General features: G+C 32.2%; 3 protein-coding genes and 3 long non-coding RNA genes across 10 annotated transcripts; all 6 read left to right on the forward strand.

Moving 5' to 3' along the window:
• Window positions 1–520: 520 nt before the first annotated feature.
• Window positions 521–20,116, forward strand: LOC139093341 (uncharacterized). 5 transcript variants are annotated; one of them, XM_070644029.1, is made up of 6 exons: window positions 9,382–9,923; window positions 11,887–12,168; window positions 14,734–15,046; window positions 15,655–15,740; window positions 15,813–15,972; window positions 18,817–20,116. In XM_070644029.1, exons 3-6 carry the CDS (start codon window positions 14,929–14,931, stop codon window positions 18,897–18,899), a joined length of 447 nt encoding a protein of 148 aa, XP_070500130.1. In that variant the 5' UTR covers window positions 9,382–9,923; window positions 11,887–12,168; window positions 14,734–14,928; the 3' UTR covers window positions 18,900–20,116. The 5 variants fall into 5 exon arrangements, with proteins under 5 accessions (XP_070500127.1, XP_070500130.1, XP_070500129.1 ...); XM_070644028.1 differs by having other exon boundaries at window positions 11,941–12,168; XM_070644030.1 differs by having other exon boundaries at window positions 9,382–9,876; window positions 11,941–12,168.
• Window positions 20,117–22,012: 1,896 nt separating this feature from the next.
• On the forward strand, window positions 22,013–24,445 carry LOC139093276 (uncharacterized). The gene is made up of 3 exons (XR_011544674.1): window positions 22,013–22,237; window positions 22,300–22,444; window positions 22,951–24,445. It is a non-coding gene; the product is annotated as an uncharacterized lncRNA (long non-coding RNA).
• A 1,064-nt stretch (window positions 24,446–25,509) lies between these two features.
• LOC139093356 (uncharacterized) lies at window positions 25,510–27,798 on the forward strand. The gene is made up of 3 exons (XR_011544678.1): window positions 25,510–25,705; window positions 26,282–26,515; window positions 26,820–27,798. It is a non-coding gene; the product is annotated as an uncharacterized lncRNA (long non-coding RNA).
• Window positions 27,799–34,389: 6,591 nt separating this feature from the next.
• LOC139093286 (uncharacterized) lies at window positions 34,390–35,988 on the forward strand. Its single transcript, XM_070643968.1, has 4 exons — window positions 34,390–34,573; window positions 34,632–34,703; window positions 34,776–34,911; window positions 34,967–35,988. The coding sequence occupies exons 1-4, from the start codon at window positions 34,394–34,396 to the stop codon at window positions 35,098–35,100; spliced, it is 522 nt and encodes a 173-aa protein (XP_070500069.1). The 5' UTR covers window positions 34,390–34,393; the 3' UTR covers window positions 35,101–35,988.
• Window positions 35,989–36,074: 86 nt separating this feature from the next.
• LOC139093287 (uncharacterized) lies at window positions 36,075–39,066 on the forward strand. Its single transcript, XR_011544675.1, has 3 exons — window positions 36,075–36,453; window positions 36,975–37,205; window positions 37,875–39,066. It is a non-coding gene; the product is annotated as an uncharacterized lncRNA (long non-coding RNA).
• Window positions 39,067–40,400: 1,334 nt separating this feature from the next.
• Window positions 40,401–43,214, forward strand: LOC139093226 (protein Nazo-like). Its single transcript, XM_070643875.1, has 4 exons — window positions 40,401–40,611; window positions 40,675–40,744; window positions 40,930–41,580; window positions 41,637–43,214. The coding sequence occupies exons 1-3, from the start codon at window positions 40,480–40,482 to the stop codon at window positions 41,145–41,147; spliced, it is 420 nt and encodes a 139-aa protein (XP_070499976.1). The 5' UTR covers window positions 40,401–40,479; the 3' UTR covers window positions 41,148–41,580; window positions 41,637–43,214.
• The last annotated feature ends 28,875 nt before the right edge of the window (window positions 43,215–72,089 follow it).

Genomic DNA, 72,089 nt, shown 5'->3' on the forward strand with positions numbered 1-72,089 from the left:
CCCCTTCATCCTCTAACTGTTCCCCTAAATACACCCCTGAACTGATTAATTCAAATTTGTAATTTTTAACGAAAAAGACGAAAATTAATTGAATTTGAGATTGAACTTCTTTTGTATTAGGCTGTTGCCACTTTTTTCTATGATTTAAGATCATAATATCTCATTAATGCTTCATAAAATGATGTTTTCTTGCCAAAAAACTTTTTGAAGTGGAGAAAAAAAATTCATCATTGATCTTGGATTCAATTTTTAATTTGTTTGAATTTTAAAATTACGTTAAATTTAATTTTTGCATAAATTTTGCTTTAATTTACCTGATTATGGTATAATTCATATATTTTGAGCCATTTTGAGGTTATTTAACCCCAAAAAGCGCTTTAAAATCGTTTCATATTCCTTCTATCTTCTTCAACTATCATCTTCTTTCCACTTAAACGTCTCTTTCTATCTTACATCTATTCGTGAATGAAAAATTCACATTGAATATTTCCCATCCGTTTCAGTATTTGTGAAACAACTGTGCGGTATAATAAGTTAATATTTCAGTGCCTTCATGGCCGAAAAAAAAAATAAAATCAATCGGAATAAGAATTAGTTAATAGATTCTTGAAGACTCTTAATTAGCAACAATTTTTTTTCCTACTCTTTTCATCTCAAAGAAGCCACACTGACATTCTTAATGAGATTTTGATGTGAAAGACATTTATTATATTGACATTCGCTTGAAGGCATTGCGTTCCTCAATAAAGAAAAGAAAAAATTATAATCTGTATGTGAAAAAACATCAAAACGAGGAGAAAATGTCATAAATTATTTATGTGTTACCTTTTGACTTATGAAAGAATGTAGGAAAAAGCCAAAAAACATTGACAGGATAGAAGATGTGACTGACTTGAGTATTAAATCATGAAATAAAATATAGGAATAATTATGAGGATAATTTAAATTTTATGATCAAATAAATCGGATCATCAAAAGGCAGTTCAAAATACATAATACATCGTAACTGAACATTTTTATGTGACATTTGATGTAAAATCTCACGAATGAATAATCTCATTAAAATTTCTGTTTAAAAACTGTTTTACAAGTGAAATTGAATAGTTTGTGTTCTTTTTGGGTGCAAGAGAGTTCCCGGAAGTGATGTGTTAGCCACAATATCGCTAATTTGTAAGTAAAATTCAAATTTTAAAGGTTAGGCATGTTTTACAAACTGAAATTGACACTTTTTCTCGACAACAAACTGTTTTGTGTATTTTATTAAGCTCATGCCATCTTGTCATACATATTTTGTGTCCACAAAGTCATTAAAGAAGATGAAAACAGCAAAATATTTACGAAATTCTTTTCGAAGTGAAAGAGCGCGAAAAACACGTGTTTTTGGAAAATAAACAAAAAATCTGAATTTCAATGCTTACTTAATGCGCTTAAACTCACTTCTAATCCTAATTCCTAACTCATTTTCGGTATATTTTGAAAACATTTAGCGACCTAAAATCTAGTCAATAAATTCTCGAGATGTAATTTGCTGATCTTGTTTGGTATTTCTGGCAATAAATAATTGAGATTAAAATTCTTCGCATGCATCTTACACTAATTTGGCTCAAAAACATTTAACGTCTCTGCCGAGTCGTAAACATATAAATTTTTAGCACTTTATGGCTATGACGCGTGTAATCGTAATCAATTAAAAATATTTCCTTTTGGATATAAAAAAGAGAGAGAATTTTCGTGCTTAAAAAACTGGTTTTCACATTCATTACGGATTATCTGACGACTTTTAATGTGCCTTATGATCTCATGCGGAAAAATAAAAAGAAAATTTTTCACATTTCCGTACTTTTTTTTTGATAAATTAACGTGGAAATTTTGATTTTTAACTGGGAAATGTTCAGTTATTTTCCACACAATTCAAGTCATGATGAATAAAAATAAATGAATTTTGAGACGACCAGTGACGGCACGTTCTAAATAATCACACAAAGATTTATGAAGAAATTTTCCATCATTTTCATAAAAATGAAAATTCATCTCAAATAAATATGAAAATATATAGTCAAATGCTTTTAAAATCATAAATTGGCAATAAAAACAAGTTTCAAATAAAATTACAATAAACACATTTCAAGTGCATTAATCTGTTTGGATATAAAATAGACTTAATTGGTTAATGAAGTAAAATAAATCTGTGTGAATGATCCTAGACATTATTGAATGTTTTTGCAGTTTCTGATGATTTTAATGTGAATTATTTGAGTCAAGGTTTGGATTTGAGTTGATTTGTGGACTATTCAGAGATTCCAAGTGTAACAATAGAGCGAATCACAGTTTTCGTCGTTAAAAAAGGATCGAAATCAGCTGTCACGGTGTTATCATGGTGACAACCGACCTGACCTTGGATTTTGAGTTAGTTTAAAACAGCTGATCACCTGGTTAGTGATACCTTGAGCAATCTCTTAGAAAACAGCAAATTTGTCACAAAACACACCAAATCACAGTTTCCAAGTAAAAACAATTACCTCAGCTCATCATGACACAAATTAGTTCAAAGAATTCTCATTCAAAATCACATCCGAAATTCCTTTGAGAACCTTAATCGTAATTCAATGTCAGTAAACAAGAAAAAAGTTCACGAGTAACACATTTTCGTGATAAAAAGATGCTAAGCTTGTTATTTGTTTGTCAAAAGAATATGCAAAATTACATTCGAAGAAATATTCAATCGATCAACATCAATGACTGTTCATATAAGTCTTCCTTTTCTCATTCAATTTACACAGACACACCGTAGAAAAATAGAAGAGCATAGAAAAATAAGTCATTGGATGCTCGATTGATATTTCATCTCATTTCGAAAAAAATATTCCCTCATTTTTCGTGTGATTTTGAACACTTGCCAAGATGCATCTTGAGTTTGAGCATTATTCGAATAATAATAATAATGATGATGATGATTTTTTTGTGTATATCGATAAATTTATGCCATATCGAAATATGTCTTTTGAGGAAGCAGCAAAGAGATTCCGGCAGATGGCCGTAAATCATCAAAATCGGGAATAATCATAATAAAAGAGATGAGAAGAGGCATCATAAAATTTTATTAAGTGTTTAATGCATGTTTAAGTTGTCGATGTGATGAGACGGAAGGATAGGAATGAAGCTTGGGTTTTTTGGGTTATGTTGTCTTTATGAACATTTTGAACTTGACTTGAAAATTTGTTTTTTTATCTTTTAATTCTATTGATGTTTCCTCTCATGATCTCAATTCTTTCGATTTGTTCTTAATTATTAGCAAATATCCCATTTGCTCTTGTTTCTCCCAATTCGCTCCTTAATCTCTCAATTTGCTTCTTCTTCTCTCAATTTGCTCCTAATTCTCTCAATTCGTTCCCAATTCTCTCAATTTGCTTCTGATTCTCTCAATTCGCTCTTAATTCCATCAATTTGATTCCAAATCTCCGAATTGTCTAAATTTTGAACTTTTCATCACAATATTTCCACTTAATACTTCCTCATCTTTTACCAAACTTTATGAATGCTTAAAGAAGTTAACAAAAACTTTTCAAAGCAAACATCACATCCAAATGTTGACCAATAATCAAATAATGATGAAAAGCAGAAATCATAACAGAATCAATCAAAAACTCTCTTCATGTGTATCTCCTGTTCATTTCCTCCTTCCACATTCAACAAGAAAAAAACTTTTCTAATTAAAAAAAGAAATTATTTTTTTTTTTGAAAGCTGTTTACTCTATTCACTTAATGTGATGTCGATGAGTAGAGTGTCACAGAGTTTCAAATTTCTGTCGTCGTATAGGAACGGGAGGAATAAATTTCACTCGTGATACATTTTCTGGCAGTACGTTAATTGGTTTTTTGTAATTCTATTACCGTTGAGTTGCGAACTTAAGCATAAAAGATTTTTTTTTTTTTTTTTTTCATTCCACATTTCAATACAGCGGTGCTGACTATAATGCTCTCCACGCACGAAGTAAATTAGCCGACAGTGTAATTAATTTTTGTGCTGTTTTTAGCAAAATTTCTGATTTTATTCCTTTGACGTGGAGAATTTAGGCTTTGAAATTGACTGTTTATGCTGCATTTGTGACCTAATCAAGTTTTTCGCGAATCTGTGCATGATTATTGAAAGGCTTTTTAGCTAGATTATGTTTTGAAATGCTTCCATATGTAACTGCCGTAGTCAGATGTTGGTTTCTGCTACTCAAACTTCCATATGCAGCTTTTCTAATCAATTCTACAATAAGGATTATGTTAAATATGTTGTTCATAAATGCCTTGATATTTCTAAGGTGTCAATTCAATAAAAGTAGCTGTTATGCATGAGAAATTGATTGAAATTCAATACTTATAGGTTGCAAATAAATGATTTAGACAACTTTGTATGCAATTGAAATTTTAATCAGCTTTACATAAATCAAAGTAATCTTTGGAAGTCATAATCAACAGTTTTGATTGAATTTAATACTAAGAAATTTGTTACAAAGTCAGGTGATTATTAATTGAAAATCATACAGGTTGAGTCATTAGTTTTGAGCTTCTCGAGACTTACCTAACTTATTAAGCTGCTTAGGAGTAAATATCGAGTTCGAGAATCAACTGATCTTAGTCTGTATCTCAATATCAAGAGAAAGAAAGCCACAAAATCAGGTAAAAATAGGCCGGAGTCGATTATTGGGTGTTGCGGGCATCAATATTGCCTCTAGCAAAAGGGGAGAGATGGGTGTTAATCTCTTATATCCCCCTGCCTCCTGAATATGACCCCGAGTTAGTCTATAAATACAATTAAATTATAAATGTGCCCACCTCATTATTCATTATTTCCTTTCATACCTAAACATGACTAATGATAAGTTTGTCATCTGTTTGACTTTAATAATCACCTATCTCCTAAAGAATTCTCCTTAGCTCGTGCCGCTCAAGGGGTTGGAACTCCCGTGAACTTGTGGTCTGACAAGTTTTTTCCATACAAACTTGCGGTTTCACAAGTTTACCAGTTTTTTTCAAGCGAACTTGTAAACTTGCAAGTTTTTTGAATATAATTTTTGGAAATGAACAAAATGTGTTAAACCGTTATTGATTGTCATTTGAATTATTTGTTATTCTGATGATTTTACTGAAGATTTGGCGATATTTTTCGATAAAAACAGAATGATTTTTTTGATAAAATAAATTAAAATGAAGCAAATTTTGAACTTAATTGCTTCCAAAAAGGATCTAAAGAATCGGAAGTGTTTTTTCATAAAATTTTTGATATGAAACACTAGTTTTTATTCCCGGAAATATTATGGGAGAACGACAACTGAACATAAACTTGAATATGAGCTTTAAAAGATTTTAATTTTTAACAATATATTTCGGAAGCAATTTTATGCTTAGATATGGATTGTATTTGGGATTCTTTACTATTTGGGAATTACGTTAAAATCGATTATTAGCCCTCAAAAACCTTAGAAAGTGAACGACCACATTCCAATGTACTAAAACCAAATTAATAAGTTATTGAATGAATTAAATGCCCTCAAATTTTCAAAATTTCGTAAATTTACTGAAAAGTTTTAAAATTGAAGAATTTTGACTACTTTTAGCAAATATTTATTGTTTAAAATCAGGTTTTTATTATATTATATAAGCATATGGCTATAACAGAAATCTCAAACTCCAAAACTCCTAGATTCCTATCCAAAAATAGTTTATAATCAAAATATTTCAAAGCTTAGACAAAATTTTAGTTTTTTTTTTTTAACAACCGTTGCTAATTACGTGCTAAAAACGCTTACGTATGGCTAAAATATAATAAAAATTTACCGGAATATCAAAAATTAAGGTCCCAAACCCACATAATTTTGGTTTAATCAGTTTTCAACTTTAAATTTTCGAAATTTAAAAAAAAAATTTTATTTTTTCAATTTTTAAAAACTTGTGGTTTTACAAGTTTTTGGGAACAAACTTGTGAAACTACAAGTTTTACACAGAAACTTGTGAGTTTATATGAAACTTGTAAAAACTTGCAAGTTTTCGGGAGTTCCAACCCCTTGGTGCCGCTCTTTAGCTTCATAATTAGATTTATTAAGTTCGCAGTTTTTCTTTGAAAAAATGAAAGATTTTCTCTTTGGGTAAATTGACAGAAAGGAAGTGAGTGCGATAAATTTTTGTTTATATTCAAATTTTTTTGTGAAAATATTTGGGTTTTCAATGTTGATTTAGATTAATGAATGTAAAGAATCGGACTATTTGGGTAGCATCTGGTGACCATATAGCTTCTCAATTGATATTTGATCAATATTGATGCAGATTTTTGTTGATCTTGAAATTGATCTAGATTGAAATCGAATGTGCATGTGTTCTGGGTTAGGAAGAGCTCTATAGGAGCTTGCTTTGGCTTTAGGCTTCAAACTGCGGCTGTAAGTTGCGTTTCCATATGTAAATGACTCGGAAAAGGACAGATGGATAAGCTTCTCCTGCCGAGTCTCGAACCCATGACCTTTTTGGTCGGTATAATAATAATTAGGTACCGAAGTACGAAGCCATTCCGCCACCAAGCCACCTCAACTCACAACTACGCCTCTGCTGACTCTTAAAGTCTATCCAAGTATAAACTAATGAACTGAGTTGAAATGTTTCCATAATTAGTAGTAAATTGCATAAACCACCCACATAAAGCAGTACTTAAAATATTAACTCCGTCATGAAGTTAATAAACTTCATTTTACCGCAAAAAGAAGTATATCTCTTTTACAGCGAAGTAGAACTGCCAAGAGCATCTATTAAATATTTTGTTTCACATTTACAGTCAGTCATCTACTGATTTAAATGTAACAGTTTGCGATAAAACAGAAGCGATGTGCCTTCGAACTCTAATACATCTCGCATGTCAGAGTATTATTTTTGGATATACTGAGTAGATCAATTACATTGAAAGTTTAAAATAACAGTGATGATATGCAGCACATATAAAGTGATTTCATTCACATTTTCCTTTGTTCTCGACTTAAACAATTTTATTGGATATATAACAAGTCAGTCTCAATTATCATGTAACAGGTGGGTGGATGTATGATGAATGATTAAGGAACAGCTTGTATTCATCTTTGACGTCATTAATTTGAATGAGTTTTTGATTGATCTATTTTGGGAGTTGGTGGCGCTATGAGAGTAATTATGTGGTTATTGGGGCTTTTGGTTGAATAGTCATGGCTAGTGGATGGTGGATGATGAGAGGCAGTGTCATCAGGGATTGCAGATCTGTAGCAGACATTTTGACTATCTTTTGGAATGAACGAACCGGTATGAACCGCATGACGTGTGCTATTTTAGTCGAGGTTTCCCACAAAGCATGCCGTGGCACAAGAAAATTTGGACAGCACTGGATTTGATAATAGTTATTTCAAGGTTAGGGTCAAAATCACAAAAATCTCTGATTCCATCCACAATTACTGCCTAAATAACCCATCAAAACCACTTAACGAACCAAATCAAATGCAATTCCTAGTAATTAAGCCTGATCATTTTCCTGACATTTCCATCTTTACAATTTACTGAAAATCACAGGCGTCATAAATTTCTCAACCTTTCCGTACACATTCCTGTCGAAAGAAAAATAAATAAACATTAATAAATTGAGTTAAAGAAGACATTTTCTAAGCTTCATCTATGGAATTACTTTTGAAATTGTCATAGTCAATTAGTCGAGTGTAGGATTAGATTTCAGATGAGGAAATGGAATATTGTAGTTTTTATTGGAATATTAAGAACTTCCATGTAGAGTTGTTGATCGAATAGATCAATTGTTATCTATGGGGTCATTTGGGTGGTGCTTGTGGGTGAGTCAATCAATGGCTACCAATTGCCAGACACCATTCCTTTATGAAATCCTGTCCGGATATTGTAAATTAGGAATTAATAAGTCTTGATCAAAACCGTACACAGTATAAGGTTCATGGCATTTCCAATAATTTTTGGCATCATCCTAATGTGCCGCGGCACATTGGTTGCACACCACTGGATATGGCACAATAGTCATGAGAATGAGTCAATTTCCAAGTTCAATACCTTAATCGAGTCCATACTCATATTCTAACTCTAAACTATAGCTTCGCATGGAAGTAACTCACATGCATGTTCTCAAGCTACATCATCACTCAGCAGGGAGTAAAATATCAAACCATGCATTAAGTACTTCTTCTTCTTCTCAAATTTCCCGCCTGCACATTTCATTATAAATGCATCACAGCTAATATTTCAGCATGATATTTTCTATCTGTGAATCTCGACAAAAATATGAAGCACAGACTCGCGGACAAAAATTAATGACATTTCTTTTATTTTGTAGTTTTTTGAATTTTAATTAATTAACGAATGCATCTCTGGATCATCGAGCGAGCAAATATTTATTTGCGCAAATGAAATGAGGGAAAAAAGAAATAATTTTTGGCATCAAAAATTTGCGATTCGATCGAGATGCACAAATATATTTTATTTTATAAAATGACAATTTTCATTTCATTTCGTGTTGCATTACATGAAAGGGGGAAATAGAGTCAATGGGTGGATAATTGGTAATTAAGTTAGGATGCTGAGTAATTGGATTTTGTTATGGGAAAAATTTACTATTTTGTATTGAGAATTATGAAATTGAGATGCTGAATGTTAGGAGTATGCTTTCTCAAAATTCCAATTCCGATTCCTTTAGCGAGAAAGTATAATTAAGAGATGTAGCTGATTAATGAAGATGATATTTGATAGTACCATATTTACAGTTAATTGGATAAGTGATTCGATGGAAGTAAACTTATGGAAATTTCACTGAATTTCGCAAACTGTTCTCTAATATAGAGGATCTTAAGTTGGATTTGTCATAATACAGCCCTAAAATCGCCAAATAGGATGACAAATCGTCGATAAATTACAAATATCCTAATTTGCATTAAGAGCAAAAGTCACAATCCAAAATTCAGAACCAAGCCATCGCAACATTGACGTGGCGTAGAATTTAAACCGATGGCATAAAGACAAGTCGCGTCTATCTTATTCTAAATTTGTGATGCAATATTGGTCATTATGGGATTTCATAACTATTCAGTAGTAATTCAGCTAAAATAAACTAAACATGAAAACCCACAACACATGCTCATTCAACATGTGCTACATTTTCATTCATATTCATATATTTCATTAAGTAGTCATCCCTTTGCGACAGAATTTATTTCATATTTTCGATAAATTAAAGAAAAAAAAAATTCAAATTTATTACAAGAAAAGAAATTGACTTTACAGCAAAACAAGATATATGTAAGAAGAAAAAGAAATAGGCAAAAATCATGCTAAAAATAATGAATAAACGAACGAAAATTCATCAAAATCGCCTCATTCAGTGGTAAACTCGCGTCGAGATCACATGGAAAAGTAGAAAAAGATTCAAAAACGCGCAATTTTCTTTTAGTTGTATACTTTAAAGAGTCAATAGACAAGTGTGTAAGGTCTATACACACATTTGTGTGAATAGGTGAAAAAGTGAGCATCCGAGTAGAATGGGATTGCGTAGACATTTTTCATCTATGCGTCAGCGACCAAACAAAACACAAAAGTGAAATGGACTGACTGTGTGACTGATGAAAAATTTATATTCACTGATCTGTGAATAATTAAGTGAAGAAAAGAAAAAAAAAGTCATAAAAACGCAATAGCTGAATGAAAAGTTCTTGTTCCTAACGAATTTAAAACAAATTCAAAAAATTTATAAAAAAAAGAAGAAATTTTTAATAAAAGAAAAGAAGGAAAGGAAAATTATTTATAGAAGTGAAAAGAGACGGAAGAGAAATAAATAAAATATTGTGTATATTCGTGGAATTCCAACAAGTATAAGAATTTCTTCTGCATTTTCTTTATCATACGGAATATAAAACGTAATTAAGTGTGAATGAATTTGGAGTTTTGTGACTAGAGAAGTTTGTTTGGGGAAATTTAAATGTTGAAGTTTGGAAAATTTTCAAATGCTTTGAAGAAATTTCAACATTTTTAATTCAAAATTTCAAATTTGTTCTGATTCAAGAAAATTTTAAATTTATTTTCAAAAAATTCAACTCAAAATTTCAAGAAATTTCAACTTTAAAATCTCAAAAAATTTCAACTCAAGAAATTTTAACATTTCAAAAATTTCAGAAATTCCAATTTTAAAATTTCAAGAAGTTTAAACTTTAAATTTCAAGAAATTTTAACTGTAAACTTTAAAAAGTCAATTTCAAAATTTGTGTGATTCATTCAAAATTAATTGTGAATAAGTCAATTTACCACCTCATTAAATGATCCCCAAGTAAAAAAGTGCTCAAAAAGGAATTGCAGAAGAAATTAAAAAGATTTTCTCCTCATCGTAATGGATTGCAATTTCACAGAAAACAAACAAAAGTGTAAGAACAAAAAGTGAAATGACTTTTATATTCTTTAACTGTGTGAGCCTTTGTTGCAACTCAAAACTTTAGAAATAATTTATATTCAAATCTGTGAATAAAAAAAGTGAAGAAAATAAAAAAAAGTTTTAAAAAATCATCGTTTTTCGCGTGGACTAAAAAGTAAAAAAAAGTTTTATGTGATTTAGACGAAATTGGTTTGAAAAGAAATTCAAAAAATCGTATATAAACAAAAAACTAGAAATCTTTGAATTCTGAAAAGGCGCCCTCGTTTTTTGTTGTAAACTATACGATAGGTCAAGGTGCATGGAAAATTAACTTTCAAACCAATTTCTCTAGAAGTGAAAATAAAAGATTTTTTACTTTTTAGACGCGAAAAACGAGAAAAAAGTTTTTTTTTATAAAGTATTTTATAAAATTTGTAGTCCATATCGATCTGTGTCTTTTCCAATTCAGTTTCACGATTAGCTCGAAGAATTTCGTTCAGATCATTTTGAGCTTTGCTCAACCAAGTCCGACTGCGTTCGAAATATTTAAAGTAAATTAAGTGTGACTCCATGAATTTGGAGTTTTGTGACTAATTCGGACTGCAGTTCGCTTCGTTTGTTATTAGGTCACAAAATAATTGAATGAACTTCGCTTCGCTTCGTTCGCCCGACTGTTATTAGGTCACAGTAATTCGGAAAATTCGCTTCGCTTCGTTCGCCCGACTGTTATTAGGTCACAGTAGTGTCGGACTCCACTTTTTTAATTCGCCCGACTGTTAAGGTCACAGTTGTCGAAAACTTATTTTCGTTCGCCCGACTGTTATTAACAAGTGTCGGAACTTCGCTTCGAAATCGTTCGCCCGACTGTTATTAGGTCAAGTTTCAACAACTGTTTTAGTTCGGACTCCATTCAAACTGTTATTAGGTCAAGTAATGTTTTCGCTTTTCGCCCGACTGTTATTAGGTCACAGTTTTTAAAATTTAAAAGTTCGTAGATTGGAATTTAGGTCAAGATTTAAAATTTCAAAGATTTATAGAAATTTCAACATTTTTAATTCAAAATTTCAAATTTGTTTAGATTTAAAAATTTCAGATTTAAAATTTCAAGAAATTTCAACTTTAAAACTTCAAGAAATTCCAACTTTAAAAATCTCAAAAAATTTCAACTTCAAAATTTTAAAAGATTTCAACTTTAAAATTTCAAGAAATTTCAACTTTATAATTTCAAGAAATTTCTCCTTTAAAATTTCAACATTAAAATTTCAACTTTAAAATCTGAACATTATTTCAAAAAGTTTCAACTTTAAAATCTCAAAAAATTTCAACTTTAAAATCTCAAAAAAATTTCAACTTAAAAAAACTTCAATTTTAAAATTTTCATGATTCATTTTAAGTTAGTTGAGTCATATTTTAAGTCACATTTACCACCTCATTAAATTTCCCCAAAAAAAAGTGCTCAAAAAGTCGAATTGCAGAAGAAATTAAAAAGAAATTTTTCTTCTCATCGTGAATGGATTGCATTTTCACAGAAAACAAGCAAAAAAAAAGTGTAAGAACAAAAAGAAAAAAATAGAAATGAAGAATTTTATATTCTTTAACTGTGTGAGCCTTTGTTGCAACTCAAAACTTTAGAAATAATTGTGAAACAAATAAACAACAAAAAAGAAGAAGAAGAAACATATTTCAATTGAGGAAGAGGAATAAATTCCGGTGCAAGAAGAAGTTTTGTTAAAATCATAAAAAATAACATTTTTAAAGTAAGTTTGAGTTACGAACAGAAATTGTGTCATTAATTCAGGAAGTCTGGGAGAATTCTTGACATGAAATTTCCTCATTTTTGCGACATTTTCTCAAATTTTTAATGAGAACTTGTGAACTTTAATCAAATTATATTCAATTACAACTTAATTTAACTTAATAAATTGAATAACTTTTCTGAAAAGTCATGCATTTTAAGCAACGGAACAGATTTATGTGTTAGATGAACAGTGTCAATAATGAATTAATTTTGATGAAACAAGTTGACGCGGAAGATAAATTTACTTGGGAAAAATGAAAAACTTGCAGAATTTGGATGAATAAATAAAATGAAGATTATGAGATTGGAAATATGCAAAGATTAAAGCTTCAAGATTGAGAATAATTTAAATTATGAATTGTCATGACAAAGCCTAAGACTTTCGAGTCCAGGTTTCGTGATTTGTCAGTCTCAGTCTAAGTCTTAGTCTAAGTCTCAGTCTAAGTCTCAGTCTAAGTCTCAGTCTAAATCTCAGTCTAAGTCTCAGTCTAAGTCTCAGTCTAAGTCTCAGTCTAAGTCTCAGTCTAAGTCTCAGTCTAAGTCTCAGTCTAAATCTCAGTCTAAGTCTCAGTCTAAGTCTCAGTCTAAGTCTCAGTCTAAGTCTCAGTCTAAGTCTCAGTCTAAGTCTCAGTCTAAGTCTCAGTCTAAGTCTCAGTCTAAGTCTCAGTCTAAGTCTCAGTCTAAGTCTCAGTCTAAGTCTCAGTCTAAGTCTCAGTCTAAGTCTCAGTCTAAGTCTTAGTTTCAGTTTCGTTCCTCGATCTCGGCGTCAAAAATTCATAGAATCCCTAATTCAAATTACATCCAAAAACCATTAATCCGAAAAATTTTCATTCTCAATAAAGCATCGATTACCATGCATCTGTTCAGTCATTTCAACTTGACGAAGCCCTTCACATCGATTATACGAATTTGGCATCAATATTCAATAATAAATTACAAACTTCATCGTTCCATGCAAAATGAATTAGTTTCCATTATTGACTCAATAACTTTCTCGTACAAGCATCAAAATCATGATAGTTTACTAAGTGCTAAGGCATCCTCGTGTAACAATAATATTAATAAATGTTTCCACTTACTCATCAGTTCCGTTTTCACAATTTTTCAAGTGTAAATAACCCGAAAAGTCAAATTAAAAGAATTAAGGAAATTGCTGTCATGACAGTGGAAGTAAATAATTATAAATTAATAGCAGATTATTGATGGAAACAGGAAGTCTGATTGGATTTAATCATTTTTCTCAACTTTTTGACGAATTTATAATTTTATGAGGATATTCAATCATAAATCATGACAAAAAGTTTACAGCTAATAGGAAATTGAAATAAATATTGAGGAAATGAATTTTAAAGCGTGAAGAAAGTGAGGAATTGGATTTAATTTGAAGCCTTAAGAGGGTAGTAATGTGATATTCGTTTGATCTTGAAATTTTCGAAGGTTGTGCTTAAATAAAATTGTAAAATTGTTAATTAATTAATTAAGGTTGATAATTGGTGGATAAGAAGAACTGAGCAGTAATAAATGTTGAAGCTTTACAGTTTAGACAATCAAATATAAGCATTTCGCTTCATTTGGGAAAGAAGGCTTCATTTGGGATTCCCCAATCGTCGTTGAGCTTCCCTGATCTTCCCTGAGTCTGTTTGAGTCTCGTTGAGCTTCTCTGACTGTTTTTGAGCCTTCTTAGCCTTCATGAGCCTCCATAAGCCTTCATAAGCTTCATTGAGCCTCCATGAGTCTCCTTGAGCCTCCCAGGGTCTCCTTGAGCCTCCCTGAGTATTCTTGAGGCTCCCAGAGTCTCCTTGAACCTTCCTGAGTCTCCTTGAGCCTTCCTGAGTCTTTTTAAGCCTTCATAAGCTTCATTGAGCCTCTCTGAGTCTCCTTGAGCCTCCCTGAGTCTCCTTGAGTCTTTGTGAGCCTCACTGAATCTCCTTTAGTCTCCTGAGCCCGCCTGAGTCTTCCTAAGCCCTGGAAATTGGAAAATTGAGCCATAAACTTTAGGTTTTAGAATTATGATATGAAATCTGATCTTCAATTTTCATAAGACAAATTTTTTAATATTCCTCAACAATGTATATTATTCACAGGACTCAAAAATTTTAATTTCTGGTCACATTGTATCCATAGCACTTCCACAAAGTCTCTTTGTAGTATTAACAACAATAACTCAATTAAATTCTCAATTAAAAATGTTCTTTCAATACCAAAATTTGAAGATTGTTCGATTCTTGTTATACATTCGATGTCCATACCCAAACCTTTTACATTAAGGTCCATTTTGAGGCATTTCCCAGCGTTATAACCTTCCTAGAAGATGGATCTTAATACTAATTAATTTCCACGTGGCTCATAATCAAATGAAACCTTTCAGCTTGCCTTTTTAGCTTGCTCATTATAGCACTCGACATGAAATATGTACGGATATTCACAACTTTACGTGATAAAGTCATATCCTCATAATAATGCAAAATTCTTTTATGCACTCATAAATAATTCTCAGACGTAATTTTTTTTCTGTAATTCACAGGATCTGAAGACTCTCTCTTGGAGGAAAAAAAGACTTAAAGTACAAAAGAGAATAAGAAGCCATTCGAAGAAGAAGGTGCTAAAGTTTCTGCAGTCTCACGACGAGTTAAATCGACTGTAAAATCGCATTCTTTATAGAGTTAACTGAGCATACTTATATATAGTGCACATTTTTTAAACATAAAAAGCCATAGTCATGGATGCGAGTTGCTTCTACTGTCAGTTTAGTCTGAATACAGCTGGTATAATAATTGGAGTTTATGAAATCGTTCAATATACTCTGCTATTCTTTTTTGCTCTACATTTCTTCAAAGGTAGGTAGATATGGCATGAAGATGATTTTGAACAGTACTAATGTCATTGAAGTATGTTGTGGTAGCTTTTGAGCGCATTTTTGGTGCATGCATTGGAGTTGAGGTTAGAATTTTTTGGAGATTTTGAGGTTATGTTGATACTTTTGAAGTTAAGTTGACTATTTTAAGGTTAGATTGCAAAACTTTAAGTTTAGGCAAACAATTTTGAGGTTAGACGGACAATTTTGAGGTTAACTTGACAATTTTGAGGCTACATTGCAAAACTTTAAAGTTAAGCTGACAATTTAGAGGCTAAATTGTAAAATTTTGTGGTCAGGTTGACAATTTTGAGATTAGTCTGACAATTTTGAGGTTATGTTGACAAATTTGAGGTAAATTTGACAATTTCGAGGTTAGAACAACCAGACAAACCTCAACAACTCAATTCACCTCCAAATCCAAAATGCGCAACATTCCTTTACTTACTGCTTTCAGCCTACCCTTAATTCCCCATCCGAACTTTACATTGACATTGATACCATTCCATTTAAACCTCCGCTTGTTACCTGACCCAGATCTTTTTTGATTGAACTTTACTGTTTTTCTTCCTATATTCATTTTCAATTCAGATGATTCGGATTTCCTTACAATTGTCACCTGCTGTTTATGTGCCCTCATTATTGTATCGGCCTTACTAGTCTATGGATCATTCAAAGTAAGTGGAAATAGAGCAGTTCTCATTTGTTTAATAATAAATTCATGTCAATTTATTCCTTAAAAAATACAGAATATCAGACGGTACGTCGTGTCATGGATATTTGTTGTAGCACTTATTGTCGTTATTCAACTTATGGTTCTCTTCGATGTCATTCACGTCGTCAATACAAAGAGTAGTGAGGCGTCTGATAAATCATTTCTTTATACAGCTTTAGAAGTTTTCTGTTTAGGTAAGTGTATCAATTTATTCCTTTTATTCATCCATCCAATAACAATAAGTAACGAATAGATGAAAAATATATGTAAAATGGATATGAATTGTATGTATGATCGGAAAAAAGTGAAAGGTGATGGAAAATAAATGTGGGAAGTTTCTTCTTTCATCCTTGATGTTTTTACTGCTTCTGCTGCTGCTGCTTTTGAATATATATCGATGAGGAATTTATTGAATATTTGACAACGGATTCGAATTTTATTTGGATTTCCATACATCTTTATGGAGAATTATTTATTTTTTTTGAGGACGGAAGTGATGAGGATCGTGATTTGGTTAGTTTTGGTCTGTCTGGATGTCAATATTATGGAATTTTGGGAGAAATTATGAAAAATGGAAATATTGAGTAGGAAAGAGTCAGTAACGGTCAAAAAATATTTGAATTCCTGTTCTTCTGGATCCTTTTGTTCTATCAACCCGAAAGACACAAATGAAGCCGTATGGATGACCACCAAAGCCACCCTTTCCTCCTCCTCAATATGCTCCTGGATAGATTACAGACAGACATAAAGATGTACAGTTTTGTTCCTTTCAAAAGAACTATGCTTTAAAATTCAACTCCCAAAAAGCGTCAATTTCCCAAACAAATCCACTTCCTATGCTTCACTAACGCCAACAAATTGTAACAATTTCCTTTTCTTCAATAAATTCTCTTTACAAAAAATCAAGAAGAAGTAAATACGAAGATCTACAGCTTTTCGTATGAAAATTGGAAAATATTTCAAATAACGCACCTGAGTATAAATCCTATATAGGCTCAACAAAAAGGGAGAATGATATTGATATAAGTTTGATGTCGTGAATACGTGATGAATGAATAAGGCATGCACGTTTCTTCATTGACATGCCATTTTATTCGACACATTAAGGCATCTCTCTGCTTTCTCGCGATGCTTGCATAAATAATTTTACAAATATTTTTCTTTCTCGCAAATTTTTGGATGAGACTGGATGTGGTTGATATGGAAATAAGAATTTCTTTCTTACCTTGAATGTTTTTGATTTGATTTCATTCATGTAATTTGGAATGTTTAAATATTTAAATGTTGTAAAGGAAGTAGATTTGAGGATTTTGAAAGTGAATTTGGGTCATTGATGGTGTTTTTTGGGATGATTTGGGGAAGGAGCCAGCTTGGTACGGAAGTTTGAATTTAGTGCCATTTTTGGTATCTTTTACTAGAGCCTTCTTGCCTCTTAATGCTGCAAACAGCCGTAAAAATGGGTCAGAGTCATATTTTCCGGTACAGCAGGGCATTCTCGTGTCTTATCATGAATACGGTAAATTAGCGGTTCCTTAGCAAACACATAGGCTGATATAAGAGCAAGCAACCTTTTTTGGGCCTCCCGACAACCTAGCTGCAGCACAAAGGTTTCCCACTACTTCTTTGAATTCTCCTGTACGCTAAAGACTTAGGTTTCACATTTTCCTCAAAAAATCTGTCACTGCCTCTTTTCTCCCACAATTTGAAGATGAACGCCAAACATTTACATTTAAATTTGCATAAGAAAATATATCTGTAATGAAAAATAGGAACAGCATGAATAAAAAAAGCTGTAGAAAAAAAAAATAAATTCAGAATAAATAAATATCCCTGTAAATATCATATTGATTTCGAGAATATGCTCACGAAGATGTGAAATTTATTAATGGTATTTAAGATTTCGCAATCTAAAATGGATATTTTTCATCTGAAATTTCTATTTATCATTGTTCATTGATTGTTATTTGAGTAATGAAGCATTCTTTTTTCGGAATGTTAGCGGACGGTAAAGATTTTGATTGAAAAAAAAAATTGTTGAATTTATTGGATTGGAATTGAATAATGGCTTAAAATAGAAGGATTTAGTTCTAGTTTCTGATGCACTGAGTGACGAAAATGAAGAATGATCAGTTTTGGAGCTTTTAGGGCTCCGCTAAACCTTTTTTGAACTCTCGTTAAGCTTCGATAAACCGCCTTCGTTTGACTTCCTAACTCATTTCGCTGGCCTCCGTCAGTTGGCGCCTGAAACTGGTTCTTTTGCTGACTACCGCTTGCTAATTACCAATTTCAAGTTCGTTTGGCTTCCATTTTGTGTTAATAAAAAGGTATTTAGCAGAGTTTGGCTGTCTCAAAAAATTTGTCGTTAAAATTTAAATTTAATTTGACCGGAACTTTAACTATTCTTTGTACTCTATTTTGTGACAATCTAATGTCTAAAAACTCGAATTTGAGACGGCCACACTCTGGGGTTTAGCTTCATTTGTGTCTTTCGGGATTTATGAAGTCAATCATTCAGAGTCTATGTAGATGAGTATACTAAAAAATGGTCCTTAAATGTCCACTAGTCCTAAAAATCAAACTAATCATAATATTGTTCCGTGAATCCAAAATGACTGTCCAGATATGACTCCTTCATTATTAGGCTGTATTCAAAAATTTAGTATAGAAAATTTGACTTTTGCCTCAATAAACCCTAACGTTAAACCTTTGTTAGGAATGTCAACTCTCCATCCCATCCCCCTTCTTGAACACCTTTGATACACCCTTGGTTAGGAGGTAGGAGATGATCAACAACTCAACAAAAACTTCAAAATTTAGTGACTACAAAAAGTGTAGAAAATTTCAATTTTCAGCTCAACAAATCGGAAAATTTCCCAACAAAAAACTATCTCATCCCAACTATTTACAACAACTTTTACTTCTGAATGTTCTGTGTGCACGTCTGAATGATTTATGATCTATTTTTATGTTCACTTAATTGCATCTCATTCAAATTTTCATCTCTTATTATTATTATTATTATTTGGTCTTTATTCTAGTTTTAAACATTAGTTTTCTCATAATTATGATGGAGTTTCAACGGAAATTAAAAGAGCAAGAGGATGATGATCGCTTACCATAGAAAAATATAATTTAGAGTGAACAGCATGAATGAAAAGAGAGAGTAAGAAAAAATATGAGAAAAGTTTGTAATAAATTGGCGTCAGCTGAGTATGATAGAATGAGTAAGGAAAATGGCAATTTGAGCCAAAAGCTTTAAGTCAATTAGATTAAGAACTTTAAATTAAATTTTTTTCTAGTGTTCCATTCGGCAATTAGATTTAAACTAGTTTCTCAAATTTATTATACTTTTCTTTCCTTCTTCTTCATACATCGACAGCGAGGAAATTTCTGCTCGCTTTAAGTGCCTTGTCATCGTTGACTTATATTAATGACATAACGAAAAATATAAAAAATCAAAAGAAATCAATTATAATGAATCATTTAGCTTTTATGCAATTTTTTGTGTCATTAAAAATCTATTTTATAAGCTCGAAAAGTATTTCTTTTTGCAGGGTTTATAGTGCTGATTGATTTGGGTATTTTAATTAATATAAAATATATATTTATGTTACACGACAGCAAGGTTAATCTTGAATTGTAGAAAATCGAAGAATGCTAGAGTGACGCCGACGTAGGTCTGATTATGACGTAAATCCGATATTCATGTCGAAATATTAGATTTTTGACGCAGTTTGCATTAATCGAAGTGGTTGAAGGTGGCTCGGATTTTGCTTCCATTTGTCATTAGTAGAAAAGTTTTAACGGTTCCCTAAAAACTCATTGGCGGAGCCTTTTTCAATTGTGTCGCTTGGGTACCACTAATACGGTAACATAGCGGTGCCTTAACGAACATGTTGTGCTGTTCGAGTTAAAATATTCGAGTAGACATGATATTGTAGGTATTTGGTGACAATATTATCAATTACTAAAGTAACCAGTCTAGTAAATAGTCAGTTCTAGCCAAAGTTATAACTGTTGACATAAACATTACAGAATAGTCAAATCAATCCCTATCTCAAAAGCCCTGCAAATATCTAATTTTTAAAATATCGTCTCCTCATCTCAGTCGCATACATGCATGTCATTGAATGAGATGACGACAACGATGAAAGAATAAATTTTATTTTTTTCTTATGCCACACGAATGGCTAAATAAGTATGCATGCATGCATAAACAGAAGCACAAGATATTATGTATGATTTTTCTCAAATGTTATTATTATTATTATAATATTATTACACACAAAAAAATACATTAAATTTAGAATAGTTATGCACATACTTTACTGCTGTTAAGATCCATTAAAATATGAAAATGAAATAAAACTTTATGTTTTATTACAAAAAAAAAGAAAGGAAATTTCATTGCCATGAAAGTGAACTGAATATTAATTTTCACATTTCAGTGCATGGTTACGGATTGAATCTCATGTGAATTTTGTTGAAGCTTCATAAAGAGTAAGTTTTATTGCTGTATTTGTATTGTAATGAATTTTATATTTCAGCACAGATAGTTGAATGTTTCAACAATGTTGGAGTCAAGGAATTGATATCAGAATGCAGAACAGAGATGTGGCAGGTCATGTCAATAATTTTGCGGCTTTTTTTGGAACTGGTTGCTAGGTTATTCAGCAATATACAGAAATATTCTTTTTTGGTATTTTAAATATTTACAGTAACTCAATTAGAGCATCAACACATGCCTCACTCTAATTTCAATTTATTCATGAAAAATTCCGCCAAAAAATTCTCATTACAAATTCACTATAGAAGCAAACAAAGCAATTTTAATACAAAAAGCTCAAATATCCAGCTCCTCAAATACCAAATGTTAAACAATCATCGGTTCCAATCAATTTACAATCATATTTTTTTTGTATTATACATTCCGAATTATCTCAAAACCACATTGTGGATGGAAAATATTCAGCAACGCAATTGAAAGTCAATAGATCAATATTTATTTTCATTATATTGAAAATTTTCTACATTTCATTCAATAAATAAAGTATAAACAGTTTCCAGTTCTGTTTCATTCTTTATCAGCTATGAAGTTTGTTTGCTGTATTGGAATATTGTTTTCATATTTTTAAGAGAAATTTTTTTGTTGTACGTTATCAGAATCAGTTTACATAAAGTCATGACATTTTTTCTTCTCATCTCACACAGAGACATGGATGTTGAGAGTAAGGCGTAGTCACTTTTGAGAGAATTGGTTTGGCTTAATTCAGCCATGTATTGCTGAATTTATACTAATGATGCTATATTGTGCTGAATACAGCCATGCTTTGTTGAATTGGCCTAAATATAGCCATATTGTGCTGAATACAGCCATATTTTGCTGAATTGGTCTAAATATAGCCATATAGTGCTGAATAAAGCCATATTTTGCTGAATTGGTCTAGATATAGCCATATTGTGCTGAATACAGCCATATTTTTGCTGAATTGATCTAAATATAGTCATATATTGTTGAATACAGCCATATTTTGCTGAATCGGTCTAGATATAGCCTTATAGTGCTGAATACAACCATGTTTTGCTGAATTGGTTTTAATATAACCATAGTGTGCTGAATACAACCATATTTTACTGAATTGGTCTAAATATAGCCATATAGTGCTGAATAAAGCCATATTTTGCTGAATTGGTTTTAATATAACCATAGTGTGCTGAATTGGTCTAAAAATAGCCTTGCTGTGCTGAATACAGCCATATTTTGCTGAATCGGTCTAAATATAGTCATATTGTGCTGAATACAAAAATATTTTGCTGAATTGGTCTAAATATACAGCCGTATCTTGCTGACTTCAGCCATATTTGGGTCAACTCAGCCAAATTTAGCTGAATCAATCATCATACAGCCTAATTAAGTTCAATCTAGCAGCAATTAGTTCAATTCAGCTATGTTATACTCAGTACAGCCATATTTGGCTGAATTCAGCCATATACAGCTGAATTCAGCTAGATTACATTCAACTCAGCCTCAATATAGTTAAATGCCTCTCTTGATACCCTCTCTATCACATTCTCATGACATTATCATTACATCGTCTCCGCCTATCAATAAACAGTCAATGAGAACTTGTCTCAATCTTTATTACTCACATAAAGTCATCATCAGTAGGAAACAAAATCGTTATAGATTAAAATAATGTGAAATATTTTCATCATCAGTATTCATAAAAATCTCAAAGAATGAGGAATAAAATCGGAAGTTTCCTAATTGGCTTCACAATATTCTATTCCGTGTTGAAAGTTGCTCACTTCTCTTATTATGTATACAAGCTACTTGACATTATACTCAACAACGATGATGATGATTGTGAATATTCATGCATATTTCAATATATGGAATTAATATTCATCCTTTGTTTGCTGATTTTCTTGCTTCTCTTGTTCTATGGTGTAATTAAGGTAAAAAGTTTTAAATTTATTATAAAATCTTGTTAATTAATCAACAATAAATTTTATTATAGTCGAAGCAATCATATGTGGGATTATGGCTTGTCTTTCATGCGATATTGATTATGTTTCAATTTGGTTATCAATATTTAATTCGATTCAGTTCCAAACGAGATGAATATAGCGAAGAGTTGAGGATCTACAAGTCGGTTGAATTGTGTAAGTTTATGTTGAATTTCGTTTGAAATTACCAGTTCTCATTTGGTGACTAGAGTTGATATTGTGGATAATTAGCTATGGAAGGTGATAAATTAGGATTATGGGTAATTTGCTGTGTATCTGTTGATCATATGCTTGATGAAACTTTGGTTTGAACAAGGGCTTAAGATGGGAAGATTGTCGGGAGATAGCTATGTTCGGAACCTTACTAAGGTTCAAGAGAAGCAAGATCACTTCCTTATAATATAGCCCAAGTAGGATTCGAACCCTCCTCGGTTGCATGCTTCTACCACTGAGCTACTTGGGGCTGTTAGGGGGCGTGACACAAAGCACACTTAAACCTTCTTTTAGATTATATCCATTGACTAGAAAATCATCAAGTCCAAGTGCTCACCCAATGATCAACCCATCATCCCACCAAAATGCGCTCAAATCACCAAGTTACAAAATCATTAAACTCATTTTTAATTCAATTCTATTTTCTTCTATCCCATTTCCCATGATAGCCTTCGATATGATTTCATTTTACATCATTTGCCGTCTTAACAATGCCTTGATTGATGAGAAAGCATCGAAGGCAATGAAATTCAACACCCAATACCTCAAATACTAAATTAATCCTAGAAATGAAATGAATGAATGGCTGTGATTGATGTAAAAGTAGAACAACCCTTGGGGAGATTTTGTTGGATTTATTTATGGTTATATTGAAGGAATTTTGCGTTGGGGGGTATTATGGGATTTGGAGAGTTAGTGACGAAATTGAATGGAAATGAAGCTGAAAATGTGAGACATTTGGGATCCTTGAAGGTATTGTTTTGGAACACTCGACTGTACAATACGGTCAACATTGTGGATCTATATAACGGAAATGCCAAGCCTGACAAATCTCTTTTAAGGAAGAATATAATACATTTCAAGAGACTAAAGCAAAAGGCAACAAAATGCCAGCGAGAGAGGAAGTAACGTGCTCAAAAGTTCTGTCATTCTCTCGCAAACTTTTTTTCCTTATCAGCTTAATCCCACGCATCCACACAGTTAGTCGATGAATTAACAGAAACGAGAAACTTTTGCGAAATCGGATGGAAGGCACAAAATCACGATCAAAGCACATTTAGAAGAGAAAAAGAAAAGAAAAAAAGTTGACATCGATTCCTTTAAATGAGTCTGGAAACGATGATAAATGATGATGAATCAGCCTTGAACTTGACTTGCTTCTTTTTATTGAATGATGAGATTAAAGTACATAATTTATGTTAGATGAGGGAAGTCGAAAGATAAAAATAGTTTCGAGAAATCAGATCAGCTGCTAAATGTTCATTAAAAGTTATGAAAAGCTAATGTGGTGTGAATTGTTGATGTTATAGCTTGGAAACGGATGTTTTAATGGAGACTCTGGTTTTATAGTTTTATAGATTGAAATAGTAAGGAGCTTCTTTGGTGTGGAGCCTTTAGACATAAAGGAACTGCTTAACTTCGCACCACGAGAGACAATAGTGACTGCATAGCTGTGTACCCTGTGAGACAAAGGGATTGCATAGCTTCGTACTCCAAGAGACAATAGTGACTGCTTAGCTTCGAACCACGAGAGACAATAGTGACTGCATAGTTTAGTACCCTCAAGAGACAAAGTCACTGCTTAGCTTTGTACCCCGAGGGACAAATTGATTCCCCAGTGACTCCATAGCTTTGTACCCCAAGAAAGACAAAGTGACTGCATAGCTTTGTACCCTGAGAGACAAAGTGACTGTTTAGCTTTGCACCCTGAAAATTCAAAGCTTCTGCAAGGCTTCACCTAAACCTTCACACATTAACCCAAAACACCTTGCATATTCCATAGAAATCTATATAATGTTAATTAACTCAATTGACGTTAAGTCTTACAAAATTTAAATTAATTAAAATTATTATATTTATTCAATGTTAAATTTTCTGATGATGTAAAGTAGCATGATTATAGCAGATAAATTAATAAAGTGCTTTAATTGCGATATAAATAAATTAATTATTAAAATTATTTAAATTTGTTGCTCTACGTTTACAGACATGCTATAATTATTTATGTTGTGTCGCGACAGGCTTGTCAGCATTTTAATAACTTTTTAGGGAAGTTTGGTGTGAATCATAGGTTAAATTGAGGTTGTATTGCAGATAAACATGTTATCTAAGATCTTAATCAAATATATCAGCCATTACTCATAATTCATAACACTTAATTCAGCTTTTGGACACCTTAATCCCCAATGATACTCAAAACCCCCTTGAAATTACAGTAGCTCCAACCATTTAACTGATTGTATTTATAAGAAGATTATAATTTTTTAATCTTGCACACGTTTCATCCACAATAGCTGATAGTCAATTTGTGTGTCAGTTTTTATCAAATTGCTTATATTCGAGTCCACTCGAGCATTTCTTGGCACACGACCTATGTAGTGTAGTTAAATGCATATATTTGTGTGAATAATTCTGTACTAGGAGGTTGGGCTCGTTGAGTATGGCAGGGAGTCATTTAGAGGGAGAGGCAGAAGCTGCTGTTTAAGTAATGAATTTGATCAGCCTCTTAATTCAGACAATAAGGCAGTGGTGGGCAACATATGTGCCGCGACACACTAGTGTGCTGACAAAATGTCATGAAACGTATGCCCTGTGCGGTTTCCACCAAGGAGTGTCGCAAAAATTGAAAGGTTGCCCACCACTGCACTAAGCGACTTACACAATCCAATTCACAAATAAAGTCCCGACAATGCCAAACAGCCGACGAAAATTATACAGCAATAAACATCAATACAAATACTAAATTCAACAAAAGACGACGAAAAGATTAATTCGAAAATTACGAAAAACTTTCACATTCACAAGCTCTTGAACGTCCTGCACATGATCCAATTTCATTGTGTTATCTATGTGACAAACATATTGAATTTTTTCGAGAGATAAATTTCTCATGCATGTATGATCATCATCTTATCTTCACACACAAATAATATGCGATAAGCATTCTAAATTCATTATTTATTTCTGGTTGTGTATCGCAAAGTAAATCGACCTTAGTCTTAGTTAAGGTGATAGTGCGAAAAGATCGATTCCTGTTTTTCGTTTGCGGAATAAATAAAATAAAATAAAATAAAGCGAAAATGTTGTACAAAAATGTATGCGGAATCAATTTAAATTTAATTAAGGCAGCATTATTTATCGGCACTTATGATATATTTGGCACAATAACGTTAATTGTTCTCGAAATTGAATTTTTCTCACAAAGTACGTATTTTGTTGAGGTTTGTGAAAAATAATTTAAGTGCAGGGTTGGGAATATGAGGTTTGGGATGTGATTAATAGTGATATTTAGGTCTGGATCTAATGGGATAATTTTTTAGTACCTCCAAAAATTCAAAAATATTTATCCCGACCAATGATCAAGTTCTGGTTTGAAATCATGTAGAGTCTCTGGCTTTACTTCTGATTACATACCACGAGTTAAAATTGAGCCTTGAAGTTCAACTCAATAGTCCATTAACTTTAGTTACAATCGACAATAAATCAATAAACTAGCCGCTAATCATGTCCTAATTCAAAAAAGCTATTAAATACTAGAGAATCTATCAACATCAACTTAACAACACATGATAAGATACTGCAATAAATGCCATCTTCAAGTGTCTCCAATATAAATCAATCAAAACAAATTCCCAACCCTGGGAGACATAAAAAAATTAAAAAATATTTCAACAAGCTAGCAAATCATTGAAATATTCTATCAAATCGTAAACTGAACGTAGATAAACGTTCATAATATAATTTTTAATTGCAATCAATTAGCTTCACTTTCCGTTTCAGTGCAAACGCAACAAATGGTTTATCTCTCATGCTTCTCAATTGGCATTATGGCAGCAATATTATTGATTCATGGTGCATTCAAGCTTAATCGACATCTATTAATTTATTGGATATGTGTTGCCGTTATTAGGATCGTTCTACAGTCTCTGTTGATATTAGAAATATTTTATTATCACATATTGGAATCATCGCCTTATGAAATTGTCTATACGACATTGGAAGTTCTTGATTATGGTTAGTTGACCACAATTTGTGTCTTTTGCTTCTTGTTCAGATGTTTTCCTGTACTTTTGAGTTTTGAATTACATTTTTGGAACATCTGAGCTCTTGTCGGTTAACATACCGGCATTTAATATTGTGGATTGATGTTAATTGGTAGTTGGATATTGATTGAAGGGTCTTTAACCCTTTACTTGTTGCCATCATTCGAACATTAACCACAATATCCACAAATTTACCTTAAATGTTTCAAAAATGCGCTTTATACACTTACCTTCGATTCTACATGCTTAATATATTTATTATTTTATCGTTTCAGTGGTTCTTATCACAAGCTTCTGTCTCGTGTCTAACTTATACAGGCAGCTAAAGTATCGAGATCAGAATTTCTCGAGACTTGAAAATGAAGTGTGATGATGATTATCGTGATGACAGCGATGATAACGATGATTTATAGTCATAAGATTATTAACGTATTATAAAGATAAAAAGTAAGATAATATTTGTAGACTAATGGAGTGTTTTAAGCGCATTTTTTGGAGCGGAGGGAATGAGTCACTTCTCTACTCTTAAACAGGCTATTAATGTTAGTAACAAGGCTTCAGTGAACACTAATGACTAGTCTATAATTGAGACTAAGGACTAGTCTACAATTGGAAATAGTCATTTGGCTTAGCATTGCATGAATATTGATTCCATAGCTTAAATGGTCATTAAATGACGATATCTATGCCAAACAGTACAAATCGGTTAATCCAGTGTGCCAAAACCGTATGCCGTGGCTAACTAGTGTGCTTCTTGTTTCTTGGAAACGCTATGAACTGAATGTGGTATGCGCAAGGAATATGCAAGCCTTGACACCACCAAAGTGTACTGTGGCACAACACTGGATTAATCGATCACAAACCCAGACCCAGATCGGAATGAATTAGCATGGTGTCGGATTCTGCTTAGATCCAGTACCAAGCCAGAGTCACGGTTGTTTGGTGCCGCAATTTAGATCAATTAACCGACTTGTATTATTCGAGTATATGAACTGTCGACCCATGAATTTATATCCATTAGTAACTTGAGTGAAGATTAAAGATTAGCAATCCCTAAGCTACCCACAAAAATATTCAGACAAACCAACAATCCAATAAACTCTCCCACCCATCTATCTACAAAAAAGTAGCGCAAAAAACACAAAAATAACAAAATGTCAATTGAGATTTATTTTTAAACTCACGAGTATTTTTATAGCTGTGCATGTATGTATTGTAAATATCAAATAATAAAATCTAAATGTTTATAATGTCCTCCACTGAGTGCATCATTAAAGTCGATAAGATGAAAAAGAGAATAAATTATCAAAAAAAAAAAAAATTGTTTCAATGTGTGATTGTTTACAGTGTCACGAGATTACTGACCTCACGCAACATTGTTTATTGTTTGTGAATCTATTTGTGGATTAATTGGACATATAGATGATGTCGAAGAGGAAAAACTTGAAAATTTATTCGTCTATGAAATGCAGACAGATTATGTCGGCAAGAGAAAATAATGTTTATTGTACCAAAATGATCGATGCTCATGTATGCATCCAAATTTTTGGTGCTATAGTGTAATTAGATTATGTTCCATTGATTCAAATTCGAAAACCTTCTCAGAAGATCAGGCTTGGATGAATTTATTGGATACCTTGAAGATGACAGAATGAATAATGTCAATTTAAAGGACATTTAGGACACAGACGTTATTAAAAAGAGCCTCGTTTCTGAACAACACAACGTGGTAACTAGGGCACCAATAAGTCACCGTCTGCGGACATATAATTTGTACAAAAAAACTGACAGAGCCGGATGGAAAGCCTTTTCTTGTAATCTAAGCTCTACGAAAATGTCCTGAATTGGTTGTGTTGATAAGAACGCTTGAGTTCTCAATATCCCAAATAGGCAGAAGTAATCGAAAGATGGAGCTGTCTACAGACGTTCTTTTAACGCGACAATGGACCCCCGTGTGCCCTAGCCAAGGAAGTAAGTAAGCTCCACATACGAGAACATGATTGCAGTAAGTAAGTAATTACCCCAAAAAGGAAACTATTATCCAGATCTGTCTATGCACATCATTTATGAACAGCCCCTCAAAAAACTCAACATGAGCTTTCATGTCATTTATTTTTAAAATTGTTACTGTGTAATTTACATTTGTATCCCATTTCGATGCTTTTTATGAAAGAACCTTGAAAATATTCTTATCAATGTTTTTAGCGCATTTTTCAAAGGAAGTGTAGCTTAATAGTACACTTTGTTCATTACCCGCCGGAGCCTGATTCCTCAAACATTTGCAAAGCGAAGCTTGGCTTACCCGCTGGATCTTGATCCCTCAAGCATTTACCAAGTTAACCTTGGCTTACCCGCTGGAGCTTGATTCCTCAAATATATTGTTCGTCTGGTTGCAAAATCTTGCTAACCGCACCATAAAAAAGTGAAAAATGCATGAAAAATGATAATTTTGTATGAAAAACTGCGCTTAAGAGACTCGATAAGAACGAGTATTTCTGTTTCCTCATAGAGTCCCACGATAATGGCAAACTCGTGAGCATAAAATTCATAAATTTATTGTATGTGACTCACAAAAGAAGCAATGAATCATCATTATCATTTTTATTTAATTTTTGAAAAAAAATTACATAACGACATGAGCAGAACGAGACAGTCTTTAAATAGAACATTATTTTGATCATTTCACAGTTCAAAGCTTACGTCTGTAGAGCTGGAAATGTACATGGAAAAATATTTTCAGAGCTTTTTTTAAAATGAATTTTATTTATTGTTGATGTTCACATTTATTGTTGTGCTTTTAATGGGGTTATGATTGGATTTTATATGTTGACGTTCTGGTTCGCAGCATAGCAGACACTTTTCATCTTTGGGTCATATGTCTGGCTCATCATATCGTGTCTAAACACATCGGTAAATTAGAAATCATAAAATTATTTCCAGAATTTAATATCAAGCTCCAAATTGCAAAATGTGGGTACAAGGAGACGTTCACTTGTTACTTAACTGTTAATACCAGTGTTGTAAACCTTACCATTCCTGGTCCGATTAAGGGCTGCCACCTTTCAAACGAAGGGTTTTGGATAGGCTTTTTTATATTCTTTAAAGTGCTTAACTCGGTGTATTTAGCGGTATTAAGGGAAACCACGAGACATTTGGTCAGTTTCGGAGTCAAACTTCGACCAAAGTTGGACATCATTTTCAAACGACTATGCTTTATTGCTGTGAATATTTCAAAAATTAATATTATGTATTTCACATACCATCCAACGCATCAACATTGTGGCTCGTTGGGTTTCAGCTTTAATGCAAAATTTAATATCATTAATCCTTTTAATGAATAATCTGTCATTAACTTTGCATTATTACTGAAATAATTACTTCTGCAACAGACATTCCTATTAAATTTTGAAATTAAAGTTGTCTGAGGTCGTTCACTTGTTACGTCACCTCCACACTTCCCACAATTGTTGCAAATTGTCCATGCGAAAAATTTCATTTTACACTTATTTCAAGCCAGTGGTGGACAACCTATGTACCGCGGCACTCTGGAAATGCTATGAATCTAGGGTTTCCAAAACCGGGAATTCCAGTTCGCGATTCTCGAAATTTCACGGGAACGGGAATTCTGGAAACTCTACATGAACAGTATTGACTCAGCCAAGGCTTACCATCAATATGTACCGTAAAGTATACAAGGTTGTCCACCACTGGTTAATGCTGTAACCATGTCTGTTACATAATCAAAGTCGTTCACTTATTACATAACGCAAATAATCAATATTTTGACTATCCCATCATTCCAAGTATGCCTACTTAATAAATGAACGAGGCCCGTAAATGAACGACTCTTCAGAAACATCATCCAAAACTTTTGATACTCTTGATAGTCGAGACTATGTATGTGATAAATTTAAATGAGATTTTGATCAATATACCTAAATAAATTATTTAATCCAATATTTATGTTGCATCATTGTATTTCCATCTAATGACGTCTTATGTTTACTGTATAAATAAGCAGGGTAGTCAATAATTTAGTAAACAATTTGATTATTGTCTAGATGTCGCACTTATTGAATGAGAAAATTTAAATTGGATTGCATATTTTATGGGATTTAACTGGTTAAGATTAGTAGACAGTAAGTATTGAGGACTAATTTTATTCGATCTATATTAGTGAGTTTCGACAGGAATTGAGGTTATGTTGATGCAAAGCACTGAAAGCGGCAGTTCTAGTTGTATCCAGATACAATTCATGTTCAAATTTCCACCCACACCAATCCTCAAAATCTCAACATTCTCAAATCAAATTCAATTTCGGTAAGTCCAATAACAATAAACACGCGCTTCTTCTTCTTATTTATGCTTCTTCATGTAATATAGGCTCGTAAAATAAAGTTATTTACATGGAATGTTACAGCCGAAATAGCTGACATATTTGTTATTATTCAATGATTCACACACAGAATTCCTCAATGTTGACATCTCAGTTATTGTTATAGTTATGTCGATGAGATATTTTGGAACTGATAATAAACTTTTTTATGCGCATTTAGTTGAATTCTTATCATTTAATATCATCGTCCTTTTTCATAAACTTTTCAGACAGAAATTATGCTTACGTTTACTGTTTTTTTTCTCTCATCTTGTACAAGCTGAGGACTTAATGTCTATTTAAAAATGTTCTGAGAAGTAACAGAAAGGGTTCATGTTGATGCTCGCTCAAATGTAAGGAGATATGCACAGAATCATGATGAAATTTTGAATTTTTTTTCTTTCTTGGAAATTAATTAAACTTTTTTTTTTTGCTGGTCCTTTTCATATCCAAAAGGGTTGTTTTGAAACAAAATATCAAGTCACACAGCACAATTGAATGATAAAAATTTGATTGCTGTTTTTTTACATAATTTTGCTGTACAAAAAGCTATTTTGAGGATATTTTTAAATGCTGCTATTGAATTCATTAATTAGGGTATTTTGAGGAATGTACAAATGGTATTGGAAGCCTTACTGACTTACTTCTTTGGCTGTGGTTCACGTGAACTCATTGCCACGAGGAGAGAATGTTTAAAGTTGGTTCTATCCTTCAAGATCATCTGTCAATTCGTAGAAATCATTATTCAATGGTAAATCGCATTAGTTTCTTGGACGTGACTCTGAATTGGTCCTAGATTTGGTTTAAACACAGCAGCAAGCCAGAGTCACGATTGATTAATCGACTTTTTTATTTTAGGCACTGAATCAGACCTGAGTAGCACAAGTCGGTTAATCGATTCAAAGTCTTAAATATCAGACCGGCTATTTGGTAGAGTAAGCATTGGCGTATGCTGCACTGGTTATTTTTTGAATTCTAGTCGACTTGACTTGTTGCCTGTAAAGAAATACTGTGACCAAAAATAAATTTGACCTGACCTCCAACATGCACACCTGTTAACCTGTCGAGCAACTAGTTCAAGCTGCATCTGACATGATTTTCTAAGCAAAATGCATATGGATTATGCATATCTTAGTCAAATATCATAAATGAGTCACTCATAAGCCCCGCCTCCTCTCTTCTCCCTTAAGTAAGATAAAACTAGATTTCGTCAGCTTTATCTCTCAGAAGCATAACTGATTAGATCTACCTAAATTATGCATGACATGCAAATTAAGTCTCATAAATTCAATTCATCATAGAAGCCATAAAAGAAATCCTGTCAAGATTGTTCATCCCTTGACAATCACTTTCTTTTCCTGCTCCTTGCCTGCCGATTACACACATGAATCATGAAATTTGATAACAAGAATAGAGGCACATCATGTGAAGGAAGAAGAAAAAAATTCACAAACTCAATTTCAATTTCAGTTTTGTGTGTAGCTTGAGACAAATAAGATCTTGATGCTAAGTGCTTAATATCAACCAAAGTGAAAGAGATTTTGTTGGAAAGAATAAATTAAAGCAAGAAAAATGTTATTTGGAAGTTGTTGTGGTTGTGATTTAAGTTTGGTAAAAGCTGGAATTGCTGTGGGTTTGTTGGATATTATCTCAATGATTTCCCAAATTCTTCTACGATGGAAACACTTTTCGGGTATGAATGGAACAATTTGTGTTAAGGAAATGAATTAATTTTTTTTGGAACTATTTCAGATGATTTTTCAATCATAATGATATCCATTGGAGTCTTCTCAATTGCCATGATTTGTGTTATAATCCTTTTCCATGGAATTATTCAAGTATGAACTTTTTCATCCAATTTTTTAAAGGCTTTAAAGAATTTATTTTTTCAAATTTATTTTCCACTTAAGATGAATAAATCACTGCTGCTTTATTGGATGGTTGTCGCATTTGTTAGGATTTTCCTTATGTCACTCTTCTGTGGAATGATTCTCTACGTCAAACCCAATGAGCAATTTTTCTTTGGCATGGAAGTAATTGGATGCTGTAAGTAGAAGAAACTTCTTATTTTTTTTTTGTAGGATATGATAGAAAAATCTTAGTGACATGCTGGAAAAAAAAATAAATATTGGAGTGAAAATGAGGATGGAGATTGGCAATTATATCAAGTGACAAATGTATTATCCAGTGCTAACTTGGATATACTTTGTTACAATGATTTTGAAAAGGTGTTTTAAGCTTATTTGTGATCAACTGTCTGTCTGAATTGATATTCGAATGGGATTATCGGTTTCTTTAGTTTCTAGCTTTAAGTAGCTTTATTTAGTTAATGAAAATCTTGGTAAGTCTATACGAAGGTATCCTTGCTATAGGCTTGCTTAGAATTGTGGATTTGATTTAGGTTCCCGTTTAAATTCAGACTTGGTCTCTGTTGTGCCCCTATTATTAAGGGTTCCAGCTATTCAAAGAGTAAGTACATGAAGGTAAAGACGGAGCACTTTGATCACGATCACCTCTGTTACCAGTCACTTGATATTTCTTCCAATTATAGTTTCGGACGAAATGTCACAAAACTCCAGACCTTAATGTACCTGAATACACCTAATATCATCAAATATGACCGACTGCCATATTTTAATTCCTATATATCTTCCACTAATTAATGCATCATTTTTTCAGTGATCCTAATCTACAGCTTATTACTCATTTGGCAGCTATATTATGAGATGAGAGAAGGAGATAGTGAAAATACAAATTTATTGAAGGATGAAGAAGCTAATGTAAATTAGTTAGTAGAAGAATAAATATTATTTAAGACTATTCTGTAAGATAATGGAAGTGCAGCTGTTTTCATTTTGTGAATGTTTGAATTTTTTATGAATTTTTAGTGGATATTCATTAAGTTTGGTTGATGCTTTGGTGATTTGTTATCACTAATATTCTTTATAGTGGTTATGGATAAAGTAATGCAGTCTGCGACGAGTGGCAAGCCAAGAGGGATCGTTTGGTCTTTAACGATAGGAGGCATTTTCGAAGCTCTCAAATATCGAGAGATCCACCAGCATTAGCAAAGCCTTGAAGTACTGCTTTATGTTTGCGAAACCTGGCTTGCAGAGATACAGCAAAAGTTTCGAAATTGTCGGAGCATGGTTCCAATAAGTAAGTAAGTTGGGTGATTTACGTCACTAAATTCTCATAAAACATGCAACTAAGGAAAACTGCACAGCATGACAAGTCTATTGCCACAAAATAATGTAACAAGTAGGTCTATTTCCATCAAAATCGTCAGATTAATATCTTAATCCGCTCGACTTCTGTTCGATTCGATTTAGCATCTGCTATTTGAAACTGGATAATTTTTTTTCTGTGATAAAACTATTATTTTTTTGAAATAAAACGAAAGCAGATTACAAGCATGTAAAAAAAATGAAAAGTCTATTTATCCAGTTTAGATATAGCATTGGAGGAGTTAAAATGTATTCGGAGGTTTTTGGATATCAAATTAATTTAATTTTCTGCGCAATTTGTGTTGCAATTTGGGATATAATTCACATATTCATTGAGTTCTATGAGCGCTATGAACGATTGAAATTGTATGAAAGTTTTGAGAATATTGGATGTTTAAGTGACTTTGGAAAGCCACATTGTGTAGCGGTACGTGCAGCAGAACCTAAATCGTGGACCAATTTATTCAAAATTTCCTTAATTCTAGATAATAACTGAACTATGCGTTTACTCAATGGATCTAGTATTCTGTATATGTCTAATTTTTGGAGCAGCTGCGGTGAGTCTATTAACAAATCGTTGAGGCTTTTGTGGATATAATTAATTATATTGTTCTCCTCATAAACATCAGATGAAAAGGGTGTGGGTACTTGCTTGGATCGTTCTATCAGTTTATCATCTCGTCGATTTTCTTCTCTTCTTTACACCATTTTATGGTGAACCATTGCCATTGAACGTTGTTCCATTAATAATGTGGGCTGATATCGGTAAGCCACCTTACTTTATCCTGTGGTATATTTCTTTATGTCTCGTCTTTTTCAGGCGTCAGCGTTTTGGGATTGCTGTTTGTTATCTATTTCTTAAAGAAACTTAATGATCGACATATTCAAGGAGTAACAAGAGAGCGCTTAACAAATGTGGAAGAGTTTACTGGTGTTGATTTCGGGGCGTATTGAGATGCATTTAATCGATTATTCTATTTGTAGCACGTGCTTTGGAAGTAGTGGATTGATAATGTATTCATTTTGATGCAGTTTTGCGGAAGTTGATGAATAATTACATTGAATTTTAGCTTGCTTAGGTCGTTGACCTTCAGATTTGTTCAAAAATCAATGATTGCTCAGCAAAATTTCAAATTTTTTATAAAATCACTCGGCAGCCTACAAAAAAATCAAATTTTGCAATTTTTTCCTTCAATCTAAAGCAAAACTGCTTCAAAATGAATTATTTACATCCTTGCCACTTTTTTCAAACAAAATATATCAACCATAAGTTTCACCTAATCAGTTTTATTAGTTATAATAGCAAAAAACTTCTCGAAGTGGAGAAAAATCACACAAAGTATTAAATTCAATTCTTAAATATCCGTTTAACTTGTTCTCAAACTTAATTTAATCTGAAACGAATTACTGATCATTTATATACTTAAAATGCGTTCAAATCACTTTTTTATTAAGTAAATATTCACTATCTCCAATCGTCTTCTTTTTTGGTACTGTATGTTTCAAATAAAATTTCATTTATTTTTATTTTCCATTTCTGTTCAGTCTTTGTTTTCCCAAATGCAATGAATGAAACATTTTCAATTTACCGTTTAATATTACATTTACAATAAAAAAATAAGCGAGGAAGAAGAAGTGCAGAAAAATTTTCATCGTCGTTTGCTGCTTTAAAGAAATTTTTCTTCTCAAACCAGATATTCTCAAACTGTTTCCGACTTCTCTCTTTAAGAAACAAGAGATTCCAGAATTTACATGTATGCATCGTCTCACATATACATTATATATATATATGTCATGTTTTCCTAAAAGGTTATCAATAAAATATTTTTTCAATTTATAAACTCTCGACAAGCATCGATGCTCTCAATATTTATATATTATATGATTTTTTTATTTTGTCGTTCCTTTTTAGTTCAAAATTCGATTGCTTCGCGTAAAGTGTTGAGTTAAAGTTAAGTTTATTGATTTTCGCTTTTTGTGCTTAAAACAAATTTATTTCCCGACGACAACGACGACAACGAAGACAACACAAAGGGTGAAAAAGGCAGCGACTTTTTTTTTGTATTCTTCATCCTTCGCATCTTCTTCTGATATTATTCGAGTCTCGAGTAATAGAAAATAAATCAGATTTCTTTGTATGAAGGAAGAGAGAGAAAAAAGCGACATAAAAGATGATTTATTACGATGAGAGACGTGCTGTACACCAAGAAGGGTGCCTGTCCTTGAGCTGTAGTGGCAAATTTATTGCCTTTATTGAGCTATTGTTTTATGTTTTCACATTTTTCTCACTTAAAAATTATCTCAATTGTAAGTTCAATGAATCTCCCGAGTGATGCATGACTTTTTTGGGGGATTTTTGATTGTTGCTTGAAAAAAGATGCTGTCAATTGTCGAGAATTTTGGATAATTTCAAGCTAGATACTATGAATCCAGCCGTGTTGGCTACTCTAATGTTGTCTGGTTCAGGTAAGTGTCTGCACTAGAGTCGGATCTCTAATTTCGCAATTAAAATTGACTATCAAGGCAATCTTACGTCTCATCGTTAACTCTCGTACGACGAACAGATTGTACTGTTCATGACAACTTTATACAATACGCAAAGCAATGACTGTGCATCTAATACAAGTTCTAGTTATTCAAGTGACATACCATGGTCCATGACCGATATTCTGTCATATCGCTGCATTAACGCAAAGCATCTCAGAAATCGTCAGGTTATCTAAGGTCCAACCTTTAAAGTAATTCCCCAAAAATGTCATGCATCACTCGGTTAAAACTTTCAAAACCAAAATAATAACAAAAATGTAAAATCATTCTCAAATTGATAGTGGAACAAGTAATTATTCTCACACTGATTCTCACAATCTTATCAATGATGGCACTGGCATTATTTGTGGGTTCAAGTTTACATGATCGAATGTACATTATACCCTGGATGTGGACAAAATATTCAATTATCTTTCTTCAAATAATTCGATTTATTTACCTTGTGATAGAGCTTGCTGGTACTGAGAAAAATCCCGCTGGTGTTTCGCCTATTTTTGAGTTGCTATTTTTAGGTAAGGATGAGAAATGATTCTTGGAAATATTTTTTTCATTTCACGTGTTGTATAATTTAATTAAAAATGAGATTGGATGGTGGTTTTTGCGCATTTTCTTGTAAAGTTCAAGGAATTGGAATATTGAAGCGGAAATTAAATGTAAAATTCCCATCTCGAGATTGCTTAGCAATTCCGGTTTCTGTTAATTATCGTGATTTTCATTACATTCAGCGATATTTCAAGCACGTTGACTGCATACTTTATGCTTTTGATGAAATTTTGTCACTTTTTGTTCATAAATTGTTCAAATTTTAAATGTTTTGAGTTTTTGTGTCATTAAACTTATTTTCAACACTCTTGCCACTTTTTTCTATCCACAGAAACTCATAAATAATTCCAATTCCTTCTATTTTTCTTAAAATTCAAGAAAAACTTTTTGAGGTGGGGAAAATTTTTAACAAAAAAATTCAAATTCCCTAATGACCGTTAAATCTGTCAAACAAAGTTATTCTCATCATTATTCCAATATGCTCTCTACTCAGCATTACATAGTAATGAAAATCGACAGCTGATAATATTTAAACAAGGAAATGCGTCTTTAACTACAACAAATCAATAAAAAAGCAATTTATACTAATTTAACTTCTCCATCCATAATAATTCTCATCTTCATATTTTTCATTTCAGGCTACAACGTCTTCTCACTTAGCATAATACTTGAACTTATTGAGGAAATTGAGCCATATACATTTAAGAGATTTCAGTACCTGAGGGTATAAGACACGCATACACGCAAACAGTACTGCTGTACATACTCCTCCCGCTCCATATCTTCATGCTAATGTTCCTTCGTGCTAGCACAAGGATATTCCCATGTCTTAAGACACAAGGAAGGAAATACATCAAGAAAAAAAAATTTCATTTCACTGATAACGTAATGTTCACTCACTTCCATTACATGAATTTAAGAGGTGCTTAAAAATTAGGTCATAAGGAAGGAAATTGGCAAGACTTGCAATGTTACACGCAAAAAAAATTTACATTTTAATATCAATGAATGAAATTTATTTTGATTACATTTTTTTTTCTTCTTATATCATCTCCCACCCACCCTCCATCCATCGTGCCTCGCTGCATTAAATTTAATATTTTTGCAATTCAAATTTTCTTGTTTTTTTTTTTTTGTTGCTGTCGCGTTCCTGCTTTGCCATTCTCATTTATATTTGAGTGATTGCATTATAAATTATATTGTGCGAAATGAAAATTGTATCATCAATCTAGCGATCATCATCTCATTTTTGTTATTTTATTTGTGGATATCTTTTTGTGAATTTTTAAAGCAAATTGTTCTGTATCCAGTTTTAATAGATTTAATTGAGTTAATAATGAACAATAAAGTATGGTGGATTTATATACATAATTATGAATTGTTTTTGGGGTGAATAAATTGAAATTGTAATCTAGAATCCGTTAAAATTTTGAATTTAAGTTCAAATTAAGCCTGATTGAAAAATTCAAATTCTGAAATTCCGTTAAATTTAAGTTCAAATCATTCGAGGCTTTTGAATTCAAATTTCAAAAAGCTGATGCAAAATTCAAATATCAAAGAACCGTTACATTCAAATTCAGGACATTTCTCACTCCGACATCCTCAAAACTCCTTCCCAATATTATTATTCATCCAGCAGACTTTAAAATTCAGTAAATTATGTGATTGATGAGTTAATCAAGTGAGGAAAAATGGGAGCAGTGATACCGAACATTAATAAACTTAATTAACATTATTTTTCAATTTCGCTTATTTTTTTAAAAAACATAAATTCGTGTAATTACGCTTTGTGTGATAATTATGGAGACTCTTGACATTTTCGAGAATTTCTGATATACTGTTGTGATTTTGTAATTAAATTGTGGCAATTTTTTTCAAAATTTCTTCCTGACTGCTCGAGCTTTTTTGAATCATGTATTTTTCATCACCATGAAAACAGAAATGAAGGTAAAGGATGAAATAAAAGCATCAACAAAGCATTAATAAAATGTTCACGGATGGTGTTTATATGTATGTGCAGATGATGCTTCAACGACCTACGAATTGTTGCTTATCATTTTGAGGATGATTATTGCTGCATATGTAGGGAATGTTTGCTATTGTTTGGAATTACTATGGAAAAGCAGAAGCTGTAGACTGGAATGGTGAGATAAGAGGCTTAAAGCTGTTTTTAATTTAAAGCTTAAGACAGTTCCAATTTAAAGTCGGTTAAACGAAATTTTTCCACCTGAAAAAGTTAATTTTGAATCATTCACTCAGGATAGTTCAAATTTTATGTATTAAAGCTTTAAACTTCTTTAAAAAGTGGCAAAATTTAGATAAAATAAGTTTCAAGCTTCTTAGCTCAACAGAACTGACAAATTTAATCTTGATAAGTTAGTCGGATAATCGATTTTTTCTCAAAAATCATCATTCTTTGATGAATTCATCTAAAAATTCCAATCAAAGATTGAGATACAATAAAGATGAGAAGTGTGAAATAAAGTAAATAAAAGAACTCTTCATTCTTCACGATTATTTCATTCACATATCGATTTTCGCTTAGGGAATCGAACTGAAATTGATAAAGTCATTTCATAAAGCATAGCAATATATTTCCAAAAAAACTTATTTCCTACAAACACATAGGAGAATCCCTTATTCATTCTATGCAAACATTTTCAGCTTTTTTTGCTTGCCATTCTTTCAAATGAAATTACAAGCACATTTCACCATATTTCTTCCTTCAAAATCTCATTTTGTGTACTTTTTCCCTTCTATCATCAATGATAAATTTAACGAGAATGTGAAAAAATTGGTTTGAGTAAATGACTTATGGTTATAGCCATGTGACGGCGTGAATTGTCAGTAAATAATTTTATCCAAATTGAGGCAATGATTTGGATGAGGAAGTCGTAAATGCTGGAAAAATTGTAAATTGTGTGAATAAACGGGAGATAAATGTTGTCAAGGTCATGGAAAAACATCCATGCAATTCAATTCTTTCAGATTTTTCAACGTTTATTTTTCAAAATTTTAACGGTCAGTTCAATTTTTGAAATTTTTGAACTTCAAAGCTTGCTTTCATTTTAAATCAAAATTCGTGAATTTTATAAAATTTAATTTTTTTAAGTGAATTTAAAGTTAATGTGTATAAATAATAAGTTAAACTAAACATAAGTGTCTCATTGTCAAGTCTGTGTTAAAAAAATTAAGGAAAAATTCAATTTGGAAGTATTATTTTCACAAAAGATTAAATTAATTATGCCAGTAAATACAAGAGAATTAATTGAGGCCATTTCAATTGTTGCTGACAATCATAATATTCGTGTAACAATTAAATCAAGTCTCAAAGCTTCGTGTACAACAGCTGCGTCTACTTTCGCTGGAGGAATGGTGAATTAATTAAGAAAATTTGAAATTCTAAGGATTAATTTGTAATGAATAAATTAATTACAGCTTTTTGGACCTTTGGGAATTCCCCTCGGTGCTATCTTTGGTGGATTACTTGCTTATGCTAGAACAGAAGGTAATTTGATTTCTGTATGTATTCCACATTGAATTTAAAGTAATTAAAATTTTCTATGGATTTAATTAAATCTTGGAATTAAATTTAATTCGATGGATTTGCTTCAATTTAACATTTATGCATGCAATTTCAAGTAAAGTTCTTGTTGAAGATATTGATGTAATGCATAATTAATGTAATTTTAGAGTTTAAGTCAGTCGGTACCATTATTCGAGACGAACTATCGGAAGAACAGAAGAGAGCGCTCTGTCAGCACATTATTGAGGCATTCAATGCAGTTCGGGGAGATGAAATTGCTTCGCTAATTTATTTCATTACTCAACCCGGTCAAATTCAAGCTACTGCTATTAAGCGAATTGTTCAATTTTTCATAGAAGAGATGCATATGAATGTAGTCAATTAGTTTGATAAGTTAATTAAGATAAGCTAACATGTAAAAGCGTCATCGTTGTAAACTTAAGTGAGTACACAGTAAATTCCCTATTTGTCACAATCATCTTCATATCAAAATGTATGTTTGGGTACTTCCCAAGTTTTCAATTTCCAAAAGCTTCACATTATTTCGTTATATTATACGGGTTATGAAAGATCACTTAAGTAGTCTTATCTGTTCAAATAACATTCATGGATTTAAAGCATTGCTCAATTTCGTTTATTAAATCAGTTCTGTTTTGAGCGTTTTGCTAAAAAGACTTCTTTGCAAATTCTTAAAATGCTGAAATTAATTTTGTTTTTTGGAATATTCACAACTTTTGTGAGTTCTGAGAACTTCAATAGTCAGTGCAGGAATCAAAATCCTGGAGTAGACGTTGCATTTATTCGTTTGGGAAAATACAGTAAGGAAATTGGTACTAAATATTGCAAATTTTTTATTAATTATCAAAATGACTAGGAGGTGATGATGATGAAGGATATGAGTATCAAAAAACTTACTTCTTATCACGATATCTAAAAGCCGATTGGGGACAAGCAAAGGCAATATGCAAAGCATTTGATCTAGACTTGGCATCATTTGAGACTATCACAGAAGCTCATAATTTCCTGCATATGTGTGAGAAGAGCGATGCTATTCCATCATCTAGAAAGGTTTTCTATTTAACTGACGGAATGACAGTAACACCAAGGTCAACAAAGAAAGACAATTGGTTCTGGACCAATTCTGGTAAAAAGATATCATATGATCTTCCATGGACCGGTACTCAGCCTGATTTCAGTCATGGATTTGAATATTGTCTGTCAATTGGAAGAGTTGGAGGAAATGATACTTTAGGCTTTAATGATTATACTTGTGTGTCTGGTGTTATTCCTTTTATATGCCAAAAAGTTGATTTTTATATCCATTAAGGTCTAAAATATGCAAATAAAGCTCCAAGGAACTCGATACAAACTCCCATCCAATTCAAAAATCATAAAATTTTTATTGCATTTCAAATTATTACCGACCTCGTTACATAAATTATTAAATTCAATCAATCAGGAGTAGGCAAGTAAAGCAATAAATGCCTCACATTTCAAATTTAACGACCTTGCCTTAAATTGCCAAAAAAAAAGAGCCAACGAATCATCTTTTTTACAATCCTTAAAAAATGGTTTATGGGAAGAAGTTTCAATTGCTGCGATAGAAAAGAGATACAGGAAGGAATCCAAAAAAATCAATTTTGTTGAAAATGGCAAAAAAAAAAGTCTTGAACATGAAACATTCTTGCAAGTGTGGTTCAAAGAGGATGTACAGTAAATATTGTAAGACGTGCATTTTAGCTGTAAAAACATAAGATCAAAATCCTGGACAAGAAGGATGAAAATCAGAGCCGCAGAGAATGTTCAGTTCGAACTTATTCTTATTCTGCGGGATGCAGAAGGAAAGGAAGAGTTGGGAAGGTCTAACCTTATGATGAAGACGATGCTGTTAAGAATATATGCAAGAAGTGCTTTTAGGACTTCGTTGGTTCTACCAAGAAAAAGACTTCTATATAGAAATAAATAGGGGCTTTGACCCCTAAACCCTCCCCATCCCCTAAATACGCCCATGGTCAGTTGAAATACCGATTTAGCACTAAGCCAATCCAAGGTCCAACTCCGTTTTATATTAAATTCTATCATAAATGCAATTTTCTCATTCACACTTCCATAAAGCTCAATAATTGCACTAAAAATATACGAGACTAAGATGAAGTGAAGCGAATTTCACATTATAAATATTAAGTCGCATGCAATATACTGAACAGTGTAAAGCAAATGTTTATTCATTGTAAATTTATGTTTCATAAACACTGTATATTTATGATTTTATGCTGTGTGTGACTTGAGTGTTCACTAGTGCCTTTTTTTATGCACACAGCTTCTGCTTTTGCTGTTAAATATATTTTTATTATATCATATATACGAGACAGAAAAGAAATTTATTTTTTATAGAACCGGGAAAAAAAAGGAATAAAAAAATGTTAAAAAATTTTATCATCATTTGACGAATTTACAGTGTCATTTTTTTGATAGAGGTCGGAGATGCATTTTCCATCTCCTATATAACAAATTGCTTATATTTCTTTTTAATAAATAAAATGAAAATGTATGTCAAAGAGCTCCCAGAGATACATTTGTAATGTTTACTTCTTCCTCGCAATCTATCTGTTGCAACCTTAAGCTTATTTGCATAAGCAACGAGGAAAAAACTTGTAGAGACGAGAGAGAGAGTTGCTATCTTGATTGAGTGAATAGAACGCAAATTCTATGGATTGGGTTCGTGACTTGTGTTATCTGAGTGGGATTTATGAAGTTTAAATTGAGTTTGGTGAACTATCAAGGTTGTAAATTAGGAAATGGTTCGATATCTAGTTAGTCTGTTGTTATTGGTGTAGTTGAAGCATATTTTATGGACTAAACTGTTGAAAGTACGAGGATATATGCTTAAAGGTGTCAAATTCTGTCTGTTAGGTGAAAATGCTGGTTTTCCCGCGCATTTAGGCTTGTAAGCCACGCAATACTCAAACTGCAGATCAATTTAAACCAAATTCCATTGGATATCTCCCAAACAACCCCAAACTGAACAACATCCATTCCACATTTCAAGCTACACTAAAATTACGAAAACTTCTTTGCATTTTAAAAAGCAACTCATAAATAAGTAGCATTCATATCATGAAGGAAGCATCTCAAGAAGCTTAAGGAGGCAAAAATTTAATTTCCTTAATGGAAACTACAGACTACAGAAAAATGACTGTTTTATGAAAATGTAGCAATTGATTGATTTGCTGCTCTTTTCGTTGTTTATATCTCCCACTTGACTCTATGTGCATCAATTTGGAAAATTGTATTATTTAAATGTCCATAAATCTGATTATTAATTTATGTTCCATAAATTATCTCATTTGAATGTTGTGAACCTTAATCAGGCCTTTTTATGCTGGAAATCAGTTTTTAATCATGTTATCTGCAATATTTCGTATTTAAGGTGCAAATGTTGCATATTGGATTGCAATGGGAAGTTGATTTGGAGAATTTTTGATGGTATTGTGTCTGAATGGGAGATGCAGGGTTAGTTTCACCATAGAGTGCTTTTGGAATGAATCTGGATGCGTTATGACTGATTGAATGAATGAAACGAGAGTTTGCATTAAGTGTAGCAGTTTATTAACGTGAACTAAGAATTAGGCAACGTAAAATGTTAAAACGGGTCATGAGTGATGTAGTTGGAATGATAATAGAAACGAGAGCTGTAAATTCATCGTAGAGGTCTCTTATGGAACGGACCTGGATGCATTTTAACTGACTGAATAATTGGAACGAGAGCTTACATTAATACTTAACCAAAAAAGGTAGTTTTCAATTAGCTACTACACATCAAAACTGCAATTAGATTATGCGTTGTATACTTGAGCTTATATGTCCATAATATAGATTTAAGAATTATTGTTAAGGATAAAATCAGCCGTAGGCTATTTTTGAGACACGAGCTGAGGTAGACAGACGTTTTTGAATCTAGTTCCGTCCTGGTTTTGACACATGAATATTGACAGTACAAACCAAAGCAAAAGTCGTTGCCTGTTTAAATTTTTTCACCCGTAATATTATCCTCCCATAACCCTATCATTCCCACATCCACACAACAGCAAAAAGACAAAAAATTGATGAATCATCAAGATTAAAAATTTTCGTGTTTTATAAATGTGAGAAAAAAAAGTTGTTCATTTAATTCCACCTATGGACCTCAACAGATTCGCATTACTCGTGTAAAAATTTATCACATTTTTTTTACATCACTGAACTTTCACCTCAACAATAATGATCATAATAATAATAATGATGATAATCATCCATTCATCCTCCCTCATGTATAGTCTCTTATGTATTGTAACATAAATAAGCGCACGCAAAAACCAACTGAAAATCTGAATAAATTAAAAAAGCTGAGGTCAGTGAATAAACCAGTAATACATGAATTAAAGCAACAACAACAAGTATTAAGCATCATAAGGGAGAGAGTAAAAAATTCAACTTCAGCCATTTTTTGGCATTATCTCGCGTCAGTCGAATGGTTGGCATAATTTATTTTTACATACATACCAAAAAAAGATCGTGTCAGTGCTGTAAATGGAGAAAAAATTAAATTACAATTATTTACGCGTAGAGAGATTTAAAGCATGTTAAAGGGTAGATGAATATAAGTTTGTTACGTAAATTAATGTTTTGTTGCTGCATGCTACACAAAAAAATGAATTTCGTAGTAATCTACATTAACACAGGCAGGACCTGTTTGTGAATTAATGAATGTCAACTTGATTTTATTTACTTATTTGTTGCATATTGCTGGAGGGAATCGATTGGACATTGATTTAATTGGATACGTTGAATATATTTACATAGTTTTGTAATTTCTGCGAAATCAAAAATGAATTTAATTTTAAATTGAGGAATTTGGAGGCAAGCTTGATAAATAATGCATGAATTTCTGTTGAAATTTCAATAAATTGTTGCCGTAGTCGAGACATTTTCGGGATGAATTGTTCATACAGCATACCGTGTTTGCTAGGGCACTACAATGTTACCGTATTAACAGTAAGACGTGAAGCTGACCGACGGCACAGTGACGGCTGATATCGCGATCCCATCAAAAGAAACTCAACATGAGATTCTACAGCTTAGACTCAAACCTCAGTTAAAATTCCTATTTAATTCCAATAAGAACTTAAAGGGACGTTTCTGAGATTCTCAAACTTAACCTGTCCCAATTCTTATAGGATTCTAATTCCATGCCTATTATTTCGACAACACTCCTTGAATTAATCGAAAGATCGTAATCTAGTGAGATTCGTACTCTCCATCCTCACAATAGGAAGGTGTCAAATTTCCGGTCAGTTGACCATCATAAATCCCTTCTTCTCACTCTTACAAATTTCCCTATACATCTCACTTTCGAAGCAGTTCACACAAATATCCAAAAATCCTTCAACAAATATTGCCACATGCTTCCATCAATTTATCAAGTGAACCATACGCTTCAACAATCGCCTACTCTACATAAACACACTCACATTACAAGCGATTTTTCACTCGAAAAAGTGAATAGGTCAATGTAATAAAATCGCTTACAGTGCGATGACACGAAAAATAGGAAATGTTCACCTTCAAATACGACTGTAAGCTTCTTTCATCCTCTGAATCAATAAATTTTACGGCATGTCGAAAGAAGATGCGCGTTGATGTGTTAATAATCTCAGTTCTGGCATCGACATAATCTGTCAACTTTAATGGCTGCACTTTTCGATTTATTGGTGTGTGTATTTGTGGATGAGTGGATATGGAAATTTTTTGAGATTTGTTATCTGCTGGAGGAGTTTTTGAAGGTTTAAAGGAGTATGTTCAATGTCCAGCACCAAAAATCCTTTAAAAAAACAAGAAAATAACAATAAAAATTGCGATAGTCCGGAAATTATAATAGCCAATTCACCAGATGGTTATTATGGAAAGCGATGAAGAAAGACAAAAGAAGCTTTAATGGCATTTGGTTCATAATTTATTGCCCTCATAGGATGGAAAATGCTGAGCTAAGCAAAAGTTTGAATATTTTTTTGTTTGTTTCTGTTTTGCTCTTTCACATCCTATATATTTTTTTACAAATGTAGTACACAATGAGGAGCTTTCTATTTAAAGTATATGGAAAGTAAATCAAAGAGTATGGATTTATGGGTAGACATGTGATGTATGGATGGTTGGGTGACTATCTGGTTGTTGAACGTTGAATATTGTGCGATTATGGAGATTAATCTCAAGTTCTGGATTAACTGTCAGATTATTGATAGTTCCAGGTAAAAGCTATTAGTGACAAGACTACTCAAATGGCACATGACGGAGAGGGGACAATAAATACTACCACAGGCTAGCAAGACTCTGATTCAATCATTCCATGGTTTGTACATTCCGCACTAGTAGATCAGACAGATAAATCGGGCAAGAACAGCGCCTGGTCAGGTTTGACATGCTGATAAAAATTCAAAATCCATACTCCAAAAGCTTCTAGCCAGTTTATTGCCCTTTATTAAGTCAGATTAAGTTCAAAAATTCATACAGTGAACATGATCACCTATCAAATCCAAATAACGATCCATCGACCCATCCCACAATATCCATTTCCAATTTATCTCAAATTTCACTCCAATTCTCCAATAATATTTCTTATGTCAGATCATTTCATATTTATTTCCGCACGATTTGACTTTAGTGACCTTCTCAAGCTCAAAAACTTTCTAGACAGCCTTAAATATTACAATGTAAGATGATGTAGGCAAGATTCATCGTTATTAAAAATCCATTTGATTTCATGCTTGTATGTTTTGAATGCAACAATCGATATTCGTACACATATTGGCATAGGTTTTAGTGGAACAGAAAGGAAAATCCTTGATATAAATATCGATATAAAAAATTGCATGTTATCGCGTGCATAGAATATAAATCGTGTGATTGGAAACATCTGGCAATAGTAAATGGATATGGGAGGTGGATATGATTTTTGAATTTATTTTTATTTTGCAATGTTGTGTATCTATGTACAGGCAGTGATTAAAGTTTGAGTTTAAAAAGTTTTTAAATATTGTTGGGAATTTTAAAGTTTTTAAATTAATTTAAAGTTTTTATAAGAGCTCTGTTGCTGAGTTCTTGTGGTAGTTTTGTGTCAATTCCTAAAATTTTGAATTTGAATTTTTTAAAATTTTGAATTTCTTCAATTTAAAATTTTCTTGAATTTGAAAATTTTTTCTTAAATTTGAAAATTTAAAATTTTCATGAATTTGAATTTCTTAAATTTAAAATTTCTTAAATTTGAATTTCTTCAATTTAAAATTTTCAAATTTGAATTTCTTAAATTTAAAAATTTCTTTAAAATTTTCTTGAATTTGAATTTTTAAATTTAAAATTTTCTTAAATTTGAAATTTTCTTAAAATTGAAAATTTCTTAAATTTAAAGTTGTCAAATTCCTAATTTTTTAAATTTGAAATTTTTATCTCAATTTCTCCACAAGAACACACAAAATAATTGAAAAAATTCAAATGAATTATTTTCGGTTAAGAAAATTTTCTTCTTTTCCCATTCAACGAAAGTTTCTCTTTCCAATTCTTTCGGATCAAGTCGCAACAACAGAAGTAGCAAGTGTTCTATGAGCTCAAAATCCTTGAAAGTTTTCTTCTTGCGTGTGCTTAAAAATTGTAAGAAGATGCAAAATGAAAAGAAAAAAAGAAAAAAAAATTAATGTAAAAAAATTAAAAAATTTCTTCAAGTGGAAAAATTGCTGCTCGAAAAGTTTCTAGTGTTCTTGTTGTTTATTCTTTCAGCGATAATTAGAGATTTCATCAAGGAAGTAACTCTTCTTTTGACGTGATTAAGAATTTTTTTTTCTTTTTCTTCCGATGATGAAAGTGGAAAATTCTTTTAATTTAAGAGAGTCAGCTTCTTTATATAGCTTCGGGGGTCCTGGGTTTGAATAATAATTACTTACTTGAATTCAACAAATTTAAATCCAATTCTTTGAATCTTTAAAGGAAAAAGTAAATTTAATTAAAATTTAGTAATTTATTTTGAATAATATCGAATTTATTCAAACCGAGGACCCCCTTTGTGTAAGAAAGGATGACATAATTAAATTAATCTAAAATGCTTACATCGAGTTATATCACAAGAATTGTCAGAACAAACGCTTAAAATGTACGTTAAAGAGAATAAGGTAGAGAACCCTAAATAATTTACTAGATCTTACCCCTTCCTCAATCCTTCTATTCCTTCAACCCTTTAAATCTACTCAACCAATAATAATTCACAGAATTCAACTTCTAAGGCGTCAACATCGAATTTCGAAAATCCACAAACTTTTTATCAAAAAAAAAATTTCAATTAACGAAAAAGAAAATTTTTATAACTGTCAAGATGCTGTAATCATAAGTCATGAACAGTAAGAAAAACTCAAATTTTTCGTACGATCGAGGGAAGTGAAATAAGTCACGGAAGTCGTGAACGCGAAAAAAAAACTTTTTATTTCTCTTCCTTAAAAAATAAACGAAAGTTTGATAAATTATTCATGATTTAAAATCAACTGAAAATTCTTCTAAATTCAAACTTCCTCGATTGTTCTTTGCAATAAAAAAAAATCAATCAAAATCTGCAGAAAATTTACATTTTGCAATTGAAAGCAATAATTTGAGGATGATTGATGATGGGAATGGGGAAGTTTAAATGCTGTAAATTGGGATGAGGGAGTAGAAATCAGTGTGCAGTAAGTGTAGCTTTAGAATTTAAGAATTTACAATTCATAGATTTGCTTAAGTAACTAACCCGAAAAGCACAAGTCGGTTTAAAGATCCAGAATCCAATACCAAGTCAATTAATTTCAGACTCTGAGTCCGGATTTTTGATCGCTTAGCCAATTTGTGCTATTTGGTAAGCAAGAATACTTAAGATGTACTTTAAATGATCTAACAAATCAAAACTAGCTTTTAAATACATTTAACGATTTCGGGATAGTATTTTACTTAGAATTGGAAATTGGCAAGTGGAAGCCAACGATAGATCTAGCAGTAGCGAACAACTGATCTAAATAGTCATCAACCTTCATCCCACCAAAACCCCATTTCAAAAAGAAATCAAAAATCAATAAAAATTTCCCTCATTTTTCATTCCTTTTTTCAAAATGAAATAAATAACAACAATCAAGATTCTAATAAATGAGGTCAGCAGGACTATAAAAATGTACACCGGGAAATGATTCAAGAAATTGCTCAACAAAAGCAACCGTAAAAGAAGAGAAAATTCAATCAAATTTTTTTTCCATTTAATATCATTTTAGACACAATAAGAATTGATACTTTCTTGTTCTTGCTTTTGCTTCTTCCTTTTTTACGGTTGTGCTTGTTGTATGAATATTGAAAGGAAATGAGAAAAATGTTTTACATGTTTACAAAAATTGTAATCGATTTTTGAATGAATGAAAATTAAATTCATTCTGTTAAGGAAATGAAAAGGTGTTTTTGGCTTCTTTCTGTCTCAAACTCTCAATTCTGGCTGTTAAACTTTCAATATTCAATACTTAAAGATTAACATTGAACCCTTTAAATCATCCAAAAATCAACACTTAATCATAAATTTATAAATCTTTTCAAGACCGACCCCAAAAACTCCATAAACCACCGAAAAAAGGAATAATTTTTCATTTTAGCCGTAAATAAAGCAACAAACCTTTTTTAAATCCACAAAAACCGCTTAATAAATCGTCCGCGATCGATTATTGAAAAGCTGTTGATGAACAAATGGAGAATCAAAAGCAAAAAAATATTATTTTTTTATGGTCGATTATTTATGCTGGGGGGATGGAATTTAGGGTCAAATATTTACAAAATAAATTTATGATTAATACATTTTTTATGTTGTTGAAAGGAAAATAAATAAGCGGAATATGTCTAATCGTAAAGTACCCTTTCCGACGCATATTCAAAAAATTTATTGAAATGGGGGAGTCGGTAATGTTCAGTTAATTAAGCAATTGACATTAATCTTGTCAGCTTATGTTTATTATTGTTTGTTGAAATTTTGGATACTATTTTTTTATCGTGGCTGCTTGTTTGTTTAGGGAAATTTTAGTGTTTTTTTGGAGCAATTGTCTATTTTGTTGTCAGTCTGACCATCCATTCGTCTGCTGAATATCGGACATGGGGTTTTGTTCTTAAGAGACACGTTTAAAGAAGGCTATTATTATACAAGCTTATAAGGCAACATGTTGCCGTCAAAGCAACATCGCGTCTTACCGTTAATATGGCGACGTAGCGGTGTCCTACCCTTAAACTAAGTGGCAGAGCTTCGCACCAGAGTCAGATGGAAAGCATTTTGTTGGAACCTAATTTCCGCATAAGAGCATGATTACAGCAATTAAGTAATTAATATTCAAATCTCATTTTACCGTTAATTTTCAAATCCATTTTGACCGTTATTTTTCAAACAATTTCTAACTTTAATTCTCTCACGATATAGTCTTCAACTCCCAAAACCTAAACACAAAAGGCAAATGACCCCAAAAAATGCGTTATCACAATTCACCTTTTATCAATCCCCAACTCCTCAATTTTACCGCTCTTTTCTTCTTCTATCAAAGAAAAAAAAGTATTTACGTTTGATAAGCGTGCATTAACAGCATTTCATGCTTGTCGCTCATTTAAAATATATCTCTCCCTTTTTTACCCCATTAAACAATCAAAATGCAAGAGAAATTATTTATGTTACTGCTTTATTGATAGGGTTAGTCGCACATAAAAGCGTAATTGCATGTGAGAATGTAGAAGAAATATTGAAGAAATTGGAAAAGAAATATTGAAACGGAAATAATTTCTTAGCGATTTGTAGAGGCATGTCTGAATTTGTAATAGTACTTATAAATTGATATGTTATTGGAAAAGTATTAATGTTTACATGATGCTTTCTTTTTTGTTGCGATTTTATGGGAATTTTTGTGATGATGCATGTAAAATTGGATGGAATGCTGCTGGTTAACAGTTGCATGTACACATTTAGTTTAGCAAATATCATTTAATTAAAAAAAGTTCCAAAATTGTAAATTTTGAAAAAAATGTTGCTTCCAAATATTGACTCAAAATAACTGCTTTATAAGCTCATTACGTTCGATATTTTTGTATTTGCTATGTGCATATAGAGCTATATTTATAAAACTAAAATTTTCCCATTTTGCAAATAGTCATTAACTAGTTTCGATTTCCAATGAAAAACTTTCAATTAAATTCTATTCATGGAAATAAATTTTCAGTTCCAATAGTTTGTCGTTTTACAAATTTTATTGATTTTAGTAGTAAGTTGAGCGTTATAATTATTTTAATGCTGTTTGTTTTTGGGTATTAAATATAGTATTTATGCTGAAATTTGTATTTTTAGATATTTATATAGGCCGACAGCATTTTTGGCCTAAATCTGTTAAATTCTTGCAAATTTGGCCGAATCCTCTCGAAATTATTCAAATTCTATGCCGAATCTTCTAAAAATTTTAGTCTTCGTGTTATTGATCGAGGGACTTAAGCGCATTTTTGTCCCAGCGATCAGTAATTCTGTTAGATTATTGCGAATTTATTCAAATTCAATTCCGAATTTTCTAAAAATTTAGTCAAAATTATGAAATTCGGTTAAAAAATTCAACAAAATTTTGTAAAATAATTGAAAATTTTGTCAGTTCCATTTCATTTCCTGCTCGCACAGCACTGAGTAAATCCCATTAAAAATTTACAAATTCAAATCCTAGTAAAAAAAATTCTTTCGAATTCCAAATCATTCTGCCTGAAAATTCTCAAAGCAATAAAATAACAGAGTAAAATGCTCAATAATAATTGTCAAAATTGAGTATTTTATGCAATCAAGTTCATATTGAATAATATGAAATATAATCCTAATGGAATAAATGCATTCAGGTGAATAGAAAATTGCTACTTTTTAAAAGGAAATTGAATATTATTTATTATGCACTGTGAATGGACTTTTAATAATAGCAATGCATGTATGCAATATGGACATAAATTGAGTCCATCATGATGGATTATCATGAATTCTTGAGGGTCTGAATTTTGTCAGAATTCGGAATGTGTTGTTAGCTTGGAATTTGGAATTTTTGGTACAAAGCCTGGTTCCTCATTTGTTAGTTGCTTCTCAAAAATCAGGAAAGTCCTGCTAAGGCTGATTGACATCAAAATTTGCGAATCAGAATCCTTAAAACTCTTCGTTAAATACACTAGTGCATAAAAGTCATTAAAAAGCTACTCTCAATACTATCAGACATATTTCCTGGAAGCATACCTTTAAAAATCATTGTACCGACTTCATCTGATTCATTATAATTGTAAAACATAAATGATTGAGCTGAATACTTTACATGTAAATGGACTTTATGGTAATTAAATCGTATTATAAAAATAATTAAAAAACTGTATAAAGAAATCATCACATTTATGTTAATATGATGCATCTGATAATTACTTAAGCGGCTTTAATGTCAACGGATGACTGAAAGTCATGGAAATGTAATCGCATTAAACTGCAGATTGAACAATCTTTAAATGTTAATGCTTATCAAATGCTTATTGCTTTTAATGTGAATGCATTAACTATCTTGACATTGAAGATATGATAGTAGATGCAGGAGTTTCCATGGAGTACATACTTATTTACTTCGATGGTGGCACAGATCCATGCAATTTTGATCCACGATCTCCTATAGGTGTCGCCTAAAGCTGGCTCTATAGCTCGCTTCCTTCCACATTCATCTCTTTTATGTAACATCACTACTAGAGCTCGAAAGTCCCAGTTTTGACGAATTCTTGAGACCGGGTCCAATACCAGCACCTAGAATGAGTCTACAAGCACCAAATCCTTTCATCAGCCTCAATATTTGCTTTTGCCCATCCACTTTGAAGTTTGAAGTAATGAAAAATTTCCAAAACTTTTTCTTCTGATACCTTAAAGTAATTACATTACTTGGAAATCAATCAGTAAATAAAAGTAATTAATTAAATCATCATGATTCAGACAACAGACATAAAAATTCGATTAAAAGTCAGACATTTCAAAACTAACTTGAATAAAATTCCAAAAAAAATACAACCTACAAAAAAGAACGAAGCTGAATAATTTTCAATAAATATTTTTTTTTCATCTTCTTTCCGTAAAAAGCAATCAGCACATTGATTTGATTTATTCAATCAATTTAAAGTTGAGAAACAACACCACCCCCAACCTACACATATACAAGGCTTAAAACAAGAAGAGATGAAAATTTTCTCATTTTTCATCATCAAATCGAGACGAAAGGCAGAGAAACTTTATGCCCGGAAATTTCTCATTCATAGAAAAACTTTTTTGCGCCTCTTCGAATTAAAACGCTACTGCTAAAGTTTTATTTTTTTATTTTATTATTTTCAGTCGCTCTTTTTTTCATTTAACGAGGAAAAACTATAATCGAAATTGTGAAGTGAGATGGTGGTTGGGTGATAAGGATAGTCGGACCGACTACTATGAGAGGATTTTTAAAGGGAGACTGATTAAGTTGGATTAGGATTTCTTTTGGGCAGAGCTTGAAAAAGACTGGAATTTGATATCAAATTGAATTGAAGGAATTCGACTTTTGCGTGCCAAATTCAAGACAACTTCTTACTCTGCTTTTAGTTCGCAGCTCTTGTAAGTTGCGGTCGTATAAGAGTATGACTAGAAGAAGCTTCTCTTAGGTATGATCAGAGATGAGCATACTTGGCAAATTTGTAGCTTAACTCATTGTTCCTAGGATACTACAAGTGTGTATCCTTAGATTCTTGCTCTTTAGTGGACTCTAGTTCACACTAATGAACACATTATGTGATAAATTATTGCAAACGACATAATAACACAGTTTGGAGCTAACCCGAACAGCACAATTTGGTTAATTGGCCTGAATTCCGTCACCAGGTTAGGGCATGATGCTGGATTTAAACCGAATTCGACACCAAGTCAGAGTCACGTCGACCTGAAGCTGTATTTTTGATTGATTAATCGATTTGTGCCATTCGTGCAACTAATACTATAGAATTTGATAAAAAGTGATTCGAAAGATTATTTCTGCATATGTAAGGACTTCAGTATGCCAATTTCTGAAAAGTTTGAAGTCGACTTGAATTTTGTAGCTTTTAACTAAAGTCGACTTTTCTATACAATTTCCAAGACGAATTCGAATTCTAGTTTGAAGATTACTATCACAATCCATACGGTTCGACTACTTCCAATACGAAAAATTTTCATCTCAAAATCACAAAAAAAGAGGAAGAAATAGAAACGACAGAAAAAAGGCATAATTAAATGTTGTGATGAAAAATATTTCTATAATAATAATTGCTCATTGTTCGTTTCTGGGGTTTTTTGTGCTATGATTTCTTATATCTCATGAAAAAAATTTTCATGCTCATTGAAATGATGAAAATCGAAAGTTTTTCCCTTAACAAAAAAAATATAAATTTTTTTACTTTTCTTGACTTGAAAAACGGAAGGAAAATTTCTTAATCGAATTAATTTCTATCACGGCAATAGTTGACGTTTGTGAACAATAAGAGCGGAAAGTAGAAAAGATTCTTTTTATATAAAGAATGAAGTAAATGACATGAAAAATTTCCATTTTCATTCTTATTTGTAAAAAGTTATTCGTAGAGTTGCCATTATGATAAATTAAATGAGTAAGAGAAAATTAATTCGTAGAGATTGAAATGGAAAGACTTGAATTAGACGAAGTGAGATTGAATGTTGATTGAAATGGATGTTTTGTTGAAGGAAATTAAGTTTTAGTTTGGAAAAAAGCTGAAGTTTTAGTTTTTTAAAGTCGATTCTTTCAAGTTATGAGAGTTTTTTGCTTAGAACATTGAATTTGGCAAGGATTTTGAGTTGGATGAACTTGAATTCTAGTCCACAAGCTAGCATATCTAGAAAGTATGTCTAATGCTAAGAACGACTAATGTCACAATGGTATTTGTTGTCCTTAGAACTAGATCAATGCAAATCATTTCAGGACTATATTAACCGTCCCTACTCCTTAGAACTAAATCGATAGAAAAAGTATCACTTTTCTTATCAGGAATTAACAAGCGGCAGTCCGCGAATGTGCTTTATTAATATGCAATATTACTTGATCGTAGTGAACACAAATCAGTTAATCGATCAAAAATCTAGTCCATTGCCAACGGGATTCTGACTTGTTTTCGGATTATGTCCATATCCAGCACTATGAAAGAGTTACGTTGAATTGATCGTGACAGTAGACGATGCTATGACGAAACTCTAGTCCGACTTTTTCTTTCTCTCCTTGGTTTTCTCAGTTTGTGTTTAAGGATGGCAGCTTGCAGTGCCAACGCACTCTGTATTATCAAGATCTTCGTTTGACTCAGCCCTACTATGTGGCTTAGATTAACGGTCTCCATCTCGAGAAGATAAGGTTGGTCTATGGTGGAGTTAGACTAGGAGTAGCATAAAGCCACATTTAGTGCGCGTTCACCACCTTTAAGATGACTCAACCCTCAAATCAGTCTAAACTTCATCAAATCTCACCATCCAAAGACTCTCATTCCTTACTACCCTTACGCAATCCTTCTTCAAATATTTCAAGTGGACTGTTAATGAAAAAAAAGCTATAAAATTTTCATGAAATATAATCTAGCCTCAAGCATCTCATAAAACATCCGCTACGCTTAGTTCCTGAAACTTAACATAGCACTAAAAATTTATGAATAAAACTTTGAAAGTTTCATCAATATTTCTTATAGACTAACGGATGTATTGAAGGAGACGTCGTAAATTTATAATAAAAACACGAAATTTAATCAAAAATATTTCACTATTTTATCTTTCTAAACGCTTCCAAAAAAAAATAAGCAGCCATAAAATCTTGAGCACACGAAAATTATTTTTGTCTGACAACTGATGAGGAAAAATTATGGTTTTAAGGAATTGACTTTATTCAAAAAGAATTTTTGTTATGGATAAAGTTAAACTGCAATTTTCATGAACAATTGATCTCCTTCATCTTATCTTCTTGTGCATTTTTACACATAAAATCACTTCATGACTCAATAAATGAAAGCAGAAAGAAAAGACTGAGAAAAAAACTTTCATTCATTCATTCTATTATGATTTTATGAGAGAAAGATAGTGAGAAATAGTAGATGATGTTCCTTGTGGGAATTTACTGCTGGATTCTATGAATTATGAAGGGCATGAGTGAATTATAAGACGTTAATATAAAGCTATAAACAGGCTTTTCCTGGCTAAAACGGCTACTTCTGCTTGTTTCCTTTTATGTATGTTGCTCTGCTTCCTTCTGTACGGTTGTACGCCAAGTGATTTTCCTTCCGCTAACACTCCGTTTGTCGTTTACGCTCTAAAACAATGCCTGTCTAGTAATGTCTATTGCGTATCCTTCATATGGAGGCATCGAGGCTTGATATATTTGGATACAATTGTGATTCGATGTTTTACTTGTAGATGCATTCTGCAACAAAACCCGAATTCTGATTTCCAATGAATTAAATGGGTTTTTGGCTATAACAGATTGTGTTCCATAAATTAGTTAAGGCTGTGATGCTGGTGATTACTTTTTTGATCGTTCTCATCAGTTGCATATCCTTGTCACAGGCCTTTATGATTGAATGTTAAAGCAACCGACGGGAAGCCGATCTGTAGCCATATCTATCGTTAATACAAAGGTAGATCCGATTCTTGTCAAAACACCGATCATTTACTTAACTTCAATATTTTTTAGAATTACGCTTGCTAAAGTACTACAAGTCAATTGTGATCCGTGACCTGTCTCTGACCGCTGCCCGCTCTAAAAGCATTCAATATGAAGTAAATAATCAGACAGTATTCCAAATTCCTGACAAAATCACCCTAAAATCCCCATAAAAAGAATAAGTGAGAAAAACTTTCATTTTATATCTCTCACCTCCCCACTCAATGCCGCATCATCACCATCACCACAAAAGTCCCGAGACTCATAAACTATCATCATCAATCATCAAACTCAAACACATCCACAAAAAGAAAGTAGGAAGAAAAGAAAGAAGTTAGACTAAGTGAAGTTGGCAACAAAAAAATGAGAGATAATTGCATAAATGAAAGCTTTAAAAGGATGAAGTTCATTGAATGAGTGTCAGATAGCTTCTGCACAGCTTTTCATCGAAGGAGGGATGATAACAAAAAGTGGAATGGAATGAAGGTGCTTTGTAAATTAAAATTTATTGAATAAATTTTTTGCATAGCATCAATGACAGTAAAAAAGGAGATTTTTTTTTGTGTGTATGCAGCTACTGTTGATGCATTCATGTTGATTTTACAGCCATTGTTTGTTGATTGTATAATTGAAAAATATTACTGTCTTTGTTGTTGGATTGGATGGAAGTGTAAACTGGAGGTGAAAATTGTATTGTTTAAAGAAGATAAAGTTGTGCTGGATTTATTGCATTAAAAATTGTATTACTGTAGACGTTGAATGAACTTTGATCCTTTTGACTGATGATAAGGCTAGGAAATTGAATCAGTTTGCTGTGGAAAGGGTTTAATTAGCCTTTTAAGTTGAAATTGAATCAATTTTGTCTTGAAAATATTGAAATAATTTTTAACGGATTTCTCAAATTCAAATTTTTCGCATCAATCGAAGTAAACAATTTTTCACGTGTTTTTAGTAAAAATTTAAATTTTGTGATATTAACAAGTTTAGAGTTCGTCAAACAGTTTTAAAAGTGCAAATTGATAACAACTAGTACAATAACTCAATGATTCAGCAAACTATGTCAAGATTAACATGTCAAAATCACCACAAAATAAGTTTTATATTCCTAAACAAAGTTTTCAAATATTTACACAATTTTTAAGTCAATTTAACATCTAAAAACTGCAGTTTTTAAGTCCAGTAATGAAAGCATCTACAGACATTCTTCTACGTACATACAATCTGTGCATCAAAAATATCTCTGATAAATTGTTTGCACAACTTTTCAAGTATCAACAAAATACAAAGAAGTTTTCATGTCTTTATCGTCCTAACATTTATGAAATTTAATGACATCATAACTCTCTCACAACATAGAAAGAGTTTTGATATAGTCATAAAACAAGAAACACAAGAAAAAGTCCGTTACAACATGAAAATATTATATATATTTTTGGACATTAAGGGATACAATGCTGAGTGTACGTGCATCAGGTTTATGTCATCAATTTTAAGTAAAAGGGACAACATACATACATACGTAGCAGCCAAAAAAAGAAGAAGAAAACTTGAAATGTTGCTTCTCTTATGTATGGCATAATTGCATTAATTAAATATTCATTTAAAATAAATTTGTAGATGATAACGAACATAAATCAAATTTTCTGGTAGTGCTGCATATGTTTATGACAACTGGATGTGAGTGAGTGAGACAAAGCCAAAAAATGGAATTAAGAAAATTTCTTACTTAATTCTCACACAAGAAAATATTTCTACATGAAAGCACAATTCACATCTTCATTTAATGCATCTATGGCATGAGTAATCCCCCCGGTTCCTCTATTCATTATTTTTTTTAAGTTGTTCCTTTAATAAGAGATTAAATTAAATTAAAATCGTATTTGCATTAATTTTTCTCATGCTCAACAATGAACGTAGAGCAATCGAAATGCACAGCTTATGGAACTATTGTTCGTGATGTAATTTAATATGATTTTTATGCAAAACACACAAAAAACTCTTTAAGAATTTTGTCAACACTTCTTCTTTCATCCTTTTAAATTTGACAACATTCTCGATGCATGAAAATTATTACATCTGATTTGCATAAAGAAAATATTTCAGTTGCCAAAACAGACGACGTCGGAACAACAACAACAAAAAATAAAAGTAAATTTATTTTCTCTCGATATATCAAATTTCAAATGTGTGATTTGATGCGGCAAAAGAGGCAACAACTGAAAAAAGGAAGATGTAATGCAAATGACTTGGGAATAGTTGATTTTGAGTGTCAATGGCGCATTTGACTTCAATTTATAAGTATGAGAAATTTAACGGATTTTTAAGATTTGAAAATTTTTCAATGCTCACTTCGAAAAGTTTTTGCTTTAAATTTCTGTTGTTGAGCATATTCTAGACTTGATGCTGCAAATTATGGATAGAAAAAAGTAGCAAAAGTCACATCCACATCCAATCTTCAAGAAACTAATCGAATTATTGAACAATTTCAACTAAAATCATCAAACCTTGAGAGTTCATTTCAGTTCATTGGTCACAAACTATCTATAATCAACCTCAATTCCCAAAGAGATGACAAAATGACTTGCAAGAAGCACCAAGCAACAAAAAAATCAATGCTAAAAAAAGGTAAATTGAAGATGTGTTTATGAAAATTATGTTATTCAAATTTCGAATATTTCCCAATTGAATTCCATCCTGACACAACAAACATTGGCACCGGGTAAAAAGAAAGGAGAAAGGCAAGATGATGAACATCTTACGAATTACATTAAACCCCATACGAGATAGCTATTTTCTCAGAAAAATCGAAAGACATTGAGCGATGTTGAAAGAAGAGAAATAAGAATAAGAATATGAATGCATTAACAATAAGAATTGAATGTCTCGAGAGAAGGGCTTGAGGTAGTGAAATCAAATAAACAAAAATCTTTTCTCTTATTCCTCATCGCTGTTATCCTTTTCATGTCATCAGATCTACATACATACATATATAAAATGTTGCGACAAATATTATTCAAGGTGTGTAAGCTGTGAAGTGAACAGCAGTCAGTCAGTGTGTATACAAAGAGGTAAAAAAAAAGGTAGCAAAACAATTGAATTCTTAAGAGCATATGACATAATTTAATTTATTTTATACTGTATACTGTATAGACACTTCGACTCGTGTCATTAAATAACAGAAATTGCCAAAACAGTTACCTTCTTCTTCAAATCTCTATACCTTTTCCTATTCCTTCTTTTTTCCTACATACATAACGCTTATGAATGAATTGAATGGAAGGGATGAAATGAAATGTAACAAAAAATAAAAGGGATAAACCAGATAATTTTATTCTATATTACCTGCCTACCTTAAATGTTTGTCTAGGATTGGGGTTCCATCACCTCGATGATAGTTTTGTCAGATTTAAGTCTTGGATTAATTGGATTTGGATTAAAATTGGTTTACATGTATAAAGGGGACATGGGAAGATTGGAAATTGAGAAGGTTGAGGATCAGTTCTCTGTGTGCTAACTCAGTGTTGTCTAAGCTGTGTGTCGCGGTATACTAGTGATATGCCATGAACTGAATGCTGTGTGCAGTTTCGGTCATTGCTTACTAACAAAGTATGCCGTGACACAATAATGCGCTAACCTTTTAGATGCTGGAAATTTGATTGAAGTATGCTAGGACTATTAAGGTAGAGTTAGGAATGACACTAGAGCTTGACTTGATCCAAAATAAAATAAAAAATTATGACGTGACACAATAATGCGCTAACCCATTAGATGATTGAGACTAGATTAGATAGGAGGATGCTAGGGCAACTAAGGTAGAGTTAGCCATGAAACTAAAGCTTGATTAGAGCCAAAAACTCCTAATTCAAGCTCAATCGAGAGACATTGAAAGCAAATGGTAATCCTTAAAATATCACACAAAATCACCACAAGGAACTCTCGTGACTTCATCATCCCAACTAACACCTTCTGTAAAATTTTAAATTGAAAATCATTATCACAACAATAGTTCCACGTAAAATTCATTCTGGATGTAGAATGAAAAATTCAAAGAAATTCATTTGCACCTTTTCCAACCTCCTACTTATCATCACCATCATCAACATCATTATTATTCTCATCTACTCCTTCCATTTACATTATATTCTTGTCCTTTTTTTATGTTACTACTCATATAGATCAACATCTGAGGCATTTGTAGATGAGATTTGCAGACAAAATAGTTTCTTTTTTTACTTCTGTTGTTCAACGGATGAATGAGCAAGAATTTCTGTTAAAATGTTTTTACTCCAAATGCTACAGATCATAATAAATGTGTAGAATGTTCTAAGGGGCAGTAAAGGTGATATACTGTTGATTGACAATGAAATAAAAAAGATGTTTTGCTACTTTTGGGTCTAGTCTCCACTTCGAAAAGTTTTTTGTAGTTTTTGTTGATGTTGATTTGTGTTTTGTGGTTGAGTACTTGATGTAGATGTAGAAAAAAGTGGCAAGGATGTATTATTAATAGTTAAAGGACTAGTTTTATTAGTTTTAAATGATTTATTCATACTTTTTTGTAATGACCTAACCACGTGGTTTCCCAAAAAAATTGCCGTTAGCTTCTTTTACCAGGAAATAGTTTCCTGCATAATTTAACAATAAAACACAAAAAGAATCTCCATAATTAAATGTCCAACGACAGTTTAGTAACGTTCAGCTTCATATTTTATGCACAATGTTTAAAAAGAAGGAACATCAGTAGCAGAAGAACGACTTGTAAAGAGAAGTAGCAATTTTATATGTCAGAAAACATTGAAGTTGAGTGGTTTGAATAGTTGTCGTCATTAACTTGTTCTGTCCCTACCCTTTTACACAGCAATCGAATGGACAAGAAAAGCTCTTCACATGCTATTACGTATGTCGAGTGTAAAGGTGGTGTCCTTTTTTTATTAAATTTATTACATAATTCATAAACATATAAAAAAATATGAATATTTTAGAGAATTCTCGTTCCACAAGTTCCTTTATATAGTTTCTGTTTCTGTTTCTGTTATGGAGAAAGTTTTTATAGAGAATGCCAGGATGAGAATTTAATGTGCATTATAACTTCTTTTTAATACATTTTTTTTTTTCGAGGGGCTACTAGCTTACGGTATGAATAAAGAGGAAAAGTTTCCATGCAAATTTATCAAATGTAAAATTTATGTTTTTTCATTCCATTCTGGATGGGGTTCGTTTGGGTATGATGGGTAGCATGGTGGGTAGTATTGGGTGGGGTTCGTCCCAGGCTGGATACTTTACCTATAACAGGTTTTATCTTTAACATCATGCCGTATAGATCACACTGTGAACCGGCCTCTCTTTGCAGATAAGGTTAATCCTACTAAAATTGGCCGTTTTCCGATCAATTGCGATTGCCTCTCAGATCGAGCCTAAACTGTGAATACTGTCTCTATCATGGCTAGGTTTTATCATAATTTAGGAAAATTGAGGTAAAACTTGGAATTTTCCAAGAGTTTTTGATCATAATTTAGATTGAGGTAAAACAAAAATTGCTCATATTTTGGGAAAATTGAAAGGTTTCCCACTTGGCTTTTCCGAGAGTTTTTGATCAATTTACTTGAATTTTTGACTAATTTAGTAAAACTTAGCTGGTAAAATTGACTTAGCTCACCATATTTTGGGAAAATTGATGCAAAATTTAGCTTTTCCGAGAGTTTTTGATCATAATTTAGGAAAATTGATAAAACTTAGCTTTTCCGAGATTGACCATATTTTGGGAAAATTGAGTTCGGCTTGAGAGAGTTTTCACTCCAAAATTAAGATAAAAAAATTAAACTTTTCTGAGGTTTATTCACCGAAACTAAAGAATCGCGAAAGATTAATGTAAAATTTGATTTTTTTCGAGAATGAAAATTGAATTTTCACTATTTTCACAATTTTCTATTCTGAGTTTCTTCCTGTATTTATGTGAAAAATTTTGGCGGTACAATTCATATGCTATTAAGTCGCGGTATTTGTATGGATACCGCGGTATTTAGGAAAAAATGGATACCGCGGTACAAGTGGAGGGGTTAAAGCCGCATAGATCAACTAAGATCCTTGGCCTCTCTCAGATGGAGCCTAAAAGTGGCTTCCGTCTGCCAATTCTCAATAAATAAAAAATGAAATATTGTCTCAATCATGGTTAGGAAGTTAGGTTGTTGGGCTGTATAATTGGGTGGATAATCAGTTTTAATTTACGGAGTTTCTCTCAAATTGATCATCAAGTTTACTGGCAGTGGAAAATCTATGACAATTTTGAAGCTTAGAGATACAAGCTTGCTTTTATGCCATGGTTGGAATCTAAAGGAAAGGCGTCCTGTTGCTCCAAGATCAACATGGCATTACGGTAATGAAGTAATAAAGTCCAGATGTCAAAACTGAGAATTTATATAAGCATTGATTCGGCCAAAGAAGTCAGGTGGTTTGCATACTCAACCAATCATGGTTCCATTACTAAGTAAGTGTTGGCCTAATACTGCTCTATGCTATATACCTACTTTGACTTCTACCTACTCCTTAATCTACTTCCAAAGGTGTCACGTCACTCCACAATGACCCCCAAAAAATGAGAAAAAAATAAAGAAAAATACGAGAAAAAAATGGAAAGTTTTACTTCAAACAAAAAAAAATATAAAACTTTTTTCTCTTTGTTGCACCGAAACTAAAGAATCGCGAAAGAGAGTAAAAAAGAAAAGAAATTGAAAACTTTTCTTTTCTTCTTCTGTGTGGAGGAAATTGTTTTACAATTCATGCTGTAAGTGAGTAGAAAAAAATAAGTAAATGAAAAAATATGGGACAAAAGTGGGGGGTTAAAACTACTTAAAAAAGTGCAGTTTTTTATAATCCTGCATCTAAAATTGAATCTTATTTTTTGTTCGATATTTGGATTAATTTATGGGGTTGGGAAGGTTTAGAGTCTAGCTATAGGAAATTTCTAGTTAAATTTTGAACTATTTCTTAAATTTGGTTAAATTTAAATCCGAAATTGTCGTTAAAATTGCAAATTTCATCAAATTTTCTTAAACTCGAATGCAGGGGTGGACAACCTTTTTGTGCCACGGCACACCATGGTGGGCAGTCTTGACTGAAATACGACATACGATTCATGGAATTTCCAAACTTTTTTTCGCAGTAAACTAGTGTGCACGCGGCACTCAGGTTGTCCATCACTGCACAAATGCATCAAGCAGCACCACAATAGTCCTCAATCTTAATAATTTCCAATTCAAAATCCTCAACAATAAGACCAGATGAAGCACATAAATAAACAAACAAGATGAATCTCAGTGACGATATTCATCTCCCCAGATTACAACCTAATAAAAAATAAGATGCAGATGAGATTAAAGTGTTTATAGCTCTTTAATGAACATTCATACATGCATGCATAAAATATTCTATCCTTTTTTTTTCAATCATTGAATAAACAAACAAGAAAATGAAATTTCTTCATTTAAATACCGATCTCTGTGTTGCACATTTAGTTGTGTGCTGCATGTGTATATATGCTGCATAACAGGATTAAAAATAAATCAATTTTTATATTTTTTTTCATATCCAAGAATAATTTTATTCAACTTTATGATGCTATAGAGCACTATGTTCTATGGAATAGGAGGAACGAGTGGAACTATAAAATTTATTAGAGATCCTTAGGGGGATTTTTGGGGGGTTCTGGGGGATATTTAGAGAGTTTATAGTAATATTTGTATTTTTTTCTGTTTATTGCTGGATTTGAAGCATTCCAGTTTGTGATTTAGACGGTTTCAACCTTAATACTCATTACTTTTGACATTTGTATGACCTAGGGTACATCATAGCTACAATTTATGCTCCAAAGAGACACACAAACCGAGTTATATAACTAGAAGCACTTAAATCTGATTAGATATTCCTTGGTATCGATCTCAGGACCACTGAATTAGGTATTTGGCACTATAATGTTTGTTTTATTGCTAGATCACTGTAAAGTCACCTAAAAAAGTTCCTAAAAGGCACAAATGGAGAACTTGGGCACTTGGCTGGCATCTAATCCTTTCAAAGCACGTTTTGAGGCTCGACGGCATTTCTGAATCACATTTTGGCTATCTTTAGTGCCGAGCGACACCCAAGTCAAGTTTAGTAAGCAACTTACCTCAAAATCTACATAAGGACCACACTACGATCCTCATATGACAACTAAGGTTGATAAAAGCATTAAAATCCCAAATTCCATTTAAGAGTTCCTTAAAGTGCTCACAAAAATCCCTCAAAATATCCTGACAAATTCTCCCTACAATCAAAAGTGCATCATATCTCAACGTTTTGCATGGAATCCGATTCATATGACATTTTCTAAAAATAAAACGAGAAACGAGAGACGTAAAAGGATTCCATATAAAAAAATAAAAGAAATAAAGTCGAGAGAGAAAGTTATTTTTTGAAATTTGAATATTATTTATGCAAATTGAGTGCATTAATAAATCTCTTGTCGCATTCGAATTTCGAATTGATGACATTTTTATGTAAATAACAATGGAATTGTATGGAAACAATTCCTTTTTTTTTTGAACGTTGTGACTTGATAAATTATTTTATCATTTCTTTCCTGTATGTGTCATAGCATAAATGTTCACAAAAATTTTGGGCTGTAAGTTTTTTAGGGGAAATTTGTCAAATGAGATGTATTTATTGCAGGTAATCGTTTTGTCCTGGTTGTTGTTGCTGTTTTCTAGTTTTGAATTGTTTTATGATTAATATTGTTTTGTTTTGCATGGGAATTGTGACTTTAAGAAACGTTTGACCTTAAGAAGAATTAGGATTTGTTGGAAAGACGTTAGAATTGGAAGTGACCTTGTCGAACTGCATTCCTAAAGAGTTTTTTGTCAGGGAAACTCGTAGCTTTGAAAATTCTCAACCTGAATAACGCTCAGCTTTAAAATCCTCAGCCCTAAGAACGCTCAGCTTTGAAAATTCTCAGCCTTAAGATGATTTGAATCAGCTTTGATGATTCTCAGCTATAAGAGCGTTCAGCTTTAATAATTCTCAGCATTAAGAACGCTCAGTTTTTAAAATCCTCAGCCCTAAGAACGCTCAGCTTTGAAAATTCTCAGCCTTAAGAACGCTCAGCTTTGAAAATTCTCAGCCTTAAAAACAGTCAGCTTTGAAAATTCTCAGCCTTAAGAACGCTCAGCTTTGAAAATTCTCAGCTTTAAGAACGCTCAGCTTTGAAAATGCTCAACCTGCGATACGCTCAGCTTTAAGTTGGAAAACTCAAAATGCGTTCCATGCTCATTCCACATTCACTTTTTCAACTCTTCAGCACACATATAAAAAATATAAATAATTTCTCTTTACCAGCATGTATGTCAGTATAACTGGAAATGAGAAAAACAGGAAAACGAGTAGCAGTAGGTACAACAAAAAGAGGAAGATTTGTGAAAGGTGATAAAGTGAAATAGAAATGGAAGAAATTACTTTTTATTTGAATTTAATTTCGACGAAATTCATCATTTTTTTTTTTTGTTCCTTCCACTTCTGCTTCTACAGTTTTTTTTTTCATACATTCCACATGTAGCATTGCATATGATTAATAGCTTCATTCTTTTTTCTCCTCTCGTTTGCAAAAGTATTTATAAAAATGTGTATGTAAAAAAAACCCGTTGGCTATGATGTAACAATCCTTTCTTTAGAGCTCGAAAACATTAGTTTCAACACGATATAGAGAAGGGATTTGAAGGACTATAGAAAGATATTCGTCATTTTGAGTGTGAGAAAGGAATTTATGTTGTGATTTGGAGCGCATTATGTGGACAGTACAGTTAGCCATACGTTCTTAGACTTTAGTAATGCTCAACTTAAAGTATTCCTTAAAATACACAGCTTTGATGCACAGCTTCAAGGACGCTCAGCTTTAAGAATGCTGAGTTTCAAGGACGCTCAGCTTCAATGATACATAGCTTCAATGTTGCTCAGTTTCACAGATACATAGCTTCAAGGACGCTCAGCTTTAAGGATGCTCGGCTTTAAGGATGCTTAGCTTTAAGGATGCTAACCTTTAAGAATGTTTTGATTTAAGGATGCTCAGCTTCAAAGACACTCAGCTTTAAAGATGCTCAACTTCAATGTTGTAAAGCTTCAAATTTGCTCAGCCTCACAGATGCATAGCTTCAAGGACGCTCAGCTTTAATGGTGTTTGGCTTTAAGGATGCTTAGCTTTATGATTGCTCAGCCTCAAGGACGCTTAGCTTTAGTTATGACCAGCTTATAGGATGCTCAGTTTTAAGAACGCATGGCTTTAAGGATACTCAGTACTAAATTTTTTGGCTTCATGATTGGATAGCATAGCTGATATTCAGCTTTAATAAATGCCAATCTTCATTAAAGCACAGCCCAGCACACAGCTTTAAGAAAGCATAGCCTCAAAGAAGAATAAATAATTCAAATCATGTAAACATCCAACCCAAACAGTCAGACCATCAACATCCAACCCCTTCTAATCCAATTTCTCAAAAAAGAGCTCAGAAAGTGTAAGACACATGTTTTTGTTAGGAGAGGACAACTTTTTATGCAAAATACTTGATTCCTCAGACAAGATTACAAGATCTCCTATTCAGTATTATTTGATGACTTATATGTGTAGAAAATAATGGGACAAGACAAGGTAGATTATAACGTAACAGACACAGAATCAATTAATCATGCAAGAAAAATTCATTATTCACAAAAAAAGGATAGAATGTTGCACTAAAAGGCGTTGTTTTGTTTTCGGAATCAGATTCCTAAAAAAAATGTAAAGCCGTTAAGGATAATTTGAAAGTAATTAATTATATTGTGCGACAAATAGACGTCCTGCATCTTATGGCCAAATAAAATTGAAACTCTTTCAGTTTTTGAGTAAAGATGATAAATGGAACTGAATTAGCATTTGCATAAAATAGTCCTTCCTGTTTTGTCTTCTTCACTATCATAGTCATCTAAAAAAACGTTTAGCTATGCACAATTTTTCAAGAGAGAGATGGAGAGATTTAAGGAAATTACATTTATGAAGCATTTCTTCATTATTTTTAAATTGAATTTTTTTTTGTTGAGAAAATTGAAGAAGATGAAATTTTGTGCATCTTCATGATTTTTAAAAGAGCTTGCAAGGTTTTAACCCGAGTTGCATAGAGTGAGCAATGACAGCAGTGCACAGATCCGTTCAAATCACAAATTTTCTGATGTCAAAATTAGCTTGAAACAGTCGTTTTGGAGCCAATATATCACCTCTGCGTCATTTTGATATTTTGAGTCAATAAGACGACTTAATATCAAGGATGTTCCCCAGGAAGGGGTTTTTATGGTCAGAAACCCAACCTGACAAAGCAATTCCTTCATGTTGCTAAGGTTTCTTGGGAATGAATTTCAAAAATCCCTCTTAAATATGCAGGCAATTGGAATTCAGCCAATTTAGAATTTCCTGCTTACTTAGCAGTACTTGATGTCCAGCTCGGGATTATCTGCAAGACAGGAAAATTTAAAAGTCTTCCTAAAATTGAATTTTATTAAGAAGAATCTGTGGGAGCAAACATCATTTTACAAACATGTTAAGGGAGTTTAATTGGTAATTTTTCTGTGCATATGCAAACTTTGATCTCAACTACATAGTTTACTTAGATAGTTACAGCTTCCATGGATGCAATCTTACCATAGGCATTAGGATTTGTATGCTTTATTCTTAAATTTAAAATTCTTGACTTTGTGATTTTTTTAAGAAATTATCGATCTTCTACAAGTTATTTTTAAGGAACTGCTACATAATTTTGTTATTTGGATGAAATTTTACAGTGCTAATGTAAGCACATGCCTACAAGTATTTAAAATATCAAAAAATCCAGGGCTAACCCCAAAGAGGCCTTGAAATAGTTTTAAAGAAAAATTGGTTCAGCAACCACAATGGTCCATGCAAGCAAGCTCTTTGCCAATTAGGGTACTCTGACGGTCAATACATGAAATTTAAAGTTATACCCTGCAATAGGTGTATACACCAAGAATGTATTCAGAAGGTGAGGGTTTGTGGGTTAAAATCCCTCCTTTCTTGATGGTTTTCGAGTCCAAAATTCCAAAATCTCCTCTAAATTTAGATGCCCTATACTTCTTTTCTGACCATGCCCTGGTATATTCATAGTCTAATTCCAGTACCATCCTGGTTAGAGCTTGAAGTCGACAATGATTTTGTCGATTTATGTATGTAAAATATGACTAAATTCCATACAAAATTCAATTAGTCTTCAAACTCTAAATTCTTCTGTTTCAAGCTGTAGACGAAATAAAACTAAATTCTGCATTTACAATTGCATATTTTAATTTAATTTGCTGTCCTGACAATTTAGTCTGATATAGAAAAAAATGTTAGATTACTAAAACTACATATTCCAACTAGAGTTAAGTAAAAAATATCTTGAATTCCTTGTAAGTATGCAAAAGATTCTCAACTAAACTAAAAAATACCAAAAATTTTCATTCATACGACAAAAGCAGCTGAAGAAGCTAGTCAACTTGTTAAACTACAACTTATACACATCCTGTACCACATAAACACAAGTCAAAAACTTTAATGAGATTCTTGATACTAAAAAAAGCGAGAGCAAAACTTTCTGCAGTACATCCGAAAACTATACATAAAAAAAGATTTTGCCGGAACCTTCATGTCGTATAGCAAAAATGTGGTTTCTTAACATAAATTTTCGAAATAGAGAGAGAGACCATGACACAGACTAAAAAAAGGAATTGATGATGTGTCACGAAGTTTTGTCACAAGACGACGATTCACATCCAGTCTGCATATACATTCAAAATATTATGAAACAATTGCCATAATATGTAACAATTTATAAGTAAAATAGGGTCTGCATAACATTCACATATGAAGAAAAAATAAGCATACAGCATAATATAGAGTATGTGAATGAGCAGCAAGGAAAAATGGAAAACCAATTTTCGTTTTGCAGACATAGCACAAATTTTCTAGTGAAATGTGTATTTAATGTTGAAGGAAATTTATGACTTTTACTTTAACTATGAAACGTCTATCTGTCGTGGAATATACAGTTATGAATAAGCTCTCAAATACGTATATGAATATGTTGCGTGTGTATGAGCTTTCTACCTACCCATTCCATTATTATGCCACTTTCAATTCAATTCAATTTGCTTCTTTTCATATGGATTGTAAAGGAAAATAATATTTAGCATACAATTTTGGGAATATAAATTGGATAGAATGTTCATTTTAGCTGGTTGTAGTCTATTGATATTAGTCAAGATTAGTATTGTAAGGAGAGTTGGACATTTGGATCAGAAGTGAAGTTGTTAGTCAATTTATGGGTAAAATGATGATTTAGTGAATTAAGGTTCAAATCCTATTGAGAAATATTAACAAAATTTTAGCTATTTATGCATTTAAAATGGGAATTTTGTTGGGTTCGGCCATGAATTGCATGACAGCATTTCCTGAATTTTGAATGCACAACCCTGCAACTTTGGGCTGTCTCTTAAAGTTCGTTTGAGGTTGCAGACTTGCAATTGAACCCAAGACTTGGACGAACCCAAGAATTCTTAGATTTTGAGTCAGGATAGTTGTTTAAATTGCAATAATTCCTACTAAACCACTGTTGTGGACTTAAAACCGATGCTGTGAAGTGTTCTCGAGTAGCACACGTCGATTAATCGATTCAAAATCCAGCGCCAAGTTGGTATGACTTGAACATGGTGCCGGATTCAGCCTGAGACCGGATTTTTGATCAATTAACTGATTTGTGCCATTTAGGGCTGTAGTGGCAGTATTTGTTTCGCTAAAAGAAACAAGTAAATGACATAGGAGTCCAGAAGGTCCGAGATCCAAAATTAGGACATAGGAACGTAATCAGAGAAAGGTAAGGGAAGAGGGGATGACCACTAAACTCCCTACTTGCTTCTTGAATACACCCCGGCTACGACATTACAGATTGTCTGCTCACATCCAAAACAAGAAGACCTCCTCTAACCAAACTAACCTCCCAAACTTTTCCAACTTGCATTCTTCTTTTCATTCCATTCTTTTCTGCATAAAAAGAAGCAAAAAAAATTCTTTTTTAATACATTTAACTGTCTGCAATATGATAAGAATATTAGAATAGCTTACATGTAAGAAAACGAAGACTCCTTTTTGTGTACAGTCAGTTCTCGTAATTTAAACAATTTTCTTCTCTTCATTTCTTTTCAACAAAGTTCTTTTTTTTGTCGAAGAATGAAAATTGAAATTTAATTTTTTTTTGCTCATCGTCTTTTGTGCTTACCACAGAAAGACTTTTATGCTCTTATAATTTGCGAGAGTTTGCTTTTTTGTAAATTGATATGCAATTCGTGGTTCATTCTACTCAAATTATTGGTTTATTGATTATTCTTTGATAGATTAAATTAGCAACAATTTTGTGGCCTATAGACGACTGTCTTAGTTTGCATGGAAATATCTTTAAATTATTCAAGCTTTCGCATTTGACTAAACAATAAGAATGAATAGCCTATGTTATGTCTTTTGGGGTCTGAACTTG

This window comes from Chironomus tepperi, unplaced genomic scaffold, assembly GCF_022539635.2.
Source record: "Chironomus tepperi strain 1889 unplaced genomic scaffold, CSIRO-AGI_Ctep_v1 contig_335, whole genome shotgun sequence".
NCBI classification, from domain to species: Eukaryota; Metazoa; Arthropoda; class Insecta; order Diptera; family Chironomidae; genus Chironomus; species Chironomus tepperi.

What these genes read in the sequence shown, in the direction of transcription:
- LOC139093341 (XM_070644026.1), top strand. Translation starts at nt 14,929, where the DNA reads ATGGATGCGAGTTGCTTCTACTGTCAGTTTAGTCTGAATACAGCTGGT. An exon ending in TGCTCTACATTTCTTCAAAG is followed by an intron (nt 15,047 to 15,654) that starts GTAGGTAGATAT and finishes TTTTCAATTCAG; the next exon opens with ATGATTCGGATTTCCTTACA. An exon ending in TAGTCTATGGATCATTCAAA is followed by an intron (nt 15,741 to 15,812) that starts GTAAGTGGAAAT and finishes TAAAAAATACAG; the next exon opens with AATATCAGACGGTACGTCGT.
- LOC139093286 (XM_070643968.1), top strand. Translation starts at nt 34,394, where the DNA reads ATGTATTCGGAGGTTTTTGGATATCAAATTAATTTAATTTTCTGCGCA. An exon ending in GAAAGCCACATTGTGTAGCG is followed by an intron (nt 34,574 to 34,631) that starts GTACGTGCAGCA and finishes CCTTAATTCTAG; the next exon opens with ATAATAACTGAACTATGCGT. An exon ending in TAATTTTTGGAGCAGCTGCG is followed by an intron (nt 34,704 to 34,775) that starts GTGAGTCTATTA and finishes CATAAACATCAG; the next exon opens with ATGAAAAGGGTGTGGGTACT.
- LOC139093226 (XM_070643875.1), top strand. Translation starts at nt 40,480, where the DNA reads ATGCCAGTAAATACAAGAGAATTAATTGAGGCCATTTCAATTGTTGCT. An exon ending in CTACTTTCGCTGGAGGAATG is followed by an intron (nt 40,612 to 40,674) that starts GTGAATTAATTA and finishes AATTAATTACAG; the next exon opens with CTTTTTGGACCTTTGGGAAT. An exon ending in TGCTTATGCTAGAACAGAAG is followed by an intron (nt 40,745 to 40,929) that starts GTAATTTGATTT and finishes ATGTAATTTTAG; the next exon opens with AGTTTAAGTCAGTCGGTACC.